The sequence below is a fragment of the Callorhinus ursinus genome, unplaced genomic scaffold (assembly GCF_003265705.2).
Source record: "Callorhinus ursinus isolate GAN/ISIS: 27379988/994484 unplaced genomic scaffold, GSC_fseal_2.0 scaffold19, whole genome shotgun sequence".
In the NCBI taxonomy this organism is placed as follows: domain Eukaryota; kingdom Metazoa; phylum Chordata; class Mammalia; order Carnivora; family Otariidae; genus Callorhinus; species Callorhinus ursinus.
Window position 1 is genome coordinate 26,504,573 of NW_027397081.1, and position 72,089 is coordinate 26,576,661.

The 72,089-nt window shown below is 38.1% G+C and overlaps 1 non-coding gene across 1 annotated transcript; it reads left to right on the forward strand.

Moving 5' to 3' along the window:
• The first annotated feature begins 31,108 nt into the window (after positions 1–31,108).
• On the forward strand, positions 31,109–31,215 carry LOC112840647 (U6 spliceosomal RNA). The gene has a single exon (XR_003212544.1). It is a non-coding gene; the product is annotated as a U6 spliceosomal RNA (small nuclear RNA).
• The last annotated feature ends 40,874 nt before the right edge of the window (positions 31,216–72,089 follow it).

A 72,089-nucleotide genomic window follows, 5' to 3' on the forward strand; every position in this document is an offset into this window, starting at 1 on the left:
TGTTTACACTTGGGGCTCCTTGGGAGGTGAAAGAGGATCCACAGAACTAAATTCTTTGTGAAGGAAAGGAGATTTTGATGACTGACAGGCAAGAGGCTATGGATATTGGCTTTGTTCTGGTCTGTAAACAGAGCAAATAGCTGTGGGAAATTTCCTTAAAAAGCAGTCTGGCCTTGTAAGAGGGGACCCTGGAGACCTAGGTTTGTCTTCTGGATTTCTCTGGGAAGCAGAAGAGATGACAAGGTCTCTGAGAGAAGGGAAAGGGCCTTGGGAGGACAGTTTCTGAGTGTCAGAGAAGGATCACCAAGTGTAGCTCTGGGGGGTTCCAGTCCATTCCTCCTCCTGTTCCACTGGTCCCACAGTACACTTTGCCTAACTAACTCTTTACTCTGATGTTCAAGGCCCTCTGTAACTTGTTCCAGTTGATCTTTCCACCTAACTATATTTCCTTATATTTTCCTGTGTGAATTCTATCCTGCAGAGACTTTCCTCCCCACTGTCTTCCTAACATGCGTGATGCTTCCCTTTCTGGCTCCTTTTGTCTCTGTTGGCCTTTAACCCTCCTCCCTAGTCCCCCTCTTTTTTCCTGTCATTTTGTCCAAAGGGAAATAAAGAACACAAGCATACTAGAAAAAGAAGTTTGGAAAACAGCTTTAAACACGTATGGGTACACTGATGCTGCAAGAGGAACTGGGAATTTATTGTCCTCTACCTTTAGGCAGAACCCCACTGAAATCATTGCCAGGAACACCAAATTCTCAAAAATGCTCTCTGGAAATTTCAATAACATGCAGTTTTAAGAGACAACACATAATGTTCTGGTTAAGAGCACAGGTTTTGGTAAGGTAACTAGATCTGATTTCATTGCCACAATTTGAAAACTCTCTGCCTTTGGCCAGGCCACCGAATCTCAGTTTTCTCATGTGAAGATAGTGCTAGCATTTACTGCCTATGATTGTAATAAGGGCTAAGCCATATATGTAAAATACTTCAGAATCTGGTACATAGCAAGTGCTATAGGATACATAAATGTTTGCTATTACTTTTAATGAGAAGCTAAAAATTTGTTTTTTTTTTCCCTAGACCACATTCTTTAGGCTCTTGTTAATCTTTCCATTTTCATATTCACCCTGGTTAGGGAGGTGTGTCGGGGAGGGGGGGCAAAGATGAAGTGAAAATCCTTCTAGACATCAAGTTTGGTGCTCAGCCCCAGGATAGACAGTGAACATAGGAGGCTTGTGCTGGCTATCAACAGGTTTCCCATGAGTCTCCTCTTCACATTACCATCCAGACAAAGCCATTTTCCTGCTGCAAGCTGCAGCTCAGGTTTGTCTTCTGTAGCTGTCTGCAGTAAGGACTTGTCAGGGATGAAATGAAAAATTTTATCATTATTTCTAATTTTTCTCCATGTCTCAGTCATTGAAGGTTTTACATTCAGGGCCATTTGGGTGTCATCAATGCATCAGGTTTAAAGAGGAAAGATGATGAATCGTGAATGTTTATGAGAAAACGGCAGCAATTACGATGATGGTAATGAAGAGGGAAGTGAAGAGATTGGCCCACTGGGATATTTCTCCTGAGCCTAGGACGATAAAGGAGAGTGTACCAGTGGACTCGGGCATTACCATCACACCACGATGGATGGAGCGTCTTATTCAACAGCCCTTCCAGATTCATTATTTTTTAGAAATATGCCTTGTGGAACCAGGTTTGCAAGTTTTACATAGAGTGAACAGCTATTTCTTATGTTAAGTTATTTCAGCTGTAGAATAGAGAATTGTTGAAATAAATGGCTGGTGAATTCAAATTGCATTCATTCTTGACATTGGAACTGACAAATAGCTTCATTCCCCCACTGAAATGGAAAGTTTATTACTCTGAGACACAAGAGGTTAGGAGAGAGGGGGTGCCTACATTTTATTTTACTGTATCTCTTCTAAGATGCTGTGATAGAGTAAAATAAAATGCTTTTCTGAAATCCTACTGGGACGCATCCCTTGCCCCATTCTCCACATTTGACTGGAAATAAACCCAGTTTAAACAGATTAATTTATAACCAGGATAAAACCCAATCTGACAGCTGGTTATTACTGCATGGGTATGGGGTTGTCAGGTGGAAGGAAGCTGGTAGGTGGTGGAAGTGGCATGAGACCTTAGCATCCTGATGGGTTGAACTGGAGCACCTGCCAGTGTTCAATGAAGCCATGAACACGGCAAGGCATATGGAAGCTGCCGGCTTGCTGGGGTGCTGGGTTAGACTCACCTGAGCACTCCTGTTGTGAGAATCAGCCTGATCCTTCTGATGGTGTCGTCAGAGGAAATGGGACAGAGCTGCTCATTCTCTTAATGCCATCCCTTCCTGTCTTAAAGTCCTTGATCACTGCATCTCCTTACTTTTTCTTCTTGAACTTATCAGAGGCCTGCACATCTAATAGACATCATGAATTATAACTTACCCAGTTCTACACTGGAGAACAGCCACTCGATTAAACCCTGTTGATATAATGCTGATCATCAATTTATAAAAGCCTGATGAAAGACCTCCTGAGCCCTGGCATTGTCCATACGGAAATCATAGATTTCTTCTTCATGTCTCCTCAGCATCATGTGCCCTTTATTTTCCCACTTCCCAGCCAGAATCCCCAGTGCAGAGAGTGGTAATCAGTGCAGCCATATGTGTGACTCTTGTAGATATTTCTGGCCACTTCAAAGTTTGAGCTATGATAGCAGGAGAGCAGGGCAAGACCCTGGGAACCAAGACTATGTTGGAGATGGAATTTGGCCCTGACCATTCAAGCACAACATAGCCCAGGACTTCTGGGGCCCCCTCTTCCACAAGGCTTGAGAGGAGTTTCCTGCAGTTGTAGGGCTCAAAAAAGCATATGAGCAGATGCTCATATACTTATGGGTGTGTCCAGTTTGCTTAAGAAAAGCTCTTTCTTAGAAGACCTCACCTTAGTCCCCCAGTAGAACTTGCACTGTTTCTTTTAATTTAAATTCAGTTGGCCAATATATAGTACATTAGTTTTTTTTAAAGATTTTATTTATTTATTTGACAGAGAGAGACAAAGCGAGAGAATGAACACAAGCAGGGGGAGTGGGAGAGGGAGGAGCAGGCTTCCCACTGAGCAGGGAGCCTGATGCGGGGCTCAATCCCAGGATCCTGGGATCATGACCTGAGCAGAAGGCAGACGCTTAACAACTGAGCCCCCCGCCCCAGTACATTGTTAGTTTTTGATGTAGTGTTCAGTGATTCATTAGTTGCATATAACACCCAGTGCTCATGACATCATGTGCCCTCTTTAATGCCCATCACCCTGTTACCCCATCCCCCTTCGCACTTCCCTTTCTGCAACCCTTAGTTTGTTTCCCAAAGTCAAGAGTCTCTCATGGTTTGTCTCCTTCCCTGATTTCTTCCCATTCAGTTTTCCCTCCCTTCCCCTCTGATCCCCTCTGCTATTTCTTATATTACACATATGAGTGAAACCATATGATAATTGTCTTTCTCTGCTTGACTTATTTCACTTAGCATAATACCCTCCAGCTCCACCCATGTCAATATAAATCATAGGTATTCATCCTCTCTGATGGCTGAGTAATATTCCGTTGTATATACGAACCACATCTTCTTTATCCATTCATCTATTGAAGGACATCTCGGCTCCTTCCACAGTTTGGCTATTGTGGACATTGCTGCTATGAACACCGGGGTGCAGGTGCCCCTTCTTTTTACTACATCTGTATCTTTGGGATAAATACCCAATAGCGCAATTGCTGGGTCATAGGGTAGCTCTATTTTTAACTTCTTGAGGAATCTCCATACTGTTTTCCAGAGTGGCTGGACCAGCTTGCATTCCCACCAACAGTGTAAGAGGATTCCCCTTTCTCCACATCCTTGCCAACATTTGTTGTTCCCTGTCTAGTTAATTTTAGCCATTCTAACTGGTGAAAGGGGGTAGCTCATTGTCAAATTGATTTCTTTTTTTTCCTTTTTTTATTATGTTATGTTAATCACCATACATTACATCATTAGTTTTGATGTAATGTTCCATGATTCATTGTTTGCGTATAACACCCAGGGCTCCATTCAGTATGTGCCCTCTTTAATACCCATCACCAGGCTAACCCTTCCCCCCATTCCCCTCCTGTCTAGAACCCTCAGTTTGTTTCTCAGAGTCCATAGTCTCTCATGGTTCGTCTCCCCCTCCGATTCCCCGCCCTTCATTTTTCCCTTCCTGCTATCTTCTTTTTTTTTTTTTTAACCTATAATGTATTATTTGTTTCAGAGGTACAGGCCTGTGATTCAACAGTCTTACACAATTCACAGTGCTCACCATAGCACATACCCTCCCCAATGTCTATCACCCAGCCGCCCCATCCCTCCCCACCCCTCACCACTCCAGCAACCCTCAGTTTGTTTCCTGAGATTAAGAATTCCTCATATCAGTGAGATCATGTGATATATGTCTTTCTCTGATTGACTTATTTTGCTCAGCATAACACCCTCCAGTTCCATCCATGTCGTTGCAAACGGCAAGATTTCATATTTTTGATGGCTGAGTAGTATTCCACTGCGTGTGTATACACACACCACATCTTCTTTATCCATTCATCTGTCGATGGACATCTTGGCTCTTTCCATAACTTGGCTATTGTGGACATTGCTGCTATAAACATCAGGGTGCACATACCCCATCGGATCCCTACATTTGTATTCTTTGGGTAAATACCCAGTAGTGCAATTGCTGGGTCGTACAGTAGCTCTATTTTCAACTCACTAAGGAACCTCCATACTGTTTTCCAGAGTGGCTGCACCAGCTTGCATTCCCACCAACAGTGTAGGAGGGTTCCCCTTTCTCCACATCCCCGCCAACATCTGTCGTTTCCTGACTTGTTAATTTTAGCCATTCTGACTGGTGTGAGGTGATATCTCATTGAGGTTTTGATTTGGATTTCCCTGATGCCAAGCGATGTTGAGCACTTTTTCATGTGTCTGTTGGCCATTTGGATGTCTTCTTTGGAAAAATGTCTGTTCTTGTCTTCTGCCCACTTCTTGATTGGATTATTTGTTCTTTGGGTGTTGAGTTTGATAAGTTCTTTATAGATTTTGGATACTAGCCCTTTATCTGATATGACATTTGCAAATATCTTCTTCCATTCTGTCAGTTGTCTTTTGGTTTTGTGGACTGTTTCTTTCGCTGTGCAAAAGCTTTTAATCTTGATGAAATACCAGTAGTTCATTTTCGCCCTTGCTTCCCTTGCTTTTGGCCATGTTTCTAGGAAGAAGTTGCTGTGGCTGAGGTCGAAGAGGTTGCTGCCTGTGTTCTCCTTTAGGATGTTGATGGACTCCTGTCTCACATTGAGGTCTTTCAACCATTTTTGTGTGTGGTGTAAGGAAATGGTCCAATTTCATTCTTCTGCATGTGGCTGTCCAATTTTCCCAACACCATTTTTTGAAGAGACTGTCTTTTTTCCATTGGACATTCTTTCCTGCTTTGTCGAAGATGAGTTGACCATAGAGTTGAAGGTCCATTTCTGGGTTCTCTATTCTGTTCCATTGATCTATGTGTCTGTTTTTGTGCCAGTATCATACTGTCTTGATGATGACAACTTTGTAATAGAGCTTGAAGTCCAGAATTGTGATGCCACTGGCTTTACTTTTCTTTTTCAATATTCCTCTGGCTATTCGGGATCTTTTCTGGTTCCATACAAATTTTAGGATTATTTGTTCCATTTCTTTGAAAAAAGCGGATGGTATTTTGATAGGGATTGCATTAAATGTGTAGATTGCTCTAGGTAGCATTGACATCTTCACAATATTTGTTCTTCCAATCCATGAGCATGGAACATTTTTCCATTTCTTTGTGTCTTCCTCAATTTCTTTCATGAGTATTTTATAGTTTTCTGAGTACAGATTCTTTGCCTCTTTGGTTAGATTTATTCCTAGGTATCTTATGGTTTTGGGTGCAATTGTAAATGGGATCGACTCCTTAATTTCTTTCTTCTGTCTTGTTGGTGGTGTATAGGAATGCCACTGATTTCTGTGCATTGGTTTTATAGCCTGCCACTTTATTGAATTCCTGTATGAGTTCTAGCAGTTTTGGGGTGGAGTCTTTTGGGTTTTCCACATAAAGTATCATATCATCTGCAAACAGTGAGAGTTTGACTTCTTCTTTGTCGATTTGGATGTCACACTGGTTTCTTATAGAAGCTCTAGATTCTTAATGGTAGTGTATAATGTCTTATAGTATTGTAGATAAAATTAAAGCAATAACCGTACCTGTATCCAAATTGAATCCTATCCTGTCATGCTCCTCCTGATCCTCCTCAGTGCAATTCCTTTATCTATATTTGCCTTCTTTGAGAGCGCATGCTTTTTTCATACTATCCTTTAGTAGAAGGGAATCAAGAACTGAGTCCTATGGTTAGAGAAAGAACATGTAGGAAAGACAGAACTCTCTAAGTTTGAGACCAAATAGATTTTTTGCAATCATTCATCTGTGCTAGGTAGTCCTGGGGTGTGAGACAGAGCACCAAGGCATAATTTTAGGGGGCTGCAGAAGCTGCTGTCATGAGTACCATCCTAAGTGTATACATCAGAACAGATCTCAAAGGCTAGGAATTGAGTGTACAAGGTAGAAGCAATTATATCTCTGCCCAAGAGTGGTCTGAATGTTTTTTTTAAAGATTTTATTTATTTATTCATGAGAGACAGAGAAAGAGAGAGAGAGAGAGAGAGAGGCAGAGGGAGAAGCAGGCTCCCAAGGAGCAGGGAGCCTGATGTGGGACTTGATCCCAGGACCCTGGGATCATGACCTGAGCCGAAGGCAGACACTTAACCACCTGAGCCACCCAGGCGCCCGAGTGGTCTGAATGTTATTTTTCCTTAAGAACTTCAGTGTTCTATAGGCTAAATGTTAAAATGTTGATAGTATGGTGATGATTTCATGAGTTGAATTTCATTATATAGCTACTGTTGCTAAGAGCAGTCATCAGTTTTGAGCTCTTATTATGTGCCTGCCATTATATCAAGCACTTTAATATTTCATTTTATACGATCTTTATTTGGTTTAAGTTTTCTATATCCTAATATTCAGTGAATGGACCAGAACAATCCTGCTCTTTTACAATTTTGGTTATATTTGCTCTAGACCCAGTGATGACATGATATCCAGGGCTGTTGGCTGTTATTTGCAAGCTAAACATTGATAAAGATTCAGAAGAAAGAAAAGAGATTTAAATCTACCAGTTTGTCAAGAATATGGGAGACACAGTCTAGCTTCTCTGCTAACACAGGAGAGAGCTGTGAGTTAGTATCCCTTCTCCGTTAGATCCTGTTGACCTAGACTTGCACAGCAGTCTTTATTGATTATTGGCATTCTTCCCATTACTAGTGAACTGTGACATGGTGGGGCAGCTTCCATGAGAAATTAGGTGTGCACATTCTAGGACATGGTGGAGGGGTTGGAGGGGATAAGATAAGATGAAGCATGGATTCTTCAGCCTGAACCACAAGGTCAAGTTTTACCCCAAGTGAGTGTGTCACATTAATTCACTGGTTCTGTTCTGTCTCTGGAACATGGCTTGTCTACTCTTGGCTTCTATGCTTTGTGCATTGTTCCCCTATCCCTGGATGGTCTTGGTTTCTCATATCTATTTTCTGATTTTTACTCCTAACCTTACAAATTCTTCCAAATCTCATGAAGCCTTTCACCCCGACTTGGACTTCCTCCCTTTCTTTCTCTTACATTCTTTTCTTTCTTCCTTCTCTCTCTTTGATTCTTGTCTATACCATTAAAACTTTGGTCATCACATTATTCAGTATAGAGGTTAAATGTGAAATAATGTGGGCTTTGTAGCAAGGTTGTTTGCTTTCAATCTCAGCTCTTCTGTTGTCCATCTACATGACCATGGGGGAAGCGCCTAAACTTCTCTGTGCCTCAATGTCCTCATCTATAAGTAGGATTGACATGAAAAGTACTTATCTAATGGGGTTAATGTTAACAGTGACTAAGTTACTGACTTCAGGTTACTGTAAGAAAAAGAGAATTAATTGTGTGGATACAAAGAGATTGGCAGTGGGAATGCATCAGGATAGGGAAGTGCTTTGGGGACTGGTTACTCTATCCATCTTGATCTCACAGACTCCATGGTGTCTTTGTCAAAGCATCTGCTTATTTCCTTGACTCACACTACTGATCAACTAAAGCTCTCCATACCCTCCAGTGCAAGCTTTAGAGAAAGATAGTCTGATCAGTTTTCCTAAATGCTATCACTATTTCTGAGTAGAGCTCTTCAATGCAGGCCACCTCAGAATCACCTGAGTTCAGATGACACATATTATAGAGACTCACACGTTTCAGAGACCTAAGGGAGAATGTGCAGCCTGTTGAATGGTTGTCATGAATGCATTCTGTCAAACCCTGAGGCACTAATTGAAGTAGGCTTCCACAGAAAATTCCATTAAAATGTTTCCAGTTTTCAGAGGTATGAAGTAGTTTCTATTTCCCATGTGGGAATTATCTCTCAACTTTCTCTGACTAAATGCAGTCATGTTCTTCAGTTATAACAATTTGTACCTTGGTGTTATATATACCTGGTAGCTTTGTTAAACCACAAAGCAAGCCAACAACCCATAGCAGAAGACTAATGGGACTTTGGAAAGAATATCTGCTTTTAAAACATCCTGGAGGGGAAACTTAAATCTACATACTTTTATTAATTAATTTATTTTTAAAAATTTATTTATTTGAGAGAGAGAGAGAAAGAGAGAAGGGGTAGGTAGTGGGAGAGGGACAGAATCTTAAGCAGACTCACCACTGAGCATGGAGTCTGACCTGGGGCTTGAACCCAGGACCCTGAGATCATAACCTGAGCTGAAATCAAGAGTCAGACACTTAACCGACTCAGCCACACAGACACCCCAAAATACTTTTAAAAATAAAGTGTATGTGCATTTTGTCTTTATCTGCAAAAGACCAAGATGTTAAATAAGTCAATTATGGCAACAAATTTCCAGTGGGTTCAAATTCAAAATTTGTCCTGGGCATAGAGACAGTCTCACTCAGATCTTTGTGTATTTGATAATAGTAATTATCCAAACTTGGCTCTAGGACTCTAAAAGGAAAATTCTATTCAATTTTCAACATCTATATTGTCAAGAAATTTTCTTGAATGCCATGATTCTAAGGTTAGACTCTTGGAACCAGAGTCCTTATGGTAGTAGAACAAGGAAAGGCTGCTTATTCCACAGTACTCAGAACACACAAGATGGGAAGAGCTCTTGGCTTCATGTTCTACTTAACTATTAACAGTGGGTTAATTTTGAGGTCTAATAAATAAAGGTTCTGAGGTTCTCTTACCTTCCTGAGGTTTATGTTAGTTTCATAATACATTCATGCTCAGCTTAAATCTGTTTTAAAAGTCGCAGAAATTTGAACTTATAACTAGAAAAGGTACATAACTTTTCAAAAGAAGCCAAAACATGTTGGTGGACTGAAGAGTGATCCACAGCTGGTGACTGGTCAAGCTGTTAGAAGTGTTAGGAGGGTGAAGAGAAGAAGAGAAGAGGAATTAAGAGAGGGTTGTGAGTCTGTGTTTTCTTGGGGAAGACAGAAACACCCAAGGAAAGCAGTGAAATCAAATTGCTGCAGGTGGTAGGATTAACTGAGAGAGCACTTTATATACTTTAGAACTTTTCATGGCATGGTAGATTTATATTAGATATTGAAGCCCATGGGATCTCTGGGTGAAAAAACTATGGAAAAGAATAAAAGATTGGGGCACGTGGGTGGCTCAGTCGTTAAGCGTCTGCCTTCGGCTCAGGTCATGATCCCAGGGTCCTGGGATTGAGCCCTACATTGGGCTCCCTGCTCCTCAGGAAGCCTGCTTCTCCTTCTCCCACTCCCCCAGCTTGTGTTCTTTCCCTCGCTGTGTCTCTCTCTGTCAAATAAATAAATGAAATCTTTAAAAAAAGAATAAAAGATTAACACAGATTTAAACAGAATTTTAGTGGACCCAAGATATTTTCTGTAATGAGTAGCACATTCAATTCTATAAAAGGTTAAGGTTCTTGTTGGTATGTGATTGATATTACTGATATCTGTATGTAATAAGAATTTTAAAATAAAAAGACTAATGGCAAACTTTAAGATTATATGAAAGATTTATAGCCCATGATTAAGAGTCTATATTTCCTTTCCTGCTTAGCTGGAACTGGAGAATTAGCAAATGGTTAACTAGAACAATGAATCCCTGTAATTTGCTTGCTACGTAAACTTTGGTGTTCTTGAAGCAAGGTGAGATTTCCCATGGAAGTGAATACATTTTTTTTTTATTCATTTTATTAGGATGTTGGGAGAAGAGAGAAGTGTTTGAAAACAATGCTCACTGTGGCCTCTCCTCTTGCTCTCTCCCTTTTACACCTAAAAGGCCAACCTCATTGTTTGTCAGGATTTCATCCCAGCCTTCCATAACCAAAGTCTCAGAGCACTTAGGCAAGGATCCTTAACAAAGCCTTTTAAAATTGTACACTCTTGTCAGGACAATCAAAGGTTCTGTAGAAGAAAGACGGCTGAGACAAAACTGATGAAAATGCTGAAGATGAAAACTTGTGCATCTCTCCACAGAGGGGCTTTCACAGAGGTATACAAATTTAGCTGAGCTGAACAAATTATTCAACTCAAATCCGCAGGGGTAGATTAAGCAATGATTGATAAATTAAGTGGGTAATTATTTCTATTTTTTAAAATTTTTTGCTTTAATTGCATTTCCCTTTAAATATGTATGATAGAAGTCTTAGGATATCCTGAGTTCAGACAAGTCATTTGATGTTTGGCAAACTAGTAAAGAATCTATCAGATGTAGCTTGAAATGAGAAACTCCAGGGATTGCCAGGAGGGTGCTCATCCTTAGGGAAAGGGAGTCTGGCCTATAAACTTGACCTATTGTAAAAGGTAGTCTCAGGGTATGAAAGGAGAATAATTCTGAGTACAAGGTAGTGACTGCCACTTGGATGTTTAGGAAGCACAAGGCACACTCTCTCTGCCCCCAATTCCTGCACTGGGTCCTTGGAAGAGAAGTGAGTGTGCAGAAGTAAAAACAGAAAGCTATTTCACTTAAAATTCTTTATGACTTGGAAGCACTAGTGGCATGGCTTTGGTATCACTATGACCAAATCTACTCTAAAATGGGAGTAGAGAGGCGCCTGGGTGGCTCAGTCAGTTAAGTGGCCGCCTTTGACTCAGGTCGATCCCAGGGTCCTGGAATGGAGTCCCACATGCTACTCCCTCTCCCTCTCCTCCCTCTGCCCCTCCCTTCCCCACCTCACATGTGCACATGCACTCTCTCTCTCTCAAATAAATAAAATCTTTAGATAATAGATAAATAAAATGGAGTAGAGGCTCTCTTGCCACGTAGCCTTGGACCATTTTGCAGTATTTTTTTAATGGTTTCATTAGGATGTAACTGACATATAATAAGCTGTACATTTCAATTTGAAAAAATTATATATATTATATATGATGTATATGTATGTGTGTATATACCCATTAAAGTATCACTACCATAAAGAAAATAAACATATCCATCACTCCAAGACTTACCTTATGCTCCATTTTAATCCCTCCCTCATAAATTTCCTAAACATCCTATCCTCAGGCAACCACTAATCTATTCCCTGTAATTATAGATGAGTTTGCATTTTCTAGAAATTTCTGGAAATAGAATAATAGAGTATTTATTCTTCTTTTCTGGACTTTGCATTCAGCATAAGTATTCTGAGTTCATCTACATTGTTGAATGTATTATGTATCTAAAGTACTTTTTTTTCTATTTCTGAATAATATTCTACTGTATGGATATACTATAATTTGTTTATCCATTCACTTGTTGATGGGTACATGGGTTGTTTGTTGATTTGGGTTATCACAAATGAAGCTGATACAAACATCTGCATATAAATCTTTGGATGAACACAAGCTTTTGTATCTTTTGGATATATAACTAGAAGTGGAATGTCGGTTATATGACGTTTTTAAGAAATTGCCAAATTGTTTTCTCAAATGGTTGTGCCTTTTTAATATTCTCATCAGCACTATATGAGTGTTCCGTTTTCTTTGTATCTTTATTAACTCTTGGTATGGTCAGCCATTTTAATTTTAGACATTCTAATATCTATGTGGTGCTATTTCATGGTTAAAATTTGCATTTCCCTAATCCTGTGAACATCCTTTCCTGTATTTATTTGCTATCCACTTATTATCTTTAGTGAAGTATTTTTAAATCTTTTGTTCATTTTTAATTGGGGTGTTTGTTTATTTTTACCTTATTTGTTGTTGAATTTTATGAATTTTTATGTACTTTGAACACACATTCTTTATCAGAAATGTGATTTGCAAATATTTTCTCCCAGTCTTTCATTCTCTTAAAAGAATCTTTTAGAGAGAGCAAAAGTTCTTAATTTTGATGAAGTGTCCAATTTATTTTTTGTTTTTGTTTTTGGTATAGTCTTTGGTGTTATATCTAAGAAATTTTGTCCAAACCAGGGTCACAAAGATTTTCTTCTAGAAGTTTTATAATTTTAGTTTTATATTTAGGTGCATAATCCATTGTTTTTTAATTTTTTATGTGGTATGGGATATGGATTAAAGTTTATATTAACCTCCCGCTCCCCATATGGCTATCCAATTGTTTCAGCAAATCTGTTGAAAAGACAATCGTTTTTCTACTAATTTGCCTTTCCACCTTTGTAGAGAATTGATTGGCAAGATATGTATGGATTGATTTCTGGACACTCAATTCTGTTCCATTGGTCTGTTTGTATTTCTTGATGCCAGCACTATACTCTCTTGCTTACTGTTCAGAGTTGTTTTTGCTATTCAAGGACCTTTGCCTTTTCATACGAATTTTAGAATCAGCCTGTCAATATCTTCAAACTAATGTGACTTTGACTGAGACTGCATTAAATATCGATTTGGAGAGAACTGACATCTTAACAACATTTAGTCTTCCAATTCATGATCGTAGCATATCTGTCCATTTGTTTAGGTTTTCTTTAATGTCTCCCAGCAATGTTTTGTAGTTTTCAGTGTTTGGGTCTTGCACATCTTCTGTCATATTTATCCATAAGTATTTCTTATTTTTAATGCTATTATAAATGGAATCTTTTATAATTTCAACTTCTGATTTCTTTTGCTAGCATATAGTATATATACAACTGATTTTTGTATATTAACCTTGCATCTCACCACATTGATAAATTCAATTTTTGCTTTTGCTAGTTCCAGTAGCTTTATCGTAGGTTCTATCTACATAGACAATAATATAAAGACATATAAAAAGACAATTTTACTTCTTCCATTTTGAACCTGGGTGATTTTTTTTCTTTCTCTTGCTTCATCGTATTTTCTGGAACTTCCAGTCAATGTTGAATATAAGTGGTAACAGTGAACATCCTTGTCTTGTTCCTGATCTTAGGGAAAAGAAAAACACAAAACCATTCAGTCTTTCACCATTAAACTTGATATTGGCTTTAGTTTCATGTGGATGCTCTTTATCAGGTTGAGGAAGTTCCTGACTATCCCTAGGATGTTGAAAGTTTTTACCTGAAATGAATGTTGTATTTAAGGTTTTTTTTTTTAATCTCTATTAGGATAACTTTTTTTAAGTCTAGTTAATATAATGAATTAAATTAATTGATATTCAAATGTTAAACCAACTTGCATTCTTTAGATAAACTTCACATGGGGTCATGATTTATTATTCTTTTTATAGAATATTGGATTCAATTGGCTGAAATATTAAAAGCCTATTAAAATTTTCTTAAGAATTCATGAGGGTGATGAGCCCTGGGTGTTGCATGGGAATCACGGTATTGCACACCTGAAACTAATGTTACAACCATATGTTAACTAACTGGAATTTGAATAAAAACTTGAAAATAAGAATTCATGAAGAACATTGATTGCTAGGTTTATTTTCTTCTAATGCCTTTGTTTAGTATCAGAACAATGTGACTCAGAATGAGGTAGGAAGTGTCCTTTCCTCTCCAATTTTCTGGAAGAGTTCATGTACGATTCATATTATTTCTTCCTTAAATGTTTGATAGAATTTTCCGGTAAAGTCACCTGGGCTTGCAGTGGGAAGGTTTGTGGGAAGGTTTACAACTATACATTGAATCCCTTAATAGATATAGGGCTATTCTGGTTATCTAATTTTTTCTTGAGCGAGCTTTGGTCATTTGTGTCTTAAAATGAATTTGTTTTGTCTAGGTTGTTGAATTTATTTACATAAAATCATTCATAATATTGCCTTATAATAATTTTAATAGACATGGAATCTGACTGATCTTTTCAATAAATAAGCTTTTGATTTCATTGATTTTCTCTACTACATTTTTGTATTCCACTTCACTGATTTTCATTCTAATCTTTATTGGGTATCTTTGCTCTTCTTTTTCTTAATGTGGAAGCTGAAGTCACTGACTTAGGAACTTTTTTCTGAGATGGATATTTAGTGCTACAGATTTCCCTTGTACTACTATATTAGCTGCATCTCACACATTTTGACTTATTGTAATATATGTATGTGTTATGATATAATACATTTTTAATACTTATTAGCTATATATCGTTTTTGTGTTATTTTATTTTCGTGGACCTTTAACTTGTCAAAGTCTACTTTCCAGGTATAACATATTGTTATATGCATAATATAAGAATCTTACAACACTATATTTCCATTTCTCTCCTCTTGACTATTTTTTACATACTTCTACTTACTTTTATATGTGTTATAAAACCCGCAATATATTATTTTTATTTTAAAAATAAACTATCTCTTAAAGATTTATTTATTTATTTATTTTTAAAGATTTTATTTATTTATTTGAGAAAGAGAGAGAAAGCAAGAGCAGGGGTGGGAGGGGCAGAAGGAGAGGGAGAAGCAGACTCCTTGATGTATAGGGAGCCAGAATTAGGGCTTGATCCCAGGACCCTGCGATCATGACCTGAACCAAAGGCAGCCTTTTAACTGACTGAGCCACCCAGTGCCCCTAAAGATATTAAAATAATGGAAAAATTATCTTAACATAAATTACAGAGTTTACATTTTTGATGTTTTTTGTATAGATTGAAATTATTATCTTGATTTTTTTTTTTTTTACTTTTTTGTTTGAAACAACTTCTTCAACTTTTCTTACAGAACAGGTCTTTTGGTAATTAATTCTTTCAGCTTTTTAAAATGTCTGAAATAGTTTTTATTTCACATTCCTCCCTAAAACATATTTCACTGGGTAAAAAAATGTAGTTTTTCTCTTTCAGTACTCTAAAGTACTTCTGGCTTCAGTTGTTTTTAATGAATAATCTGTTGCCATTCTTATCACGTATGTTCTTCTGTATATAAGATGTATTATTTCCATGACTACTAGATTCTCTATTTATCATTGGTTTTAAGAAATTTGGCATGGAGTAGTTTTTTTCTCACATTTCTTGTGCTTGGATTTGTTGAGATTCTTTTTTTTTGATCAATGGACACTGGACAGCTTCCATAATTTGGCTATTGTAAATAATGCTGCAATAAACATAAAGGTGCATTAATTCCTTTGAATGAATACTTTCATATTCTTTGGGTAAATACCCAGTAGTGCAATTGCTGGATCATAGGGTAGTTCTATTTTTATTCTTTTAAAGTTTTAATTTAAATTCCAGTTAGTTAACATACAGTGTAATATTAGTTTCAGGTGTACAATATAGTTATTCAGCACTTCCATATAACATCCAGTGCTCGTCACAAGGATACTCCTTAATCCCCATTACCTATGTAGCCCATTCCCCCACCCACTTCCACTCTGGTAACCATCAGTTTGTTCTTTACATTAAGAGCCAAAGAATACAAAAATACTAATTCAAAGGTTTATATGCACCCCGATGTTTACAGTAGCATTATCTACAATAGCCAAATTATGGAAAAGGCTCAAGTGTCCAACAACTGATGAATGGATAAAGAAGATCTGGTATATATATATATACAATGGAATATTATCCAGCCATAAAATCTTGCCTTTTGCAATGACATGTGTGATCCTGGAGTGTATTATGCTAAGTGAAATAAGTCAGTCAGAGAAAGACAAATACCATATGATTTCACTCATATGTGGAATTTAAGAAACAAAACAAATGAGTGAAGGTGGGGGGAAAGAGAGAGAGTGAGAGAGAGAGAGGCAGACCAAGAAATAGACTCTTAACTATGGAAGATTTGTTGAGATTCTTGGATCAGTGAGATTATAGTTTTCATAAAATTTGAAAAATTTTTAGTCACTATTTTTTTCAAAGTTTTTTCCTTTCCCTTCCATCTCTTATTACCTTGGTAACCCCACATTTACATAATGGACTACTTGAAAATTTCCCAAAGTCCAGTGACGTTCTTTTCCCCCAGCCTTTTCTTTCTCTGTTTTCATTTGGGATAGTTTTATTGCAGTATATTCAAGTTCATTAATACTTTATGCAATGTCTAATTTGCTATCTGTTCCATCTTGTGACTTTTCAATCTCAAACATTGTGTTTTTTATCTCTAAAAGTTCAATTTGCACCTTTTAAAAATATGTTTTATGTCTCTATATCACATGTTAATTTTTTAAATCTAGTTTCTCATATGGAACAGAGTTAAAACAATGGTTTTAATGTTCTTGACTACTAATCCAATTATCTTTTTTATTTCTGGGTCAGTTTTGATTTATTAATTTTCTCATTAGGATTGTATTTTTCTCCTTCTTTGCATGCCTAGTAATTTTTTACTAGATTCCAGATGTTGTGATTTTTACCTTGTTTCATGCTTTTGTTTTGTTCTGGGATATTTTTAAGATACTTGGAAGCAATTTGGCCTTCTCAGATCCTTTTAATCTCTGTTAAGCAGGACCAAAAACACAATCCAAGGCTGATTTCTTTTACTACCATTTAGGAAAAACCATTCTGACTACTCTACTCAATGCACTGTTAATTATGAAATTTGCCCTTATTGCTGGCAAGAACAAGCATTTTCCCCAGCTTAATGGGAGTATCATGTTCTGTTCTTTATAATCATTTTGGTTGCTTATTTTCTGATCTTACATAGCTTCCTCATATGTATGTAGTGACCATATTCAATTGAATAGAGAAATTATTTGCAGATCTTTGAGGTTCTCTTTCTGTGCAACTCTTTCCTTACTGGTACGCTGTCATGCTGAATTCTAAATGCCTTTACCTCTCTGGGCTCCCAGCTCTCCATCTCCTTAGTTCAAGGAGGGTGATAGGTTGTGCTGGGATTCCGCTCCTGAAACTCTCTTCAGGAAGTAGCCTGGGACAATAATAGGGCTAACTGTTGATTTCTCATTACTCAGCAATCATTGTCTCTTGATGCCTAATGTCTAGTATCTTCAGGACCATTACTATATATATTTGTCTTGACTTTTGTTGTTTTAGGTGGGAGGTATTTCTATTCCCTGTTACCTCTTCTTGGCCCAATGTCTGTGTTTTGAGTGCCCTGGGACATTGGTAGAAGTGCAGGGTAGGAGACAATTCTACCTGGAATGTGCCTTCAAGTCTCAGGATTACAGAGCATGATGTTTCCTCTATGGAGAACATTATTTCATATATTGTTCACCTAGTTAACTCCCATTAGTCCTCTAAGTATCAGTCTACACATGGCTTGTTCAAAAGCCTGTCCTATGAGCACTTTTTTAAACTTGTTTTTCTAAGTGATTCCATAGTACTTCATACTTCTCTGTTAGCCACACTCATTCACAATTATATTTCTTTTCCTTGTCTTTCTTCACTGCAAATTTATAAGCTCTATGAGGATAAAGACATACTGTCTTATTACCTGCCGGATCAAAGTAAGTGTTTAATAAATGTTTGTTTGACCATAAATAGGAGAAGATGAAAGCAGATGTGTGTGGCAGAGGCAATAGTACCTGGTGGGTGATAGGTTCTCTGAATAAACATTAACTGTGGCTGGTGTGAACCACATGGGTAACTGACTGAAATTACTGATTAGACTTATTTATAACCATATCTAAGATATGTCCTAAAAAATTCCAGAGTTACTTTGGGGTTGGGAACAGAAGATATGCTATAGAAGAATGTAGCCCTTCATGGCTAGATTGGTGGAGTGGGGGGGAGGGTCAGTAATATCTAGGTGATTATTATTGTGATTTAAACTGTCTTTATGAGTGGGTGTGCTTGGGGATATACTATATATATTATATCGTTATATCATAATACATATCATTATATCATAATATATCACTATATTTCATAATATAATGTGATATAGGATAAATATGTATTTGTATTTGTTGCTTGTTTTATAGTCCTTTCCCCCCCAGGATGTAAGCTCTATGAAGTCAAGTACTTGGTTTTTCATATTCTTTGCACCATTCCTGATTCTAGAGGGATATTTGTCATATAGTAGATACTCAATAAATATTGGTTAAACACATAAATAAGATGTCTTTATACTATATTTTAATTCTGGTTAAGTAGTATGCTAAACTACTCTTTTTTCTTTTTGTTTATTTTTTTAAACAAAATTAAGTGGAAATCAAACTACATTCTCTCTTCATTTTATCATGCCTATAGGGAGTCTAGCTACTGAGATTAAAATGGTTTAACTAAGGCTCCAATGTCCACCTGGTGGCAGTTTAGCTTAATCACACTCAGATTACCTCAGGAAATTAACAGCTTTCCAAGAGCTGAGCTTGACAACTCAAACATGTAGAAGCCCTAGGGTGCCTACGTGCCCACAATGTGCCTCACTCTGGAGACAAGAGCAGCACCATATTAAGCAGTGAGTAGACATCATTAAGGTTATGATTAAACTGCCTTGCAGGGCAAAAATTATCCTGCTGAGAGAAGGCCAAAGTCCTGCCAAAAACATCACTGCTTTGTTACTTATTACACATTTCTAGTGATTTTTCTTTTCAGATCAAAAATAGCAATAGGAAGTATTCTGCCTCAACATGAAGGTTGGCAGGATAAAGGCTAGAAAATGCAAAGTTGGGTGTTATAGAAGCAATGAATGAATGCTCAGGAAGTAGAGTTATGTGGGACAGTCAGGGTCAAGTACAGAGTAGGATGCTCAGCAGGAAGCATTGAGAGCTGACCCTGGGAGGATCAGGGATATGACCAAGAAATAAACCTGAAGATCAGTAGTTTGGGAAGTACTTTGGGAAAGCATGTGTAACACTGGTGATGATTGCAAAATGAATAGTTTCCAGGGTGATCTTAGAGCAAGAGGATGGCATCTTTCCCCAGAGCTGCTTTTTTTTTTAAATTTAATTTTATTATGTTATGTTAATCACCATACATTACATCATTAGTTTTTGATGTAGTGTTCCATGATTCATTGTTTGCGTATAACACCCAGGGCTCCATTCAGTACGTGCCCTCTTTAATACCCATCATCAAGCTAACCCATCCCCCCACCCCCTCCCCTCTAGAACCCTCCGTTTGTTTCTCAGAGTCCATAGTCTCTCATGGTTCCTCTCCCCCTGAGATTTCCCCCACTTCATTTTTCCCTTCCTACCTTCTTCTTCTTCTTTTTAACATATAATGTATTATTTGTTTCAGAGGTACAGGTCTGTGATTCAACAGTCTTACACAATTCACAGCACTCAGCACAGCACATACCCTCACCAGTGTCTATCACCCAGCCCCGCCCATCCCTCCCACCCCTGCTTTTAATGAAAAGCTAAGCACAAGCCAGCTCTTGCTGCCTGGGTGTGGGTAGCACCTGGCCCCTCACTCCATAGCTATCTTGGCTCATGGTAACAGAGTGAGTTCCAGATGGGAAAGGCTTGACTCTACCTAGATACGGGATTTGATGTGTCTATTAGGACAAAGCAAAAAAATCAAGTACCAGTGCCATTTTTAAATCCATTGTTGCTGTCAGAGTTCAATGCATAAAACAGAAACTGCTCTGGGTATCCTAAGCAGAAAGAGACTACTTAATATGGAAAATTGGGTGCTTCAAAATAATTGGAATTGCTGCAGCAATAGAGTCAAGGGTTGAAATCATTGAGCTCAAGGACACAATACTAGAGCTGCAATCCAGGGATCAGAAAGCTACTGCCTTTGTCACAAATACCTCTTGACACCCATGAATGCCACGTTTGGCTGCCATTACTGCATCTTGATTCTCATATGTTCAAGCCTTCAACTGTCAGCACGAACAGCAACAGAAAGATGACTTCTGCTCACTTCCATCTTCTAAGTATCATTCAAGTGATCCAGTTGGTAGAACCTAAATTGTATGTAGAATCTGAGAAAATGTGGAAGTTGGGATTTTGTTTTTGTTCATAGTATTCATGTTTCTCTAGCCAAGGTCAGGGCCAGGGTGAAGTAAGAAAGGCACCCACCTATGACACAAAATTTACAGAGGTACTCACTCTCAGGGTCAGGCAGGCACAGGTGTTCACCTCACAGGAATATTGTGATAATTAAATGAAATAAATTTTTATGTAACTTAGTGTAGTTTCTAATACATAGTGAGTGCTCACTAATTACTAGATCAATAATTATTAGCTGTAAGGAAAGAGGAAAAATGACATAAATTTCTCTACTTCTATGAATTCTCTTCGAAGAATCCCCTCCTTCAATGAATATCTAGCTTTATGCTCTATAGGCTTTTGAGGGAGATGGTCATAGGGCCAGTATGGCCACTTTTTAGCAAGTCCTACTGTTTGTGTATAACACCCCTCTAGAATGTGCGGGCCTCTATTACCTTTACCCTAAACTTTGAACCTTTATCAACAAGGAAAGGCCTTTCAACATCTTGTCACTCCTGCCTAATTCTTCCACATATAACAATGGCCTCTTAAAAGTCTACCTTAGAATATCACCAGTTTTTACTTAATGATTGTATGAAATATAGATATTTAATGGGAAAGATAACACTAAGCTGTGACCATTGATATCTTACAGAATATTTTTAAGTGGAGAAGTAGTAGAAAGAATATTAGGACACCAGCCCTTGAAGAAGACAAAAAAGAGAAAAGAGGAGGGAGAAGAGATTTAAAATTAGAAGCTGGGTCAATAGCTACCAGGGTCTAGTCATAGATATATGATTCTAGAAAAATCACTTCATCTTTTTGGATTTCATTTTTGCACCCATTAAATGATGATATATATTATAGCCACATGATTTTCAAACTCTTGTAAGAGTGGGAATATTTTTATTCCCTCCCCATGCCCCTCCCCCAAGAAAACACTAAAATGAAAGTCTATCTCACACCACATACAAAAATTGATTCTAGGTGAATTTTAGATATAAATGTAAAAGGTAATGTAATAGGCTTTGAGAGGATAACATAGAATTATCCTTATCCTTGGGATAGGCAAAATCTTTTTTAAAGGGCACAAAAACCATTTATTTTAGAGGAAATATTTGGTAAGTTGGACTACAGTAAAATTAGGGACTTCTGGCCATCAAAATACACCAACAAGAGAGTGAAAAGGTAAGCCATTGAGTAGAAGATATGTGAAATATACAGTAACCGACCAAGAACTCATATCTAGAATCTATATCTCTGTCTCTATAAAACACTTAGACATCAATAAGAAGGAGCCAGATGTCCAGTCGAAAAATGGGCAATGGTCTTCACCAGGTACTTAACAAGTGGTCACTAAAACATATGAAAAGAAGCTTCAACGCATTAGTTATCAGAGAAATGCAAATAAAAATCATAATGATGTGTGTATGATTTTATATGTATGTATATATATCATATTTTCTTTATCCATTCACCCATTAGTGGACACTTAGGCTGTTCTCATGTCATAGCTGTTGTGAATGTGATAAACACGGGGGTACAGATATCTGTTTGAGATAGTGATTTTATTTTCTTTAGATATATACACAGGGGGCACCTGGGTGGCTCAGTTGTTAAGCGTCTGCCTTTGGCTCCGGTCGTGATCCCAGGCTTCTGGAATCGAGTCCCGCATCGGGCTCCCTGCTCAGCGTGGAATCTGCTTCTCCCTCTCCCACTCCCCCTGCTTGTGTTCCCTCTCTCACTGTCTCTCTCACTCTGTCAAATAAATAAAAAATCTTTAAAAAGAAAAAGAACTAGATATATACACAGAAGAACTATTGCTGGATCATATGGTAACTCCTTTACTTTTCTGAGGAACTTGCGTGGTGTTTTCCATAGTGGCTGCACCAATTTACATTCCCACCAGCAATGCACAAGTGTTTCCTTTTCTCCACACCCTCAACAGCATGTATTATTTTGTTTTTGGATAATAGCCATTCTAATAGGTGAGGTGATATCTTACTGTGGTTTTGCATTTCCCTGATGATTAGTGATGTTGAGAATCTTTTCATGTATGTGTGGGCCATTTGTATGTCTTCTTTGGAAAAAAAAATTCTATTCAGGTCCTCTGCCCATTTTAAAACCAGATTTTTTTCTTTTTTTTGCTATCGAGTCTTATGAGTTTCTTACATATTTTGAATATTAACCCTGATCAGATATATAGTTTGCAAATATTTTTCTCCCATTCTGTAGGTTGCCTCTTTATTTTATTGATTGTTTCTTTTGTTGTGCAGAAGCTTTTTAGTTTGATGTTGTCCCACTTGTTTATTTTTGCTTTTGTTGCTTGCTTGTGCTTTTGGTATCATATCCAAAAACTTGTGAATTCCAATCCCAAGGAGATTTTTCCTGTTTTCTTCTAAGAGTTATATGGTTTCAGGCCTTATATTTAAGTCTTTAATCCATTTCAAGGTAATTTTTGTGAGTGGTGTAAAAGAGAGGTCCAATATCATTCTTTTGCATACGAATATCCAGTTTTCTCAGCACCATTTCTGAAAGAGACTATCCTTTCCCCATTGAGTATTCTTGGCTCTCTTGTCTAAGCTTAATTGATTGTATATGTGTGGATTTATTTCTGAGCTCTTGATTCTGTTCCATTGGTCTATGTGTATGTTTTTATGCCAGTACCACATTTTTATTATAGCTGTGTAATAAAGTTAGAAATTAGGAAGTGTGATGCCTCCAGCTTTGTTTTTTGTTTTCCTTAAGATTGTTTTGGCTATTAAGAGTCTTCTGTGGTTTCACATGAATTTTAGGATTTTTTTTTCTATTTCTGTGAAAAATGCCATTGCAATTTTGGTACAGATTACACTGAATCTATAGATGGCTTTGGGTAGCCTATACAAATACTTTGAAAAATTATTTGTCATTATCCACTCAAGTTAAATATATGTACATCTTATAACCACAAATTTCTTAGGTATTATGATACATCTAAAGAATGATCAAAATTGCCCTTATAAAAATAAAAAAATAGACAAAGCCAAAATGTCCATGAAGTGTGAAATAGATAAATTTGGTATATTCATGTACTAAAATTCTAAATATCTCTGAAAATGAATAAACTATTATTATAGATAACAAAACATAGAAATCTTATAAATACAATGTTAGCAAAAGAATTCAGTCTCAAAATGTTCCATTCTGTATTATTTCATTTATATAAAGTTTAAAAATAGGCACTATGAATTTATGGTGTTGGGTTAGAAGTCAGAAATAGTATTTATCTTTGGGGAGGAGAAAGGGACAAGTGATTAAGAATGGGATGAAGGGCTTCTGAAATGTTGCTAACGTTCTATTTTTGTTCTAAGGATGGTTACATGAATGTGTTCTTTTTATGACATTTTATCAAGCGTAAAATTATGATCTTCCCTGTATGATTGTTTCATTTCAGTAAAAATGTAAAACAATAACAAATAAAAGGTAAGAAAAGGACCCCAATGGAAAAGAAAAAAAACCAAAAGTTGTATTTTGTTATTATAAGTCATTTTCTATTTTAAAATTGAACAATACTTAACAAAATTCAATTAGCACAATAAGGGTATTTTAATTACTATACATCAGCATTTATGCATAGTATTTACGTTTTTGCCCCAGGAACCTATTCACTCTTCTATCAACAAATCCCTGAAACACAAAGATAGGTAGTTCAAATGATATACATACTTTTAAATAGTTCCCCTTGTAGTTTGAGATGGTGGGAACATTTTCCACTGAGGTCTGTACAAAACCCAACTAGTATCATTCTGCAAGTTAATGCATTTATTTGTCTCCTATGCATTAAAAACTGGCATAAAATATATTTGTATGTATATGGTCTTTTCTTTTTTTAATTTTTAATTTTTAATTATTATGTTCAGTTAGCCAATATATAGTACATCATTCGTTTCTGATGTAGTGTATCATTCGTTTCTGATGTAGTGTTCAATGATTCATTAGTTGCATATAACACCCAGTGCTCATCACAACACATGCCCTCCTTAATACCCATCACCCAGTTACCCCATCCCCCACCCCCTTCCCCTCTGTAACCCTCAGTTTGTTTCCTGGAGTCCAGAGCTCTCGTGGTTTGTCTCCCTCTCTGATTTCTTCCCATTCAGTTTTCCCTCCCTCCCCTGTGGTCCTCCAAGCTATTCCTTATGTTCTACATATGAGTGAGACTATATGATAATTGTCTTTCTCTGCTTGACTTATTTCACTCAGCCTAATCCCCTCCGGTTCTATCCATGTCAGTGCAAAAGGTAGGTATTCATTCTTTCTGATGGCTGAGTAATATCATGGTCTTTTCTTAAATATAGACAGATATCTATCTATATCTATCTATCATCTCTCTCTCTCTCTCTCTCTCTCTATCTATCCATCAATCCATCCATCCGTCCATCACCTGTCTATCTATAACTTAAATCAAAAATTGAATATGGAGAGTACCCTAAAAACCTGGCAGGACACAGCCCTGGATTGCTTTGTTTGTTCTGTCTGGTTCCCACATTCTGCCTGACCGACAGTAAGATGGTGGCTGGGGACATAACTCATTTCCTGGGAGGAGGCTGTTTCCCTGTTTCTGAGGGCTAGACTGCCAATAAGGCAATGAAACCTTTCCTGAGTTCTGCACAAAGTTTCCTACTTTCCTTTGTGAGTAGAAGGCCATGGAAGGTATTTGAATCTTTGTAGACTGCCTGGCGGTCCCTCCTGAAGTAGGGTGATAACTGAGGTGGCTATGGAATAAGTGAATTTATTTTGTGGTGGCAAGGTGGAAAGCATAAACTCTTGCTGTTTCATGTCCATATCTGTGCCAGCTAATAGTAACAAGAATGTCTCCACAGACTTCATGAGATCCAAAGGATTGAGTAAAACCATTGCTTTTTGTTTGCAAAGTCAGGCTTTTCATTTTTTGTCTTGCTTGAAAAAGATTTGACAAGAATTTGACACAAATATCCATGCCCTCCTTACTGAAACATTCTTGGGTCTATAATACTATACCTTCTCTGTGTTCCTTTTTACCCCGCTGGCTCTCAGTAGTCTTTGCTGATTCCTCTCCTTTCCCTAACCTTTAAATATTAGAATTCTTGTAAGCTCTAGCATAATCCTTATCTTGTCTCACTCTATAGACTTTCTCCCTAGGTGATCTCATCCATTTCCATGGTTTTACATATCATATATATGTCAACAATATCAAATTATATATCCAAGTCCACTATCTTGTTCTGAGCATCCAAAGAAGCTTACACTGTCAAAGGAATATGAGTTCACAAAAATAATCAAGCATCTGAGTTACATAAGGATTAAAAAAGGAAATGCACAATATGGTACCTATTCTAAGAGGAATAATTGGTGGAGTAGAACAAACAAGAATTTATGATAAGTATAAAAAGTATTTTCAAAGAAATAAAGATATTGGAAATATGAAACAGAAATAAACAGTTATTAAGAAAAGCCAGAGTGACATCAGTGATTGTTTCTCTGGCAGAGCTGAGGAGGAGGAGGAAGAATCTCCTCCAGGATGGAAGGGGCCTAGGTGAGGCCCCAGGAAAACAGTACAACCTCATACAATAAGATCACGTTGATAATAAAGGTAGTAGGAGAAGCAGACCAAGACTGGAGGAGTCCTGCCTACTGAGTGGACTGACAGTTACATAGTCAAAATCTCCTCTCTCTCCCCCTGCTGCTACCTCTTCTCCTGAGCAAGACAGATGAGAGTGAAGCACCCTAAGTTTGCCTACTGATGGGAAGGTGAGGACTGGAGAACCAACAGTAATGGGTAGGGAGGGAGAAAGAGAAAGAGAGAGAGAGAGAGAGGGAGGGAGAGAGAGAGGAGGAGAGAGAGGGAGGGAGGAAGGGAGAGACAGAAGGAGGAAAGGAGGGAGAGGGGGAGGGAGGGGGGAGGAGGGCAAGAGAGAGTGTCCTACCTCGAGACTGGAGAAAAACTCCATGGCAACTATAAAGATAATATTTGAATTTGACAGAATATTTTTCTGAATGAGACTGAGATTTTAGTAAATGAATGAGTATGGGATAATAGAAAATACATGTATTGATTCCTGTCCCCCATTCCTGGCACAAAGCTCCTGAAATCCTCATAATTTCTTTTTTTTTAAAGATTTTATTTATTTGAGAGAGAAAGAATGAGAGAGAGAGAAAGCACATGAGGTGGGGGAGGATCAGAAGGAGAAGCAGACCCCCCGCCGAGCAGGAAGCCCGATGCGGGACTCGACCCAGGGACTCCAGGATCATGACCTGAGCCGAAGGCAGTCGCCCAACCAACTGAGCCACCAATAATTTCTTAAGTGATAAGGATACTAGGAACATTGCTTGTTCCAAAATTTGTCTTTGACCCTATTCCTGACACAAGGCTCCTAAAAACCTTGTAAATTCCTGAGTGATAAGAGCACTAGGAGCATCTTGTGTTCTAATGAGGTGACTCTGAGTGGGTGCTGGATGTCACCTGGATGGGGGCTGGTCACCAGAAAGACCAAGCCATGATTAGAAGCTTGGAATTTTCAGCTCTGCCCCACTCCCACTCCAGAGAGGTAGAGAGACTAGAAATGGAGTTAATAATTGATCATGCCTGAGTGATGAAGCCTCTTTAGAATCTCAAAAGTATGGTGTTTGGAGAGCTTCCAGGTTGGTGATCATATCCATGCACTGGGAGGGCGACAGAACCCACCTCCACAGGGACAGAAGCTCCCCATACTTGGGACCCTCCTGGGTCTTTCATCTTTCTTTTCATCTCGCTGTTTATCTGTATCTTGGATTGTATCTTTTAAAGAACTGATAAAATGTAAGTAAGCATTTCCCTGAGTTCTGTGAGTCACTCTAGCAAATTAATCGAACTCAAGGAGGAGTGTTTGGATCCTCCAATCTATAGCCAGTTGGTCAGAAGTATGGTTGATAATCTGGATGTGTGGCTGACATCTGAAGTGTGTATGTGGGGGGTGGGGACAGTGTTGTGGGACTGAGCTCTTAACCTGTGGGATCTGATAGTGTTTCCAGGTAGCTAGTGTCAAAATTGACTTGAATTGCTGGTGTTGCAAAGAATTGCTAGTTGTGGGGGACAAACCTCCACATATTTGGTGACCAGAAGTGTCAGAAGTGAACTGTTGCATGTGAATAGGAAAGGAGACACAAAGGAGAGAAACACAATAGGGAAGAACTCTACCAGAGGGAAAAGACTGAGCTTTTCCATTTTAATGAGAATATAGAAGTCATTACACTGGACTAAAATTTAAACAGGAATAGAATGGAAAGAAAATGAGACATGTGCTCTAGGCAGATTGAGTGTTCAAGGCCAAGAAAAGTACAAGAAATTTTGAGAATAAAACATTTTGCATATTATACCTAACTTAATTGAGAACTCTGAATTCACCAAGCAATTATTTGTTGATCACTGGGTATACATAAGCAACTGTCCTGACATTAGAGATACAGCAGTATATAACTTTGATAAAAATATCTTCTTTCATGGAGCTTACTTTCTAGTGGAAATCAAATCAGTTATATATGTTACATACTGAGGGATGTCCCAGCCATACAGCTGTGTCTCCATACCTAAAGCAACACTGTTCAAGGGAACTTTCTGCAGTGATGAAATGGTTCTATATTTGTGCTGTCCAATAGCTATATATGGCTAGTATGACTGAGGAATTCAAATTTAAATTTAATTTTAACTCGTTTCAATTTAAATAACTGCCTCTGTCTGGTGGCTGCCATTTTGGATAGAGTAGCTATAGAAGTTTTAGTGAAACTGTACAGTTAATTTTTATTTAAAGCCCTCTTACAACCTAGGACTCAGAACCAATCTGTATGACTGTTCCATGGACACTTTAAAAATAAAGCATGTCTTTTCAGAATAAAAAGTTTAATAAATATCACCTAGAGATACCTTATTCTTTGTTATTTAGGATGTTGATATCGTTATTGATTATATTCAATCAGTTGATCTATCATGGACTGAGAGGAGTAAACTAAAACTTCCTTCACTTATGTGCTTCTGTTAAAATCTCAGCTTCCAGAATTCAGTAAGTTTGTTCTCAGCTGGACACTGTCTTCCCTGTAATTGCTGTTTATTTGAAAACAAGGATTTCAGAAAAATGTCTCAATCACTATTTTATACTTAACATGAAACATAATAAGGAAATAGATATTCTCCTTTGCCCCACTACAAACCACCACATGGTTTTGGATCTTCAAGGGCTTTCTGGCTTCACTGGGCCATGAGGTCCTGTAACCAGCAGTAGACCCTTGAACACCAAAACACAGGAGCTATCTAGACCTCACAAACATATTTGATTGTCTCATAAATAATTGGGGAAGGGTCATGTAGAATTGGAAATAAATATCTGAAAGAGTAGGTTTAGTAGCTTAATGGTGTCAGGACAGCTTCTCTGTGAACCTTTTGACCTTTGTTTCATGTTTATCATTTCATGGTTACCAGATGGCTGTTAGAGGTTTAGACCTTATGTCCACATTCAAGGAAGGAATGTATGGGAAAGGGAAAAGGCCTTATCAGGTACATACATCCTTTTTTCCCAGAAAGCATAATCTTTCCCAGGAATGTCTTGAATATGTGTCATTAACCATAAATACGCCTGCCAATGGACACTGTAAACTTTTAGGGAGAAAGCAGAAGCAAGAATTTAACCTGACAAAGTGACACCCAAAATAAAATCAAAGTTTAATCAGCAAAGAAGAGGGAAATAGATATTGAACAAGTGACTAACAGTAGGGATCTAACTTATTTTCTTTATATAGTGGACCAGTTTCTCAGAAGAGAAAAAGCAATTACTGATTTTACACAACAATCTTTAAATCACAAATCTCCCAGTTGGTAGGATTAGAATGAAACAAATGCTAGTAATAGACCCATGGCATTCTCAGAATCATTTTTGTATTTCAATGAACAGTGCTAATAGATTGAGCTCATCTCAGTAGCTGGATGATTCCTATCCTATTAGGAGTATCTTAAGAAACTCCTCAGCTCCACATACACTCCTGTCAAATCCTAACATCGGTTTGACATACATGCTTCAACATAGTTGAACCCCTTTGGAAATTATTCAGGTGGAATAGAGCAAATGGAATGGCTCTCTACAAATGTGGGAAAGAGCTGAAATAATAAAGAAATAAAGTCGGTATAAGCATAAGCCACTGAGGTATTGGCTGGAGAGATAGGAAGGGGCCATGCAGAGACTTGTAGGACAATGGTAAGGATCAAAGATTTTATTCTAAGTGCAGTAAGAAGCTGTTAAGGTATTTAGTGCTATGGTGAGAGCTGTGAATTGTGTAAGACTGATGAATCACAGACCTGTACCTCTGAAATAAATAATACATTATATGTTAAAGGCAAAAAAGATAGTAGGAAGGGAAAAATGAAGTGGGGGATGTCGGAGAGGGAGACAAAACATGAGAGACTATGGACTCTGAGAAACAAACTGAGGGTTTTAGAGGGGAGGGAGTGGGGGGATGGCTCAGCCTGGTGATGGGTATTAAAGAGGGCACGTACTGCATGGAGCGCTGGGTGTTATACACAAACAATGAATCATGGAACACTACATCAAAAACTAATGATGTAATGTATGGTGAATAACATAACATAATAAAATAAAATTAATAAAAAAAGAAGTTACAATAGTCACAACATGTAAATGCTTTACAATTTTAAGATATTTATGATATTGGTAAGACAGAGTTTATTATTCTACTTTCTTTACAGATGTGGAAACTGAGGCTCGCCCTCTCATAGTTCTGCCTTTGCCAATCTGGAGACTGGTCAAGAGACAAAAGATGTGATGTAACAAAGAGAGGATATAGCAAAGAGGGCCACTGAATCTTAAAGAAGATTAGAAAAGGTGAGAACACTTGTGTGGGCATGACAGAAGGGTGTGAGGGAAATATGGAGGCTGCGCAATGGACTTTGAGCAGGTTGGCTGTGGGTGATGAACTGGGTATCCTTTTGATATGCTTTAAAGGATGGAAGGAAAAGATTTCTTCAGGGGATGTGATTACCTTTGACTATTGGGGTATTCCTGTTTCTACGTGATTCTAAGCAGAAGATTGAGTTAAGATTCCAGCTTTAATGTTGCTCAGCTAATTTTGTCACTTTGAGTGTACACATGAAATGTAACAAAAAAGGTTGGTTTGGAAGGCAGAGCGTGATTTGGGGGCAGTGAGAAAATGGAGTTGGCCAGTTTTATGTTGAACTTTGTGAAAGGCAAGATTGGAGGGACCTACTGGATACAGGTTATGGAAGGCCTGGAAAAATTGTGAATTGAAATCATTACTAGCCAGATTTGTTGTACACTAATTCTCTCTCTGAAAGAAATTTTAGAAAATACAGAAAATTAAGATGATAGAAAGTATTCATAGTTCCATCATGCAAAAATAACTTAATATTTTAGGGTATTTATTCTAGCCTTCTCTATTGGTGCATGTATATATGTGTGTAAAAACTTCATAGTATGATTAATAATTGAAATTATGCTATACATAACATTTTATAACCTATTAAAAGTGTTCTGTGAACACTTTCCTGTTAAATAATCTTCTTAAAATGATTTTGGATGGCACACAGTAGTCCATCATATGGTTGTGCCATGAATTATTTAACTATTTCCTTTTAGACTTTATTTGAGCTATTTTCCCATTTCCATAATGGACCTTATTATTTGCTATTTCTTTTTTTTAATTCTATATCATTAACATTCATGTACTATATCTGTAACTGATAAATTTTCCAGAATTGGAATTACTGATCAAAAGTAATGAACACCCGTGTTCATTTTGGCAGCACATATACTAAAATTGGAACGATACAAAGGAGATCAGCATGGGCCCTGCACAAGGATGACACATAAATTTGTGAAGGATTCCATATTTTTGGATGTTAACTAGACTTCTTGTCATGATCATTTCATAATATATACAACTATCAAATCATTTTGCTGTATACCCGAAGCTAGCATGATGTTGTATGTTAATTATACCTCAATTAAAAAGTATAAAGGACAGTTTTAGAGCTCTGGGTAGATATGACAAATGGCCTTTCAGGTTTGAACCCCTTTGTATGCCTTGCAGTAAAGGATCGAATTTCCTATTTCAGTGCTTTCTCTCCACTACTGGGAAATAGCTTTTAAAACATGAAAAATAATATCTCATAATTTTAATTTGCATGTCATGGTTATTAGTGAATTTCAACATTTTTCATGTGTTTATTAGCTGTTTTTCTCTTAAAAATTAAATTCATGTGCTCAGTTTATCTTTCTGTTCTGTCTTCATCATTTACAACAGCTTGGATCCAACACAGAGGGATAACTAAATATTTTTACGATTAACTGAAAATCCATATGGACTTTCACCCAGGAACCCACAGTGCATATAGTTTGTCGCTCCTTTTTTATTAATCTTCTTAAATGTAATGATTTCTCCTATGAAATGTAGTATTTGGGGAAAATGTGATTCCCCCCTGCTCTCTATAGTCCTAAGAGATATTTTCTCAGTTGAAATTTCTCTCTTCACTTTCACTGTACTTCCCACATCATCAGCAGGAACTCTTAGGTTATGGGAGGGCAATGTATGGACTACATATTTATTGAACTCTAAGTGTATGACTAACTGAATGCACCAACCATGCAAATACAAATGTAAGTCTTAAAAATAATAATTTACATAATTAGCTGACAAGAAGGCCTGAGCTATTATTTAAGTTCATATATAACATTACATCGTCAAGTGTTAATTTATGCTCTGTTCTTTCCAGCATGATTGAGCTGTTTGGTAGTTTTATTTATGACTCATGCTTAGATTCATTTTGCAGGGCTGATAATGTTGAGATAATGGGAATTTATAGTTAGCTCTGAGAAGAGGCCATAAAACAAATGACTGGAGGTTTTCTCTATTGCCACAGGCTCGATTTATAACATAAAGTACTTAATAATTGTTATTAATGAACCTGCTGTGGTTGGTATATAGACACAGCTGGAAATCACATCTGTTATCAGACAGCCTGGGTTGAGTAAAATACCAACACTGCAGGGAACTAATAGCTACAAAAGGAAATGACATCACAGAGCCATAGGAAGTGCCCATAGATGTTAGCTACATGAGACAGAAGAGATTTAGGATAGATTTTAGGAGAAGTGACAGAGAATTTGGTGCTTTTTAAAATTTTTCTTCTATATGGATCCCAAATGTCTTCAACTGTGAGCTAGAGTTCCAGGATCAATCCATATATTAAATATTAGTAAAGTTTATATCTTACTTTGTAGATCAAAATAAATAAAAATAGTCCAAATTCAGGCTACCAACTTACCTTTCCAGGCTTCTCTTCTGCAACCCCTTTTGAAACACTCTGTTTTATTCAAATTGGGTTATTTGTCTTTGTTTTTATAGATTTATGCTTTCCTGCCTGTACGCTTTACCTTATGTTGCTACCTCCAGTTGAGGCCATTCCAAACTATTTCAAGACCGAAAGAACTACTTGTACTTATTTCCTATCTATCTATCTATCTATCTATCTATCTATCTATCTATCTATCTATATATCTATCATCTATCTATCTATCTATCTATCTATCTATCTATCTATCTATCATCTATCATCTATCTATCTCTATCATCTGTTCTCATATGTCCCCATTTTCAATTTTCATTCTCCCCATTCACTGTTGGCAAACATTGTAATACATGCTATATGCATTATTTGATTATATTTGAAGTATATTTGATTATTTGAGTATATGATTTTTTTGTGTGTGACTGTTTTTTAATTTGTGGAAGTCGCGGTAAATCACAGATCTCATTTTACTTCTTTTACTTAGCATTGAAGTGTCAGCGATGATACTCCATGAACATCTAGTCCATTCTTTGTAAATGTTTCATAAAACTCCATGTGTATCCACCAAAATTGACTGTCTACTCTCCTGTCAGTGATGGGCACTCAGATTGCTCTGAATCCCTATTGCAATAAACAAGATAGCGACGGGTATTTTTATGTATGTCACTTGTGGATCAATGGGAGAATTTCTTTCGGCTACATACCTAGGAGTGTATTTGCTGGGCCATACCTACCTACCTGGGTGTGTAGACTTGATTAGAATAAATGCTGACAGATAGCTCTTGAAAATGTTCCACCATTCTTCTCCCACCAGGATTGAGATTTCCTCAATATCCTCACATAACTAATAATTGGCATCACCTAGTTTTACGTTGTAAGCAAACTAACAGGGATAAGATAATATTTTATGATTGTTTTCATTTTCTTCTATGATTACTACTAAATTTGAATATCTTTTGATTTGCTTATTCTTTGGGGGTTTGTTCTATTTTAATTGCCTATTCACATGTGTGCCCATTTTTTTCTCTTGGGTTATCTATCTCTTACGGACTTAAATGAGTTCCTTGTATATTTTTGCATAGTCAGTTTTTATATTGCAATTTTTTTCTTATACTCTATCACTTCCCTATTAACTCTATCCATACTATTCTTCATTAAACAAAAATACTTAATTTTGATGTTAGTTTATTCAACACATTTTTGCCCAAGGATTTGTGCTTCTCAAGTATTTTTTCTTTTTTTCCTCAAGTATTTTATTTTATTATTTTTTTAAGATTTTATTTATTTATTTGACAGAGACAGAGTGAGCACAAGCTGGGGGAGTAGCAGGCAGAGGGAGAGGGAGAAGCAGGCTCCCCACTCAGTGGGGAGTCTGATGTGGGGCTCAAGCCTAGGACCCCAGGATCATGACCTGAGCCAAAGGCAGACGCTTAATGACTGAGCCACCCAGATGCCCCTTCCTCAAGTATTTTAAAGACAATTCTTCCCTACCTCTAAATCACAAATATATATTCTGCATTTTCTTTTATTGATTTTCCATTTTATCTTTCATTAATCTGTCTGGATTCTACTTTTTTACACGATGTATTTAGGGATTCAGTTTTCCTCCTTAATATTACATACAAAATAATCTATCCTTCCACTTTTGATTTGTTATGCTATATTTCCATATTTATCATATATTAAATTCTAACCTATCCAAGGTCTTTCTCTGAATTCACTGTTTTTCTTTCATTGATCTATTTGTCAATCTGTTTTTATATCAAAACCTACCTATTTTATTACTATGTGTTAGGACAGGCAGACTACCATGGACCCTGAGCATCCATGAACTTCCTGCCGAGTGGGCCGAACTGTAAGGCTTATTTGTCCCCTAAACCGAGCAGTTTCTGTGGCTTGTCACATAGGCCGACAAGTAGGCCAAGTGACCACAGCATGACTACTTGTCAGTCTCTGGTGGAGGTGAAGGGAAGAGAGAGGGAGATATTGTCATGTTTACTGCTTACTACAGAAGGTGCTGTGACCATCTGGTAGGGCTATTTGGGCCACTGTTGTGCACCACTTTTATTGCTCTCAGTGCTGAGTGTATAATTAGTGTTGATGGTTTATATGCTTATGCTGTGAACCCTCATAAAATTCAAGGGAGATTGTCCCAATTGGAAAGAGTCACTTTTAGAGAAATGATAGTGGGTACAACAGACCACCAATTAGGCTTTCGGCTTCCTCCCATGTTGTACAATGGAAACTATAAACTTCCGGAGAGAGGAAAGGAAATCACAGACTTGGCGTCTGTAAACTCCAAAGACCCTTTTGAGCTACAGATATCTGCTACTGATAACTATGCTGATTGGAACCAATACTGGTGAATGTTCTGCCAACACGTGAATGGGTATTCTGCTGTTTCGGGATAAAATATTCATTAATATCAATTATGTCAAGTTGGTTGATAGTGCTGTTCAAGTCTTTATATTTACTAAATTTCTGTCTATCTTGTTTATCAATTACTGATTAAGGAGTGTTATCTCCCATTATAATTGTAGATAATCCATTTCTCATTTCAGTTCTATTTGTTTTTTCTTCATATATTTTGAATCTGTTATTAGATGCATACAGATTTAAATATGTCATTTTTTTAACAAATTGATAACTTTATCCTTAGGAAATATTCTTTTTTATCTCTGGTGATAATACTTGTTATGAAGTCTGCCTTATCTGATATTATCTTAGCCATTCCAGCTTGCTTACAATTAATGTTTATTGGCATAACTGTTTCTGTCTTCCACTTCTAACATCAATGTTTTTATATTTAAGGTGGGTTTCTTGCAGATTACATTTAACTGCTTTTCTTAAGTCCAATTTGAGAATCTCTGGCTTTAAATTGGAGTATATAGACCAATGGTCAACAAAGTATTTTTGAAATGGCCAGATGGCAATATTTTAGGCTTTTGGATCATATAGTCTCTGTTGAAACTGCTAAACCCTGCTGTTATAGTATGAAAGCTGCATAAGCCACACATAAATGAATGGGCATGGCTGTGTTCCAATACAATTATTAACAAAAATCACAATGGGCTGTATTTGGCCCATGGGCCATAGTTTGCTGATCCATGGTTTATACCCTTTATGTTTAATGTAAATATTTAGAGGGTCAAGGTTAAATCATCCAACTTGTTTGTTTTCTATTTGTCTCATGTGTTATTCATTCATTTCCATTTGCTTTTCTTTTCTTTTCCCACCTCCTATTGGGCTGAGTGTTTTTAAAATTCCATTTTACCTCTTTTTTTTTTTTAACATATTAAGTGAAAAAAACTTCTTTGTGTTTTACATTTTAAGTGACTGTTGTATGGTTTATAATACACATCTTTACCTTTTCACAGTCTACTTTAAAATAATATTATAGCACTTTATAGATTAAGATTATTTTTTTAAAGATTTGTTTATTCACTTAGGAGAGGGAGACAAGCAGATTCCCTGCTGAGCAGGGAGCCTGATGTGGGGCTCTATCGCAGAACACCGAGACCATGACCTGAGCTGAAACCAAGAGTTGGATGCTCAACTGGTCGAGCCACCTAGGAACCCATATAGATTAAGATTCTTAAATACTCTCACTTTCCACCCTGTCATTTGTGCTATTTTTGTCATACATTTTACCTCTATGTGTGCTATGCTGTGTGCATTGCATACTTTTTTCCCAGTTTTTTTGATGTATAATTGACAAAAAGTTTTAATATATTTAAGGTGTACAGTGTGATGAATTGTTCTATACATATATTGTGAAAGGATTCCCATACCATCAAGTTAATTAACATCTCACATATTTACCATTTTCTTAGGGGGAGTGAGAATACTTTAGTTCTACTCTCTTAGCAAATTTCAGTTATACATATTATAACTATAGTAACCATGTTACTCATTAGATCCTCAGACCTTATTCACCTTATAACTGAAGGTTTATATCCTTTCACTAAACTTTCCCTATTTCCACCCCTCTCCCCAAGTCCCTGGCAACCACCATTCTACTCTCCATTTCTATTAGTTCAACATTTTTTTAAAAAAAAATTTATTGTTATGTAATCACCATACATTACACATTAGTTTTTGATGTAGTGTTCCATGATTCACCGCCTATGCACAACACCCAGACTCCATGCAGAACGTGCCCTCTTTAATACCCATCACCAGGCTGACCCATCCTCCACCCCCTCCCCTCTAGAACCCTCAGTTTGCTTCTCAGAATCCATTGTCTCTCATGGTTCGTCTCCCCCTTCGAGGTCCCCCCCTTCATGCCCACCCCGCTATCTTCTTCTTCTATTTTTTTTTCTTAACATATATTGCATTATTTCTTTCAGAGGTACATATCTGTGATTCAACAGTCTTGCACAATTCACAGCACTCACCATAGCACATACCCTCCCCAAGGTCTATCACCCAGCCACCCCATCCCTCCCACCCACCCCCACTCCAGCAACCCTCAGTTTGTTTCCTGAGATTAAGAATTCCTCACATCAGTGAGGTCATATGATACATGTCTTTCTCTGATTGACTTATTTCGCTCATCATAACATCATTCAGTTCCATCCATGTCATTGCAAATGCCAAGATCTCATTCCTTTTGATGGCTGCATAATATTCCATTGTATATATATATACCACTTTTTCTTTATCCATTCATCTGTCAATGGACATCTTGGCTCTTTGCACAGTTTGGCTATTGTGGACATTGCTGTTATAAACATCGGGATGCACGTACCCCTTCGGATCCCTACATTTCTATCTTTGGGATAAATGCCCAGTAGTGCAATTGCTGGATCATATGGTAACTCTCTTTTCAACTTTTTCAGGAACCTCCATACTGTTTTCCAGAGGGGATGCACCAGCTTGCATTCCCACCAACAGTGTAGGAGGGTTCCCCTTTCTCCACAACCCCACCAACATCTGTCATTTCCTGACTTGTTAATTTGAGCCATTCTGACTGGTGTGAGGTGATATCTCATTGAGGTTTTGATTTGGATTTCCCTGATGCCGAGCGATGTTGAGCACTTTTTCATGTGTCTGTTGGCCATTTGGATGTCTTCTTTGGAAAAATGTCTGTTCATGTCTTCTGCCCATTTCTTGATTGGATCATTTGTTCTTTGGGTGTTGAGTTTGATAAGTTCTTTATAGATTTTGGATACTAGCCCTTTATCTGATATGACATTTGCAAATATTTTCTCCCATTCTGTCAGTTGTCTTTTGGTTTTGTGGACTGTTTCTTTTGCTGTGCAAAAGCTTTTTATCTTGATGAAATCCCAATAGTTCATTTTCGCCCTTGCTTCCCTTGCCTTTGACGATGTTTCTAGGAAGAAGTTGCTGTGCCTGAGGTTGAAGAGGTTGCTGCCTATGTTCTCCTTTAGGATTTTGATGGACTTGTGCCTCACATTTAGGTCTTTCATCCATTTTCAGTCTATTTTTGTGTGTGGTGTAAGGAAATGGTCCAGTTTCATTCTTCTACATGTGGCTGTCCAATTTTCCCAACACCATTTGTTGAAGAGACTGTCTTTTTTCCATTGGACATTCTTTCCTGCTTTGTCAAAGATTAGTGGACCACAGAGTTGAGGGCCCATTTCTGGGCTCTCTATTCTATTCCATTGATCTATGTGTCTGTTTTTGTGCCAGTACCATACTGTCTTGATGATGACAGCTTTGTAATAGAGCTGGAAGTCCGGAATTGTGATGCCACCAGCTTTGCTTTTCTTTTTCAACATTCCTCTGGCTATTTGGGGTCTTTTCTGGTTCCATACAAATTTTAGGATTATTTGTTCCATTTCTTTGAAAAAAGTGGATGGTGTTTTGATGAGGATTTCATTGAATGTGTAGATTGCTCTAGGTAGCATTGACATCTTCACAATGTTTGTTCTTCCAATCCATGAGCATGGAACGATTTTCCATTTCTTTGTGTCTTCCTCAATTTCTTTCATGAGTATTTTATAGTTTTCTGAGTACAGATCCTTTGCCTCTTTGGTTAGATTTATTCCTAGGTATCTTATGGTTTTGGGTGCAATTGTAAATGGGATCGACTCCTTAATTTCTTTCTTCTGTCTTGTTGGTGGTGTATAGGAATGCCACTGATTTCTGTGCATTGGTTTTATATCCTGCCACTTTACTGAATTCCTGTATGAGTTCTAGCAGTTTTGGGGTGGAGTCTTTTGGGTTTTCCACATAAAGTATCATATCATCTACAAACAGTGAGAGTTTGACTTATCTTTGCTGATTTGGATGCCTTTTTTTTCTTTTTGTTTTCTGATTGCTGTGGCTAGAACACCTAATACTATGTTGAATAGCAGTGGTGATAGTGGACATACCTGCTGCGTTCCTGACCTTAGGGGGAAAGCTCTCAGTTTTCCCCATTGAGAATGATATTTGCTGTAATATGTTGTACTTTGTCAAATGCTTTTTCTGCATCTATTGAGAGGATCATATGATTCTTGTTCTTTCTCTTGTTAATGTATTGTGTCACATTGATTGATTTGCGGATGTTGAACCAGCTTGCAGCCCAGGGATAAATCCCACTTGGTCATGGTGAATAATCATTTTACTGTACTGTTGGATCCTATTGGCTAATATTTTGGTGAGAATTTTTGCATCCATTTTCATCAAGGATATTGGTCTGTAATTCTCCTTTTTGATGGGATCTTTGTCTGGTTTGGGGGTCAAGGTAATGGTGACGTCATAAACGAGTTTGGAAGCTTTCCTTACATTTCTATTTTTTTGGAACAGTTTCAGAAGAATAGGTATTAATTCTTCTTGAAATGTTTGGTAGAATTCCCCTGGGAAGCCATTGGGTCCTGGGCTTTTGTTGGTTGGGAGATTTTTGATGACTGCTTCAATTTCCTTAGTGGTTATAGGTCTGTTCAGGTTCTCTGTTTCTTCCTGGTTCAGTTTGGTAGTTGATACATCTCTAGGAATGCATCCGTTTCTTCCAGTTATCTAATTTGCTGGCATAGAGTGGCTCATAATATGTTCTTATAATTGTTTGTATTTCTTTGGTGTTGGTTGTGATGTCTCCTCTTTCATTCATGATTTTGTTGATTTGGGTCCTTTCTCTTTTCTTTTGGGTAAGTCTGGCCAGGGGTTTATTAATCTTGCTAATTCTTTCAAAGAACCAGCTCCTAGTTTCGTGGATCTGTTCTACTGTTCTTTTGGTTTCTATTTCATTGATTTCTGCTCTGATCTTTATTATTTATCTTCTCCTGCTGCGTTTAGGCTTTATTTGCTGTTCTTTCTCCAGCTCCTTTAGGTGTAGGGTTAGGTTGTGTATTTGAGACCTTTCCTGTTTCTTGAGAAAGGCTTGTATTGCTATATACTTTCCTCTTAGGACTGCCTTTGCTGCATCCCAAAGATTTTGAACAGTTGTGTTTTCATTTTCATTGGTTTCCATGAATTTTTTAAATTCTTCTTTAATTTCCTGGTTGACCCATTCATTTTTCAGTAGGATGCTCTTGAGCCTCCATGTATTTGAGTTCTTTCTGACTTTCCTCTTGTGATTGGGTTGTAGTTTCAAAGCATTGTGGTCTGAAAATATGCAGGGAATAATCCCAATCTTTTGGTAGCAGTTGAGACCTGATTTGTGAGCTAGGATGTGATCTATTCTGGAGAATGTTCCATGGGAACTAGAGAAGAATGTGTATTCCGTTGCATTGGGATGGAATGTTCTGAATATGTCTGTGAAGTCCATTTGGTCCAGTGTGTCATTTAAAGTCTTTATTTCCTTGTTGATCTTTTGCGTAGATGATCTGTTCATTTCAGTGAGTGGGGGTGTTATAGTCCCCCACTATTATTGTATTGTTGTGAATGTGTTTCTTTGCTTTTGTTATTAATTGCCTTATATAATTGGTTGCTCCCATGTTAGGGGCATAGATATTTACAATTGTTAGATCTTCTTGTTGGATAGACCCTTTAAGTAGGATATAGTGTCCTTCCTCATTTCTTATTACAATCTTTGGTTTAAAATCTAACTTGTCTGATATAAGGATTGCCATCCCAGCTTTCTTTTGGTGTCCATTAGCATGGTAAATGTTTTCCACCCCCTCACTTTCAGTCTGGGGCTGTCTTTGCATCTAAAATGAATCTCTTGCAGGCAGCATATGGATGGGTCTTGTTTTTTCATCCAATCTGATAGCCTGTGTCTTTTGATTGGGGCATTGATCCCATTTACATTCAGGGTAATTATTGAAAGATATGAATTTAGTGCCATTGTATTGCCTGTAAGGTGACTGTTACTGTATATTGTCTGTGATCCTTTCTGGTCTATGCTGCTTTTAGGCTCTCTCTTTGCTTAGAGCACCCCTTTCAATATTTCTTGGAGGCTGGTTTTGTGTTTGCAAATTCCTTTAGTTTTTGTTTGTCCTGGAAGCTTTTTATCTCTCCTTCTATTTTCAATGACAGCCTAGCTGGATATAGTATTCTTTGCTGCATATTTTTCTCGTTTAGTGTTCTGAAGATATCATGCCTGTCCTTTCTGGCCTGCCAGGTGTTTGTGGATAGGTCTTTTGCCAATCTAATGTTTCTACCTTTATAGGTTACATATCTCTTCTCCCGAGCTGCTTTCAGGATTTTCTCTTTGTCTCTGAGAATCGTAAGTTTTACTATTACATGTCAGGGTGTTGACCTATTTTGATTGATTTTGAAAGGGGTTCTCTGTGCCTCCTGGATTTTGATGCCTGTTTCCTTCCCCACATTAGGGAAGTTCTCTATTATAATTTGTTCCAATATACCTTCTGCCCCTCTCTCTCTTTCTTCTTCTACTGGGATCCCAATTATTCTAATGTTGTTTCATCTTATGGTATTGCTTATCTCTCGAATTCTGCCCTCGTGATCCAGTAGTTGTTTCTCTATCTTTTTGTCAGCTTCTTGATTTTCCATCATTTTGTCTTCTATATCACTAATTCTCTCTTCTGCCTCATTTATCCTAGCAGTTAGTGCCCGCATTTTTTATTGCACCTCATTAATAGCCTTTTTGATTTCGATTTGGTTAGATTTTAGTTCTTTTATTTCTCCAAGAAGGGTGTCTCTAATAACTTCCGTGCTTTTTTCAAGCCCAGCTAGTATCTTTAAAATCATGATTCTGAACTCTAGGTCCGACATCGTACTAATGTCAGTAGTGAGTAGGTCCCTGGCTGATGGTACTACCTCTTGTTCTTTTTGCTGAGGTGATTTTTTTCGTCTTGTCATTTTGTCCAGAGGAGAATAGATGAATGAGAGAACAAAATGCTAACAGGGTAGCAACGTCCCCAGAAAATATACTCTAAACAAATCAGAAAAGACCTGAAACCAGGGGAAAAGAAAGGGAAAAAAAGAAAAAAGAAAAAGAAAAAGATAAAAACAAACAAAAACAGAACAAAAAAACCCCAGAATATGATCAAATATGATCAGGCTGGTGCATAGATCAGTGCCACACACTAGATTTTGGGTGTATTTTGGTCTGTTAGAAGAAAGTGCCTCTCAAAATTTTAAGGAAAGAAAAACATATATGTATAAAAATAAGGATTTATATGATGAAGGGATGGAATATGACTGTGAAGATGAAAATTATAAAAAATTTTATAAAAGGAATTGACAAGATAAGTTGTTTGAAAAACGAAAGAAGATTTAAAAAAAAGCAAAAGAAAAAAAGGGGGGGTAGAGAATGTGATCAGCCAGGAGACTAGAAGAAAGCCATACACTAGAGATTTAGGATAATTTTGATCTGTTAGAAGAAAGTGTATCTCAAAATTTTAAAGAGAGAACAACTTATATATATATATATGCCAAAAATAAGGGTAACTTCTATGAAGGGATAGAATATGACTCTAAAAATGAAAAATAAAAATGTTTTTTAAAAAAGGGATTGATAAGATGTTGGTTGAAAATGGAAAAAGAAAAATTCAGAAAAGAAAAAAAAGACAGTTAAAAAATTCACTTTGAAAGACTAAAGAATCATCGTAAAAAAAGCCATGGATTCTATGTGCAGTATTCCCCTAGCTCTGGAGTTTTGCCGTTCTCATTGATCGGTAAATTTGGTCTTGGCTGGCTGTTTGTGCTGATCTTCTGGGGGAGGGGCCTGTTGCCGTGGTTCTAAATATCTTTGCCGGAGGTGGAATTTTCCCGCCCTTGCCCATCCGGGCTAAGTCATCTGCTCGGGTTTGCTCTCAGGAGCTTTTGTTCCCTGCAAGCTTTCCCTACAGCTTTGGAGGAGGAGAGTGAAAATGGTGGGCTCCCAGTCTCCGCCTCAGAGGAGCTGAGAACTCAGGGCCCCGCTCCTCAGTGCGCCCCCAGAGAAAAGCAGTCAATCACTCCCGTCTCCCCGGTCTCCGGCTGCACTCCGTGCTCACCCAGCCTGTGACCGAGCATTTCTATCTCTGGCACACGACCCTGTGTGGAGTCTCCAAACCCAGCAGATCCCTGTGGTGCGCTCCCGCGTCGCTCCTCCCGTGGGAGGAAGGGGAGTCTCTCCGGATCTGCTGCTTGTTGGGTCCCTGCTGGAGGAGTAGTGGCCCAACTGTGCCGCAGATCACGGTTTATAGCAACCCTGAGCTGAGAGCCCGCACCTCGGCTCTGTCTCTGCAGCCGGCTTCCCCGCTCCAATACCCAGGAGCTCTGCCACACTCAGGCACCCCCGGTCTTTCTGTGACCCCGAGGGTCCTGAGACCACACTGTCCTGCGAGGGTTCCACCCCCAGCTTAGCCACTGGAGCGACGTCCCTCAGCGAAGCCGACTTCTAAAAGTTCCGATTTTGTGCTCCGCGGCTCTATCACTTCACCGAAGCGGCCGGCGGAGGCCCCCACCCCCGCCGTCTATCCTCCTGAATATCTCCTCGGATTCACTTCTCCGCCCGTCCTACCTTCCAGAAAGTGGTCACTTTTCTGTTCAGAGAGTTGTTGCTATTCTTTTCTTCAATCTCCTGTTGAGTTCGTAGGTGTTCAGAATGGTTTGATCCCTATCCAGCTGAATTCCTGAGACCAGATGAAATCCAGGTCTCCTACTCCTCCGCCATCTTGCTCCGCCTCTAGTTCAACATTTTTTAAGGTTTCACATGTATCTGATATTATGCAGTACTTTTCTTTCTCTGTCTGCCTTATTTCATTTAGCATAATGCCCTCCAAGTTAATCCATGTTGTCACAAATGGCAGTATTCTGCACCCCCCTGCCTTTTTGTTATTACAGCTGAAGATATTCCATTGTGTGTGTGTGTTTGTGTCTCTTTGTGTGTGGTATTTTTTCTTATCCAACTGCTAATAGACACTCAGGTTGTTTCCATATCTTGGCTATTGTAAATAATGCTGCAACAAACATGAGAGTACAAATATGTCTTCAAGATAAGGATTTTGTTTCCTTTGGATATCCAGAAGTGGAGTTGCTGGATCATGTGGTAGTTCTTTTAATTTCTTGAGGAACCTCCATACTGTTTTCTATAGCGACTGCACAATTTACATTCCTACCAACAGAGTATAAGGGCTCACTTTTCTGCATATGTTTGTTAGCATTTGTCTTTTGTCTTTTTGATAATAGACATCCTAACATGTATGAGGTGGTATCTCACTGTGGTTTTGATTTACATTTTCTTGATGATTAGTGATATTGAGCACCTTTCCTGTATTTGTTGGTCATTTGAATGTATTCTTCAAAAATACAAAAATACAAAAATACATGGTGGTTTGTCCATCTTTTGAGTTTTTTAATTGAGTTATATGAGTTCCTTGTATATTTTGAAGATTAACCCCTTATTAGATATGTGGCTTGCAAATATTTTCTCTAATTCTATAATTTGGCTTTTTATTTTGTTGATGGTTTCCTTTGCTGTGGATAATCTTTTTAGTTTGATATACTTCCACTTATTTATTTTTGCTTTGGTTTCTTTGCTTTTGTGTAAAATCAAGAAAAAAATCATTGCTGAGATCAATATCAAGAAAATTTCCCCCTATGTTTCTTCTAGGAGTTTTATAGTTTCAGATCTTAAGTTCAAGTCAATCTATTTTGAGTGATTTTTGTTAGTGGTATAAGATAGGGGTCCAGTTTCATTCTTCCACATGTGGATATTCAGATTTCAGATTTGCCAGGCTCCACAATAGTGTGAGCCAATGGAAACAACATCTGTCTCTGTCTCTACACACACACACACACACACACACACACACATTTATATTTATATATTTATGCAAGGATTTATTTTATACAATACACACACACACACACACACACACATATATATATATCTCCTATGAGTTCTATTTCTTTTTTGCAGGGTTTCTATTTCTTTGGAAGATCCTGAGTGACATATCATACAAACTTGAATCTCCCCCAGTGCACTTCCCTTCTTTTAAAAATGTAATCCTCTAAATTTCTTCCTGGTTTTTCCACTCACTTTCTATGACCTTAAATAGTTTTTATACATTTTTTCCAGAGCTTATAATTGTTAGCTATATGATGGTTAATCTGATACAAGGTACCCTCCCATTTCAAATCTAATTTTTTCCTATAACATTGGGCATTTCTGAGATGAATCGAATCTGGCCATTACTATATTATTATTAGAAATTGCTTGATTTGGTTTGCTAATATTTGTTTTAGGATTTTAAATCATGATTCATTATTAAAATTTGCCTGTAATTTGTCTTTCTTGTACCAACCCTGTCAGGTTTTAGAAAAAAAGGAAATGTCAGTTGCACAAAAGAAGAAGTGTATTTTTCCTCTTTTAAAATAATTTGGAAACATTTATCTACAATTAATTTGTTTTTCTTTTTCTTTTTTTTTGTATTTTAGGTAGAAGTTGCCTGTTTGGACCTGGCACTTTCCTTATAGAAAGTTTAACCACTGATTCAAATTTTTTAAAAAAATTATTATAAGGTTATAGGATTTTGATGTTTCCTATTTCTTTTTCAATAAGTGTTAGTAACCTATATTGTTCTCAGAAATTATCTTTTCTTTATGCCTTAAAATTTTGTGGCATAAAGTTTTTCATAATGCTCACTTATAATCATTTTAATATTTGCTATATCTCTAGTTATACTTAGCTAAAGATCCTTAATATTTCATTTTATTTTTTGTTGGTAGTTGTTGTGATGTTCTGTTTCTCTCTTATCAACTCATTATAAATGTGGGAATTTTACTGGTCTTTTCCTAGGTGTCTTTTGGCTTTGCTGATCTTCATTGTCTTATTTTTTAAAAAAATGGAGATGTAATTGACATATAGCATTGTGTAAGTTTAAGGTGTACAACATGTTGGTTTAACACATTTATATATTATAATATGATTACAGTAATGTTAGCTAACACCTTTATTATGTCACATATTTATCATTTATTTTTTGTGTTGTGAACGGTTAGAATCTAGTCTCTTAGTAACTGAAGTTTATAATGTGGTGTTGCTGAGTATAATCACTATGTTGTTTATTAGATTTCCAGAATTTATTTATCTACTAGTTGTAAGTTTGTACCCTTAAACAACATCTCCCAATTCCCCCACCCTCTAGTGTCTCCTACCATTCTATTGCTTTTACAAGTTCAGTTTTTTTTAGATTCAACATATAAGTGAAATCGTACAATATTTGTCATTCTCTGACTTATTTCACTTAGCATAATGCCATCAAGTTTTATTCATGTTGCCACACATGGCAGGATTTCTTTCTTATTGCTGAATAATATTCTATTATATATCCATTCATCCACTGACAGACACTTAAGTGGTTTCCATATCTTGGCTATTGTGAATAATGCTGTAATGAGCATGGGTGTGTGGATATTCCTTCAAGAAACTAACTTCAATTCTTTTATTTTTTTATTTTTATTTATTTATTTTAAAGATTTTACTTTATTTCTTTTAATTTAAATTCAATTAGCCAACATATAGTATATCATTAGTTTTTGGTGTAGTGTTCAATGATTCATTAGTTGCATATAACACCCAGTGCCCGAGAGTGGGATTGCTGGTAGTTCAATTTTTAAGTTTTTGAGGAAAAGCCACTGTTTTTTATAATGGTTTAACCAATTCTTCATTATCTTTTGTTTTATATTTCATTAATGGTTGCTTTTAAGTTATTATGCCCTCACTTCATCTTGCTTCATATTTATTCTGATGTTCTTTTTAAAACTTCTTAGTAATTATTTTATCTTTTTATTATTTATTCTTTTATTTTATAAAGCTTTAAGGTCAGAAACTTATTCTAAGTACCACTTTAACCCTATCCCATAACATTTGATATACAGTATTCTTGCTCTCCATTAGTCTTAAATATTTTCAAATTTCCATTATAATTTCCTCTGATTGTTCAGTTATTTAGAAATGTTTTATTTAAAAAAAAGAAATGTTTTGTTTTATAATTTTGAAAATTAGTTTTAAAAAAATTATTTCCCTTCACTTAAAGATTTCTGTTAAGTGACTTTTTAGTCAAACAAAAACGTATTGTGTATGTTACCAATTCCTTGAATTTTTTGAGACTTGCTTTAATGCCTAGTATGTTGTAAATTTTCATAAGTGCCCCTTGTGAATTTAAATAAAGTGTGCCTCTTCAAGTCGTTGTTGGACTTTAGAGGGCAACCAACAATAATACACCTGTCTTCTCTATAAGAGTTCTGGTAGCAATCAAAAAATAAACCAAAAATTTGACAGATGGAATCCCAACTATCACTTCTATAGTGATCCAGCTAACGTTAGAGAATATGGCTGATATTCACAGGAAAGTAAGTGTTTTAACACTAAACCTCAGATTTAGGCAGAATTACCCATCTGGTCACAGGGAATGGTGGTCACATACACCTCTCTGATAATGGTGGCGGCTGTAATGATCAAATTATGGCATAGAGTAGCAAAGCAGACCACGTGGTCCCTGTTGGAAGCTTCGTTCTAAGAGAATTGAAGAAGGGTCTAGCATCTATATGTCACATTTTTTCCTTCTACACTGAACAGTCAGATTAATCCTTAGGGAAGAGTGTGTTGAATTAGAATTAGAGAGAGGTCAAAAGTGTTACTCCAGTGGAATTCCCACCACATGAAATGACATGTCAGGAGAGTTCCCCTCCTAACATTATTCTTTATATGTTTATCATATCAAGCTTGTTCATTGCTTTGTTCATCTTTCAAATCTTTATTTCATGCCAACTCAGCCAAACAGGTGAAGTATTTATATATATTACCTAGTATTTTCAAGTTTGTTCATGTGTAGTATAAATGTTTACTTTTCATCTTATAGATTTCTACCCTTCTCTTCTAAAATAGTTTTTGTTGTATTTTCCTAATTTAAAAGGGTTATTAACTTCCTTTCATTTTTACTTTTCTTGAATAATAAAAGTATTTAATGTTATATGTTTTTTTTTCTGAGTATGGTTTTTACGTTGCCTCTTGTTTTGATATTTTTTGTTCTACTTTTCTTTGATCTTAAGCACTTTTTAAAGGGAGAATAAGGTTATGATGGACACTAAAGGTGGTCTCTAAAGAAAGAAAAGCTTTTGAAATCACAATAATTAGTTAGAAGGTATGACCCCTGAGTAAGTGGGTAACTGCAATTTCATTGAGTCACGCTGAAATGATGACCTTTTTATCCTCTTGGTCTCTCAGATTAAGCCATACATCCTTAACAGGAAAACAAAACATTGCCTATTATTTAATGTAAATCTTAAGAGCACAGAAAACTGACATTTCAGAAACACCCAACAAATACCGAGTAATTGATTTTATTGCCTGACCTGAGATTCCTGCAACTTTATATAATCCCATTCTTGTTATACTAAGTTTTAAACTTATTTTAAAATAGCTTAGTACTTTTTCTGATTGCTTCCATTAAACAGAACTAAAACACCAAAATACCATACATAAAACAAACATAAGACTCTGAAAGGGAGAGAGAAAAATGCTGACTTGCTAAGGTCTTGGGGCCTGAGAAATGGCATTCTGGTGAATTCCCCAGATTTCCTTTTTTGCCTCATATGTCCCAGACTTGTTGCTGAAGAAACCAGGAATGCAGAAATGTCAACAGGCACAGGATAAATAAAAACCCCAACAAAACCCTGCTCTCTCTAGCTAAAAAATATCAGGACAGAAGAGCCTAGCAAGACCTAAAACTTTTAGATCATAACTCTTTTACTGCAGCCAAACACCACAGAAGCAGCTGTGGCCAAGTGAGGAGCATAAGCTCCCACCCTTGTTCTAATGAGACACTTTAATACCCCCACTTGGATGATGTCAGAAAAGACCAAGTAGAGTGATGAGACTTTCATCCTCATTGGCTGGTAATAAGGCATCCTTACCATGATGTCAATGAAGATCTTGTGAGAAGCCTGGATTTCCAACCCCATCTAGCAGTAATGTGGCACCCCTCCCCCTCGTGGTGGGTGGCATCATGGAAGCCCAGTAGAGAGTCAAGACTTTTATCATCACTCACTGGCAATGAGGCTACTACCATTATAATATCAATGGATACCACATAAGGAGTGCAAACTACCACCCCTGCCCATCACTAATGGGAAGTCTCATTGATACCTAAGGCATAGGTATCAATGAAGGCCAACTGGGGAACCTGGATGTCTACCTCTAATTGGCAGTAGCAAGGTGGCATATATCCTTCCTCTTACTGGAGCAGTATCAGAGAAAACCAGATAAAATGGAAAGTTTAGCTAAGATCTTGCTGTGATGAGCATTGAGTAATGTATTGAATTGTTGAATCACTATATTGTATACCTGAAACTAATGAAACACTGCATTGTTAACTACACTGGAATTAAAATAAAAAACTTACTAAAAGTTTGCCAAACCCCTAGCAAAAAAGAGGGCATAAAAGAGCAATATCAGGAATGAAACATGGATATCATTATAGACTCTGCTGATATCAAAAGAGAAATAAGGGAGTGGCACAAAAAACTCTACATGTACAAATGTGATTTTATTGAAGTTAACCGTTTCTTAGAAAACCACAAACTACCACAACTCACCCAATAGGAAATAAATTATATGAGTAGCCTCATAACTGTTAGGTAAATTTAGTTCATAATTTAAAAATTCCCCTAAAAAGAAATCTCCAGGTTCAGAATGTCTCACTGGAGAATTTTATCAAACATTTAAAGAAAAATTTAATATCAAATCTATGTAATCTCATTTAGAAAATAAAAGGGGAGAAAAATAACAATTTATGTTATGAATCTAGCATTACTCTGATACAAAACCAGAAAATACAGTTAAAAGAAAACCATGAGAGGCTATGGACTCTGAGAAACAAACTGAGGGTTCTAGAGGGGATGGGGTGGGGGGGTGGGTTAGCCTGGTGATGGGTATTAAAGAAGGCATGTACAGAATGGAGCCCTAGGTGTTATACGCAAACAATGAATCATGGAACACTACATCAAAACTAATGATGTAATGTATGGTGATTAATATAACATAATAAAAAAAGAAAAAAAAAACCCTGCAGACCAATATCTGTCATAAACATAGATAAAAAGTCCTTTGTAAATATTCATGAATAGAATTTAGAAATATATTTAAAAAATTATACACCACGACCCAGTTGGATTTGTTCTGGAAATGCAAGCTGGTTCAATTTTGAAATCAATCCGGGTAATGCAACATATTAGCAAGTTTAAAAAAACTCACATAATAATAGTAACTGATACAGAAAAAAATCATTTGAAATACTTCAATACACATTCATGATTGAAATTCTCAAAAAAATAGGAATAGAGGGAAATTTCTTTAACTTGATAAAAAATATCTACAAAAAAAAAAGCCTTACAGCTTATACATAATAGTGAAAGACTAAATGCTTTCTCCCTAAGATCAAGAACAAGCGAAAGATGTCTGCCCTCACTACTCTTATTCAACATAGTGCTGGGCATTCTAGCCACGTAAATAAAACAAGAAAGGGAAATAAAGGGCATACAGTTCATAAAGGAAGAAATAAAATGGTTTCTCTTTACAGATGATAATTTTTTCTATAGAAAGCAAGTATCAAGGAATATTTTAAAAGGGAACTTCCAGAAGGACAAAATCAATTATAATTTTGATATACTAACAATGAACACTGGAATTAATAATGCAGTACTATTTATAATTGCTCAAAAAATGAAATGCTTATGTGTAAATATAACAAAACATGTGCAGGATTGTATATGAGAACTACACAACACTGAAAAAAAATCAAAGAAGATCTAGACATATGGAGAGAAATGCCATGTTCGTAAATTGGAAGACAACATAGTAAAGATGTTAATTCTCCTCAAGTTGATATACAGGTTTAATGCAATTCCTATAAAAACTTCAGCAAGAATTTCTGTAGATATAGACATTAGTAATCTAGAATTGGTATGGAAAAACAAAGGAATTAGAATAGCTAAAATGATTCTGAGAAAGAAGAAAAAAATGCATAAAAGTAAAATAGATGGGCACATATAAAAGCCAGTATTATTATAATATTAGTTTATAACTCTGCATTTTATCTTCTACAGGATTTAGAAAATAAGTGCATAAAAATATTTTGTATGCAATGTGTAAAGATGTAATTTGTGACATTAATAATATAAAAGGGGGAACAGAACTTTATAGTAGAGTTTTCAAATGTGATTGAAGATGATATCAATTCAAAATAGATAGTTACATGTAAACCCCATGGTAACTACAAAAACAAAACAAAACTCTAGAATATACACAAAATATTCACCATATACAAAAAAATAGCTAACAATGGACCAAAGATCTAAACATAAGAGTTAAACTATAAAACTCTTAAAGGAAAAAACACAGGAAAAAACCTGATGACATTCAGATGTAGTAAAGATCTCTTAGATGTGATACCAAAGGCATGGGCAACAAAAGAGAAAAATAAATGACTTTGTCTTAATCAAAATTTAAAACTGCGTGCATCAAAGAGTTTGAAAAGGCAATCCAGAGAATGGGAGAAAATATTTGAATTTTATTCATTTGATAAGGGATTAATATCCAGCATATATAAAGAACTCCTACAACCCAACAACAACAACAACAGCATAACAGAATCAAACAACCCAATTAAAAAATGGGCCAGTCTAGAATAGCCATTTCTCTGAAGAAGATATACAAATTCCCAATAAGCACATGAAAAGATGTTCAACATCACTAGCCATTAGGAAAAGGAAAATCAAAACCACAATGAAATACCCCTTTATACCTATTAGGATTGCTATTATCAAAACAACAAAAACAAACCACAAATAAAAAAAAACAAACAAAGGAAAATAATAAGTGTTAGTAAGGATGTAGAGAAATTAGAACGCTTATGCATTATTGGTGAGAATTTGAAGTGGTGCAGCCACTGTGGGAAACAGTATGGTGATTCCTTTAAAAAAATTAAACAGAATTACCATATGATCCAGCAAATCCATTTCTATATATATACCCAAAAGAACTGAAAGCAAGTGCTCAAAGAGATAACTCTGTGCACCAGTGTTCATTGCATTACTCACAATAGCCAAAAGGTAGAAACAATCCAAATGTCCATTAATATATGAATGGATAAACAAAATGTGATATATTTACACCATGAATATATATATATATATATATATATATATATATATTCATGTAATGGAATAACCTTAAAAAGAAATGACTTTGACAGATGCTACAACAAGGAAGAACCCTGAAAACATTAAGCTCAGTGAAACAAGCCAGACACAAGAAGACAAATATTGTATGATTCCACTTATATCGAGGTATCTAGAGTAGTCAAACTTATACAGAGAGAAATTAGAACAGTGGTTACCAGAGGTCGGGGAGAGAGAGGAATGGAAGTTATTTTTTAATGGGTACAAAGTTTCTGTTTGAGATGACGAAAAAGAAATGGATAGTGATAATGGTTTCACAATATTGTGAATGTACTTGATACCACTGAATTATAAACTTTAAGATGTTTAAATGGTAAATTTTATGTTACGTATATTTTTCCCCAATAGGAAAAGCAAAAAATTGGGGGAAAAATCAACTCACTCATACAGTTCTTTAAATGCTTTCACATCCATTTTCTTGATTCTCTGGGTTATAATTCTTTGCCATGCTGTTTGAGATCACCCTGTACTTACCCTCTCATACTACTGATCCCAGGGAGCTATAGTGTTTGATTAAATTGCTGCCCTTAGTAGACTGCAAATTTTGAGAGGGCAGATTGTCTTCTCCACCATTGTGTCCTAGGATCTATTATGTGTTTGGCAAACAATAGGTGTTCAAATATTTATTGAATACAACAACAAGTCTCAAAGATGTGTAAAATAATAGCTAGAAATCTCAAGTCTTTTGACTCTAAATCTGTTCTTTTACTGGGACAACAATATTTTCTAATGATCGCTCTACTTCTAGTACTTCTAGCATTTAAGCTGTATCTGTCTAGAGGTATGGATGGTAGTTTTGTCTTTCCTTGAAATAGCTTTTGCAATGGGCACACTGCTTTAAGTTTTAATCATGAGTCCACCACAACCTTTGAAGGTGTCTTCCTGTATACCTGACATCACTTTCCCTCATCACTTATAAGATTACTTGTAAAAATACTAAGGTGGAGTATCCCAGGCAAAAATGGATCTGTAGCAATACTCCTGAATAAACCAGAGATTTAATCACCCATTATCATATTTTTCTGGAAAGTTCCCTTTTACCCCTTACATCTTCTGGCAATCCAAAGAATTTCCAAGGTACAATGTACTCAAAACCTGGGTCAGCTCAACACAAACGTGAATGTTTTCAAATAACAGTTTACAAATGCATTATTTGTAAACATTTGGCTATTTTGGTATTTGAGGGGGATAGAAGGAAGATAGCTGAAAAGCACCAGAATTTTGCCTGGGTCCCAGGAAGGGTGGGGAAGAAGCCTTGAGAGGCGGAGGTATTAGTTACATGAACACAATGCAGTGGGCAAATACATTGGAATTGCGGCACAACGACCTCAGGTGCAATGGCAGGCTTGTTGCCAGCAGAGGGCGCTGTGGGTCTGCGTGAAGCCTCCTGGATACCCGCAGCATCCTTTGATCGTTGCAGTGTTGTATTCTTGCCATTACTTTTAAGACCTAGCTTTGGTGACTATAACCTTAGGAAAGCCTTGAGATCTGAGGTTTGGGCAACGGTTCAAGGTTTTTTTGGGAAATACTGTATTCACTCTCTCAGGATGGAAAGAGCTCTCTCCTGTTGGCACCAAAGACCTGGGGACAGGGACTGAAACTAAAATTAACAAGAAAGCTTTCAAGGCAATCGGCTCCATCTATTTTCCCAGACCCAGCTTTCTCTTCTCTTTGAACACCTGGCTTTGAAATCGGACCTAATTTCTGCAGGTGGCAGAGAAATGTGGGAGCATGCAAGCCCTGTTTAAGTATGGCTTTTCTTGGAGAAGTGTGCTTCCCAGACTAAATTAGCTGAGCATGTGAAGAGATGACAGCAGAGAAAGACAGGGGAATGATATATTTTTCATTTGACAGCAAGCTAAGGGACATCTTTGTAGCTCACGCAAGAACCCTGGGAAATGCTGGGCAGTCATGAATGCTAAAGCCTTTGGGATTCCTGCCATGGGGACTCGGCTTACATGCTCTAGGCCATAATGACTTTATAGGCAACACGGAGAGTGACAGGCTGGCTTATACTGGAGGTTTTACACTTTGTATGCTTGAAGGCACTACTTAGCCACCACTCTACACTTTTTCAGCCATCTCCACCTCCCGAGAGGTTGGAAGACGCCTTTTACACCTTCCGTGCCAGAATTCAGTTATCCATGTGAATGCAAAAGGGGAAGTTATGGAAAAAATGTCTGTGGTATCCTATCATAGACAGTTGCTGGGGGTATTAAATCATGGATTTCTTGCTTTAAAAGGTCAAGTCTCTTATTACCTGGTGAATGGAAATCAGGCCTTATGGCTAAAAGCTGGGAGTAAGAGGAGAAAATTAACATTTAATGACCACCTGCAAAGTGCCAGGAGATTTTCCTCCTTTATCAACCTTGCTGCCTTCTTGTATTAGGATTATTTTTTCCCTTTTAACATTTGGTAAACTTAAGAAAGTTTAAGGAACCTATCTGAGGCCACGGTGTTAGAATCAGGATTGGACACAGATTCGTCTGCCTACAAAGTCCTGGTTCTTTCCATCCATCACCACTGAACTTCTCTGGGCTTACGAAGGTCAAATCTTCCCTTATGTGTAGTTCAGCTGCCTTCCCGGGGAAGGTGCAGATTGTCTGTGGGAAACTGAGAGGAAGCTGTTATAGGGGAAAGTGGCCTATAAGAACTGCATGCATTCACATCTTGGCTTCTTTTCACGTAACAAAGATGCAGCCTGGACCAGTCCCCCAAACTCCCTCCTTTGTGGGAAGGCACAGGCCAGGTAAATATGGTCTGAGAGCCATATAACCAGATCTCAGGCTGTCAGGCCCAGGGTCCAATCTATAAAATCTCCGTTCCCCATATGGAGGCATTTGATGCTTCTGGGAAGAAGACATTCCCCTGAGGAGGCAGTTTGTGGCTTTATGAAAACCTCTAAGAAGGAGTGCATATTGGGGAAAATAAGGAATCATTGGTTACGGACAGCTAAAAGTGTGGTACTCAAATGCATTCTACTGACTGCCTTTCCTAGTCTAGGTTCTGAAGACTAGGTGATGATGATGCTGGTGATGATGATGATGATGGTGGTGGTGCTGCTGCTGCTGATGGTGATGATGACGGTGATGGTGATGATGATGATGGTGGTGGTGATGATGATGATGGTCATGAAGACAGAAAACCTTGTTCAATGGTGTGTATGTGCAGTAGATTTGGATTTGGTTCACGTGAAACTGGGATGACTTACTGGAAAGTGGTGAAGTGGAAACTAAAGAAAGGTGGACAGTTACTATGGTGGAGACAGTGTAGGAGGTGAGGGAGCTATAGTTTGGAGGTGAGGCAGTTCACTTCTGGGTGTTTGGGAGCTGCTTTTTATTCCTAAAGGCCCTGATGTGATATCCCTGCAGGCTAGAACTCCTCAGTCATGGGAGGGAGGAGCTTCTAAGATTCTGTCCTTCTGTACTGGGAGAAGGTTAATGGGTTCCCTTGGACACTGTGCAGTTTAAGCCCCAGAATGACCTGGGACTGGTACCCTTGTAAGCCTTCCTGTCTTTGCTTGGCTGTTCTCCCCACCTGGAATGTTCTTCTCTGTCTTTTATAGCTGGTTGAGTCCCAATCATTTTCAACACCTAGTTGTCACCTCTCTTTTTGTTCTTCCTCTTTATTGTCAAACACCAACACAAAGCAACCTGTTGATAAGCCAGAGCTGAGTTTGTTGCTTCCTGTGGTAAGAAAGGACACTATGTTGGCAGAGTTCTCATAGAGTCTCAGGGTTTAGGGCAAAGCCAGAATACTTAAGAGGTTTTAAAGTCTCATTTAAGGTGGACTTTAAATGCAGAAGATTGATTAGGATTGGATGAACATCATGATGTAAGAGTTTATGATTAGTGGACCCAGGAAAGTGAGGGTTTTGAGAATAGGATGGGAAGTGATGTGGATCATAAACAATTGGTTTGATGTTACCTACTGAAAAGCTGTCAATTTAAAGTTATTTGCAAGTTTATTTTTCTGGGTGAGGGTTTCCTGGAACAGTGAAGGCAGCAGAGTAGTCAAGTCGTATGAGTGTGAGCTGTGTGGGGGTAGGTGGTTTGGATTCTCGCTATCTCAGTGTAGAAAAATGACTTCTTAGGGTGTCTAGATGGCTCAGTTGGTTGGTTAAGCATCTCACTTTTAATTATGGCCCAGGTCATGATCTCAGGGTCATGAGATTGAGCCCTGCGTTGGGCTCTGCACTCAGCATGGAGTCTGCTGGAGATTCTCTCTCCCACTCCCACTCCCCCTCCCCCCACTAGCATGCACTCTCTCTCTCTCTCTCTCTCTCTCTAAAATAAATAAATAAATCTTTTTTAAAAAAGAAAAATTACGGCCCAGGAGCAAGATGGCAGAGGAGTAGGAGACCTGGATTTCATCTGGTCTCAGGAATTCAGCTGAATAGGGATCAAACCATACTGAACACCTATGAACTCAACAGGAGATCGAAGAAGAGAGTAGCAACAACTCTGAACAGAGAAGCGACCACTTTCTGGAAGGTAGGACGTGCGGAGAAGTGAATCCGAGGCGATATTCGGGAGGATAGACAGCGGGGGAGGGGGCCTCCGTTGGCCGCTTCTGGGAAGTGATAGAGCCGCGGAGCACAAAATCGGAACTTTTAGAAGTCGGCTCCGCTGAGGGACATCGCTCCAGTGGCTAAGCGGGGGGTGGAACCCTCGCGGGACAGTGTGGTCTCAGGACCCTCGGGGTCACAGAAAAACCGGGGGTGCCTGAGTGCAGCAGAGATCACAGGTATTGGAGCGGGGAAGCCGGCTGCAGAGACGGAGCCGAGGCGCGGGCTCTCACCTCAGGGTGGCCATAAACTGTGACCGGTGACAGTCGGGCCACTGCTCCTCCAGCAGGGACCCAACAAGTGGCAGATCCGGGGAGAATCCCCTTCCTCCCCTGGGAGGAGTGGTGTGGGAGCGCACCGCAGGGATCTGCTGGGTTTGGAGACTCCACACGGGGTCAGGTGCCAGAGATAGAAATGCTCAGGTCACAGGCCGGGTGAGCACGGGGTGCGGCCAGAGACCGGGGACACAGGACTGACTGCTTTTCTCTGGGGGCGCACTGAGGAGCAGGGACCCGAGTTCTCACCTCCTCCGGGTGGAGATTGGGAGGCCACCATTTTCACCCTGGTCCTCCAAAGCTGTACCGAGAGCTTGCAGGGAACAAAAGCTCCTGAGAGCAAACCCAAGCAGCTTGCTTAGCCCGGACCGACAAGGGCGGGGCAATTCCGCCTCTGGCAAAGACATTTGGGAACCAGGGCAACAGGCCCCTCCCCCAGAAGATCAGCACGAACAGCCAGCAGGCCAAGACCAAGTTTACGCATCAAGGAGAACGGGAGAACTCCAGCGCTAGGGGAATACTGCACATAGAATTCATGGCTTTTTTTTACCATGATTCATTAGTTTTTCAAAGTTAATTTTTTAACTGTTTTTTTTTTAATTTTTCTTTTTCCCTTTCTCAACCAACATCTTATCAATCCCTTTTTAAAAAAAAACATTTTTTATTTTTCATTTTTAGAGTCATATTTTATCCCTTCATAGTAGTTACCCTTATTTTTGGCATATATATATAAGTTATTCTCTCTTTAAAATTTTGAGATACGGTTTCTTCTAACAGATCAAAATATACCCTAAATCTCTAGTGTATGGCTTTGTTCTAGTCTCCTGCCTGATCACATTCTCTCCCTTTTTTTCTCTCTCTTTTTTTTAAATCTTCTTCTTTCTTTTTTCAAACAACTTCTAATCTTATCAAGTCCTTTTATAAAATCTTTTATAATTTTCATCTTTACAGTCATCTTCCATCCCTTCATTGTATTAACCCTTATTTTGTACATATATAAGTCTTTCTTCCTTTAAAATTTTAGGAGGCACTTTTTTCTAACAGACCAAAATAAGCCCAGAATCTAGTGTGTGGCTCTGATCTATGCACTAGCACGATCATATTTGATCATATTCTGTTTTTTTTGTATTGTTCTGTTTTTGTTTTTATCTTTTTCTTTTTGTTTTTTTTCTCTTTCTTTTTTCTTTCTTTCCCTTTCTTTTCCCCAGGTTTCAGGTCTTTTCTGATTTGTTTAGAGTATATTTCCTGGGGACATTGTTTACCTGTTAGCATTTTGTTCTCTCATTCATCTATTCTCCTCTGGACAAAATGACAAGACGAAAAAAATCACCTCAGCAAAAAAAACAAGAGGTAGTACCATCAGCCAGGGACCTACTCAATATGGACATTAGTTCGATGTTGGACCTAGAGTTCAGAATCATGACTTTAAAGATACTAGCTGGGCTTGAGAAAAGCGTGGAAGTTATTAGAGAAACCCTTTCTGGAGAAATAAAAGAACTAAAATCTAACCGGGTTGAAATCAAAAAGGCTATTAATGAGGTGCAATCAAAAATAGGGGCACTAACTGCTAGGATAAATGAGGCAGAGAGAGAATCAGCGATATAGAAGACTGAATGATGGAAAGTAGAGGCGGAGAAAAAGAGAGAGAAACAACTACAGGATCACGAGGGCAGAATTCGAGAGATAAGCGATATGATAAGACAAAACAACATTAAAATAATTGTGATCCCAGAAGAAGAAGAAAGAGAGGGGCAGAAGGTATATTGGAGCAAATAATAGCAGAGAACTTCCCTAATGTGAGGAAGGAAACAGGCATCAAAATCCAGGAGGCACAGAGAACCCCTCTCAAAATCAATAATAATAGGTCAACACCCCGACATCTAATAGTAAAATTTACGAGTCTCAGAGACAAAGAGAAAATCCTGAAAGCAGCTTGGGAGAAGAGATATGTAAACTACAATGGTAGAAATATTAGATTGGCAACAGACCTATCCACAGAGACTTGGCAGGCCAGAAAGGACTGGCATGAGATCTTCAGAGCCCTAAATGAGAAAAATATGCAGCCAAGAGTACTATATCCAGCTAGGCTGTCATTGAAAATAGAAGGAGAGATAAAAAGCTTCCAGGACAAACAAAAACTAAAGGAATTTGCAAACACGAAACCAGCCCTCCAAGAAATATTGAAAGGGGTCCTCTAAGCAAAGAGAGAGCCTAAAAGCAGCATAGACCAGAAAGGATCACAGACAATATACAGTTAACAGTCACCTTACAGGCAATACAATGGCACTAAATTCATACCTTTCAATAGTTACCCTGAATGTAAATGGGCTCAATGCCCCAATCAAAAAGCACAAGCTATCAAATTGGATTAAAAAACAAGGCCCATCAATATGCTGTCTGCAAGAGACTCATTTTAGACCCAAAGACACCCCCAGATTGAAAGTGAGGGGGTGGAAAACCATTTACCATGCTAATGGACACCAAAGGAAACCTGGGGTGACAATCCTTATATCAGACAAATTAGATTTTAAAACAAAGACTGTAATAAAAGATGAAGAAGGACACTATATCCTGCTTAAAGGGTCTATCCAACAAGAAGATCTAACAATTGTAAATATCTATGCCTCTAACATGGGAGCAGCCAGTTATATAAGGCAATTAATAACAAAAGCAAAGAAACACATCGACAACAATACAGTAATAGTGGGGGACTTTAAGACCCCCCTGACTGAAATGGAGAGATAATCTAAGCAAAAAATCAACAAGGAAATAAAGACTTGAATGACACAGTAGACCAAATGGACTTCACAGACATATTCAGAACATTCCATCCCAAAGCAACGGAATACACATTCTTCTCTAGTGCCCATGGAACATTCTCCAGAATAGATCACATCCTAGCTCACAAATCAGGTCTCAACCAGTACCAAAAGATTGAGATTATTCCCTGCATATTTTCAGACCACAGTGCTTTGAAACTAGAACTCAATCACAAGAGGAAAGTCAGAAAGAACTCAAATACATGGAGGCTAAAGAGCATCCTACTAAAGAATGAATGGGTCAACCAGGAAATTAAAGAAGAATTTAAAAATTCATGGAAACCAATGAAAATGAAAACACAACTGTTCAAAATCTTTGGGATACAGCAAAGGCAGGCCTGAGAGGAAAGTATATAACAATACAAGCCTTTCTCAAGAAACAAGAAAGGTCTCAAATACACAACCTAACCCTACACCTAAAGGAGCTGGAGATAGAACAGCAAATAAATCCTAAGCCAGCAGGAGAAGAGAAATAATAAAGATCAGAGCAGAAATCAATGGAATAGAAACCAAAAGAACAGTAGAACAGATCCACGAAACTAGGAGCTGGTTCTTTGAAAGAATTAACAAGATTGATAAACCCCTGGCCAGACTGATCCAAAAGAAAAGAGAAAGGACCCAAATCAACAAAATCATGAATGAAAGAGGAGAGATCACAACCAACACCAAAGAAATACAAACACATATAAGAACATATTATGAGCAACTCTATGCCAGCAAATTAGATAACCCGGAAGAAATGGGTGCATTCCTAGAGATGTATCAACTACCAAAGTTGAACCAGGGAGAAATAGAAAACCTGAACAGACCTATAACCACTAAGGAAATTGAAGCAGTCATTAAAAATCTCCCAACAAACAAAAGCCCAAAACCAGATGGCTTCCCAGGGGAATTCTATCAGACATTTAAAGAAGAATTAATACCTATTCTCCTGAAACTGTTCCAAAAAATAGAAATGGAAGGAAAACTTCCAAACTCATTTTATGAGGCCACCATTACCTTGATCCCAAAACCAGACAAAGACCCCATCAAAAAGGAGAATTACAGATCAATATCTCTGATGAACATGGATGCAAAAATTCTCACCAAAATACTAGCCAATAGGATCCAACAGTCCATTAAAAGGATTATTCACCATGACCAAGTGGGATTTATCCCTGGGCTGCAAGGTTGGTTCAACATCTGCAAATCAATCAACGTGATAGAATACATTAACAAAAGAAAGAACAAGAATCATATGATCCTCTCAATAGATGCAGAAAAAGCATTTGACAAAGTACAGTATCCTTTCTTGATGAAAATTCTTCAGAGTATAGGGATAGAGGGTACATACCTCAATATCATAAAAGCCATCTATGAAAAACCTACAGCAAATATCATTATCAATGGGGAAAAGCTGAGAGCTTTTCCTCTAAGGTCAAGAACACAGCAGGAATGTCCACTATCACCACTGCTATTCAACATAGTATTAGAAGTCCTAGCCACAGCAATCAGACAACAAAAAGAAATCAAAGGCATCCAAATCGGCAAAGAGGAAGTCAAACTCTCACTCTTTGCAGATGATATGATACTGTATGTGGAAAACCCAAAAGACTCCACCCCAAAACTGCTAGAGCTCATACAGGAATTCAGTAAATTGGCAGGATATAAAATCAATGCACAGAAATCAGTGGCATTCCTATACACCAACAACAAGACAGAAGAGAGACAAATCAAGGAGTCGATCCCATTTACAATTGCACCCAAAACCATAAGATACCTAGGAATAAATTTAACCAAAGAGGCAAAGGATCTGTACTCAGAAAACTATAAAATACTCATGAAAGAAATTGCAGAAGACACAAAGAAATGGAAAAACGTTCCACGCTCATGGATTGGAAGAACAAACATTGTGAAGATGTCAATGCGACCAAAGCAATCTACACATTCAATGCAATCCCCATCAAAATACCATCCACCTTTTTCAAAGAAATGGAACAAAGAATCCTAAAATTTGTATGGAGCCAGAAAAGACCCCAAGTAGCCAGAGGAATCTTGAAAAAGAAAAGCAAAGCTGGCGGCATCAGAATTCCGGACTTCCAGCTCTATTACAAAGCTGTCATCATCAAGACAGTATGGTACTGGCACAAAAACAGACACATAGATCAATGGAACAGAATCGAGAGCCCAGAAATGGACCCTCAACTCTATGGTCCACTAATCTTCGACAAAGCAGGAAAGAATGTCCAATGGAAAAAAGACAGTCTCTTCAACAAATGGTGTTGGGAGAATTGGACAGCCACATGCAGAAGAATGAAACTGGACCATTTCCTTACACCACACACAAAAATAGACTCCAAATGGTTGAAAGACCTAAATGTGAGACAGGAGTCCATCAACATCCTAAAGGAGAACATAGGAAGCAACCTCTTCGACCTCATCCACACCAACTTCTTCCTAGAAACATTGCCAAAGGCAAGGGAAGCAAGGGCGAAAATGAACTATTGGGATTTCATCAAGATAAAAAGCTTTTGCACAGCAAAAGAAACAGTCCACAAAACCAAAAGACAACTGACAGAATGGGAGAAGATATTTGCAAATGACGTATCAGATAAAGGGCTAGTATCCAAAATCTATAAAGAACTTATCAAACTCAACACCCAAAGAACAAATAATCCAATCAAGAAATGGGCAGAAGACATGAACAGACATTTTTCCAAAGAAGACATCCAAATGGCCAACAGACACATGAAAAAGTGTTCAACATCGCTCGGCATCAGGGAATTCCAAATCAAAACCTCAAGGAGATACCACCTCACACCAGTCAGAATGGCTAAAATTAACAAGTCAGGAAACGACAGATGTTGGCGGGGATGGGGAGAAAGGGGAACCCTCCTACACTGTTGGTGGGAATGCAAGCTGGTGCAACCACTCTGGAAAACAGTATGGAGTTTCCTCAAACTGTTGAAAATAGAGCTACCATACGATCCAGCAATTGCACTACTGGGTATTTACCCCAAAGATACAAATGTAGGGATCCGAAGGGGTACGTGCACCCCAATGTTTATAGCAGCAATGTCCACAATAGCCAAACTGTGGAAAGAGCCAAGATGTCCATCGACAGATGAATGGATAAAGAAGAGGTGGTATATATATACACGATGGAATATTATGCAGCCATCAAAAGGAATGAGATCTTGCCATTTGCAACGACGTGGATGGAACTGGAGGGTGTTATGCTGAGTGAAATAAGTCAATCAGAGAAAGACATGTATCATGTGAGCTCACTGATATGAGGAATTCTTAATCTCAGGAAACAAACTGAGGGTTGCTGGAGTGGTCGGGGGTGGGAGGGATTCGGTGGCTGGGTGATAGACATTGGGGAGGATAACTGCTATGGTGAACACTGTGAATTGTGCAAGACTGTTGAATCACAGATCTGTACCTCTGAAACAGATAATGCAACATATGTTAAGAAAAAAAAGAAGAAGAAGATAGCAGGAGGGGAAGAATGAAGGGGAGTAAGTCAGAGGGGGAGACGAACCATGAGAGACGATGGTCTCTAAGAAACAAACTGAGGGTTCTAGAGGGGAGGGGTGGGGGGATTGGTTAGCCTGGTGATAGGTATTAAAGAGGGCACGTTCTTCATGGAGCACTGGGTGTTATGCACAAACAATGAATCATGGAACACTACATCAAAAACTAATGATGTAATGTATGGTGATTAACATAACAATTAAAAAATTAAAAAAAAAGAAAAATTACTTCTCCCACCATGATAAACATTGCCGTTCATTCAGATTCCAGCTCAGCACTCATCATAGGGGGATGCCAATTTTGAGTTTCTTTGCTAGTGTTTACAGAAAATCAAACATATAAACATTGAAACCATTAGTGGAATTAGGGAACGAAACTTCCAAATGTGGCCCCTACACCAGTAACAAGCTATGTTACAGTTTACAGAGAAATTCTTTTCTTTTTTTTAAAGATTTTATTTATTTATTTGACAGAGAGAGACGCAGCGAGAGAGGGAACACAAGCAGGGGGTGTGGGAGAGGGAGAAGCAGGCTTCCTGCTGAGCAGGGAGCCCAACGTGGGGCTCAATCCCAGGACCCTGGGATCATGACCTGAGCCGAAGGCAGAAGCTTAATGACTGAGCCACCCAGGCTCCCCCAGAGAAATTCTTCAATACATGTTCAATTATACTATTCCCCTGTCTTCCCTCCTTCTGCCCTACCTCTTGTACTCAAAGAACAGGGGAGAAAAATGTGATCAATTTGGTGGGAGGAAGAAATGTGGAACTAAACCACCTGCATCTAGTCTTTAATCAGAAGCGTGGATATATATTTGGTGGAGGGGAGGTCAAAATCAGCATTAAGAAATGTGATGTAACTTAGAAAACCTGGCATGAAATGTTGGCAGCCTGCCTCTTTCTTCTGAATCAGTGCATGAGTTTAAAGCCAGGTTACCTTTCTGCCTACAATATTATGGTGCCTTTGTTTTCTTGCTTAATCTTCCAGAATCAATCAGAATTCAGTGTCTGAGCTTTGCTACAGTAATTGCCTGGGAGGGAGCTTGGCCAAACTAATAAGGGTCACTTCATGAGTTTTCTACTGGGCCCACAGCAGTCACTAGAAAGAAAATGCAGCTGGGACCCAGAGCTCTTGCTTTATTTGCCATTTCTGTATTCAGAGAACACATGGGAAGCATCTTCCAACTGTTTCCTACCTACCTATAGCTCCATGCAGTATTGTAGTCTGCAGTTTTTCTACTAGAACCATGAGTGAAAGGATAAAGGAAGGTGGCAGGGGAGGGATCTGAAACAGGGCAGGATTGCAGAAATGCCAGATAATAAGAATGCCAATAATGCACTGTGATAGATTCACATTTGCATAACAGCCTTGTCAATAAAAGCTCTTCCTGTTCTCAGTGAAAAAATTAAAAGGCAACAATCAATTCACTGATCCTACCAGTTACTTATCTAGCCCTCTTCTCTCCATAGAGGATAGAATGGACTAAACAGCAGGAGTATGTTTTAGGGGTGCAGAGTCCTGAGAAAGGGAGGAAGGAAATAGGTGGGCGCCCTCGACCTTGGTCTACTGCTGGTCAGAAGTGCAGTTCTAGACCGAACATTGACAGTGTCCAAGGTTGAAATTAGGAGTTAGCAGAGGATGCTCAGTAACTGGGAAAAGGGCAAGGAAAGATGGCTAGCATTGAGTAACAGGTGGAAATAATAGCTAATATTTACTGAGCCTTTAAATAATTTGTCTCAGAACAGGATATTACACAGAAGTGAAAATGAAGAAATAAGAACTACATGACAACACAAACCTGTCTATCTAACACAATTTTAAGGGACAAAAAGTAAGTCCCATATATGTCATATGATACCCTTTTTTATAGAGTTTAAAAAAAATTAAAACTATGTTGTTAAGCATATGCATTTTTATAAGAATAATACAAAGAATGCTGAGCAATGATTTACACATCATTAGGATGGTGGTTATCTCTTTGTGAGAGAGAAGGAGCCGAGTTGGGAGAAGTTTACAGGTTGATGGGTTATTGGATGTTGATTATATTATAAATGAGTGCATAAAATAAAAGACAGCACTGCAGAGCCAAATGAGGGAAGTGTGTCATGGACCAAGGATTATCATTAATTCCAATTCTGTGTACCTGAGATAAACACAGACACATACCCCTAGACAAACATCAAATAAATAGCTGAACACAACAAGAGACTAAGCACTTAGCATGGGCAGACGCTGGGCTCAGCATTTCGTACATGTCTCCTCATTTAATCCTTATGACTACTTTACGAGGTAGGTAACGTTAGAAATCCCATTATACATACGAGGGTATTAGGCACAGAGAGGTTAAATCACTTGCCCAAGGTCATATGGAGATTGATGGTAGAGCCAGGATTTGAACTAAGTCCAGCAGCCATGTTCTATTGTTCACAATTCCCAGCTCAATTTCTTTTTTTTCTTTAAATTTTTTATTGTTATGTTAATCACCATACATTACATCATTAGTTTTTGATGTAGTGTTCCATGATTCATTGTTTGTGCATAACACCCAGTGCTCCACGCAGAATATGCCCTCTTTAATACCCATCACCAGGCTAACCAATCCCCCCACCGCCTCCCCTCTAGAACCCTCAGTTTGTTTTCAGAGTCTATCATCTCTCATGGCTTGTCTCCTCCTCCGATTTACTCTCCTTAATTCTTCTCCTCCTGCTATCTTCTTCTTCTTTTTTTTTTCTTAACATATGTTGCATTATTTGTTTCAGAGGTACAGATCTGTGATTCAACAGTCTTGCATAATTCACAGCGCTCACCATAGCACATACCCTCCCCAATGTCTATCACCCAGCCACCCCATCCCTCCCACCCCATCCCCACTCCAGCAACCCTCAGTTTGTTTCCTGAGATTAAGAATTCCTCATATCAGTGAGCTCACATGATACATGTCTTTCTCTGATTGACTTATTTCACTCAGCATAACACCCTCCAGTTCCATCCACGTTGTTGCAAATGGCAAGATCTCATTCCTTTTGATGGCTGCATAATATTCCATTGTGTATATATACCACATCTTCTTTATCCATTCATCTGTTGATGGACATCTTGGCTCTTTCCACAGCCCAGCTCAATTTCTTTTTGAACTTGATACTTCCCAGGACTCCTCACTGTGGTTAGCACTTGCTGCCTTAAAACCTAGCCTGTCATATACAGCACTGGTCAGTTGGTGTGTATGAAACACCTGGCATCTCCTTTGGGGTGATGCAGCCAACCTGTGGCCATTGCCAGAGGCAGTTTTGATGAGTATTTTTTGCACAGAAGTGACAATTGACTGACTAGACGTGAGCACCCACCCTCGAGTGGTTAGTTTGGTTGTTGTTCTATGAAATGCTCTGGGGTAAAGAACTTGGTCTAGGAGTGGAGAGTGCTAAGCTAATCAGACTTGAGCTTCCAGAATTGGGACTGTGGAATATGGAGCACGTGGGCCAGCTGATAGAGAACGGAGAAAACATGCAGAGAACAGAGATGTTACGAGAAACCAGACAGGCCCTGAAAGGAAAGGGAAGCCATTTGCACAGGGACCCAGAACATAGTTATAACCTGTGATTCTCTAGATATGTGTATATACCATACTTGCTTACTATAGCATTCGTTCTCGTGAACACAGCAGAAAGACCAGGCAGGAGTAATTATGGATGAGGTATGGTAAATTCCTTTTTCTTCACAATGTGTGCAGAAGACAGTTGTAAATGCACCTGCTTTTCTCAAATGAGAGATTTCCTTTTAGCAACCCTTCCTTGGAGCTGACTTAGAGGCCACAGACAAGCAGAGCCTCTGGAGAGCCCAAGGAAGAAACTAGCATGAGGAATAAAATTAAGTTGAAAATCTCCTTTGACATTTACGAAAAGTCAACAGCCATCTAAGTGATGAGAGAGACCAGAAATATAACTGGCTGAATGTCAATTTTAAAACTAGAAAGATAGCTGCTACTTTATCTCATGGAGCAGGTGTTTCTGAGCAGTAAATAACTCACGGATGGTCTATTAAATTTTAATGCTTGTGATAACAGCAAAGAGCATGTTGCCACCCTCCTAAATACATATATATAAAAACAAACAGCAATTTTCAACATTTATGCTTTGCACCATTTTCTTTTCACAGTTGTTTTACTGCATTATCTTTTGCTATTATCTTGACCACAAATCCCTGCTGCATGAAGTTGATTTACAATCGTGGGCAGAACAACCTAATGTAATTAACTATCTGGCAAGTGTACAATGATCATTTCCACATAAAAAAGTTTCTCTCCTTGAATGAACACCTTCCAAATAAGGCACTGATTTCACTGCTTGTAAAGGGATGAGGTTTTAATTTTTTTTTTTTTTTGGAGGTGGGGAGAGCATGGTTTCTCCTGCTTTCTTCATCTAGTTTAAACTCAATCATCTTATGTGAGGTTTTATTCAAATAGGAATTATGACACTTCAAAGTGACTTTAAAAAAATATCCAGGAAAAAAATGAAGCAAGGTAACTGGAAGAAGTTTAGATACAAAGAGATATGCAATTTGAATCAGCCAGATGAGAATTATTACCTAATAATGAGACTTTGCACTTCTATTACACTGGCTTTTGTGCCTGAGCCTTTAAAAGCCACAAGCTAATGAAGCTCCTGCCTTCCCATGACTGAGGTCACTGTTGTCATTGTCTGATGAATGGAGAAAATAAGCCACCAAGACCAGGTGGACTTGGCTTTTCCTCAGTTCAAACTGTTTATGGTGGTTTGGAATAAAACTTAGAAACCTCAGCTCCCAGGTTCTCTTTCTTGTTTCCTTTTGCCCTGATTTCTTACTCCTTGCCCCTACATGACAAGGTCCCAAGGTACAGAGATCATGGGACATAGTGGTGGTAGAGTTTGGGGAGCTGAATTTAAGAATCCATACCCAATGTGGCTTAATGGACTTAGCAGTGATTCTAAATCCTCTTAGGGAAACGAGAAGGATGGAATTGGGGAGCGGGCACAGCTATGTGTAAGCGCCGATTGTGAAATATTCAGAAATTTGCCAGCTGGTTGTTAAATCTGAGGTAGCTTGAAATCAGTCATAGTGGGGGTAGTTATGGCACAGATATCGGCAAACGCCATAATCAAAGGGGTCCCACCCCCTGCCAAGCTGGTGCACGAGCACACCAGTGAGAGCTAGTCAAGTGAATGTCAGACGAGGTAAGACTGTTTCATCTCCTGCATGAAAGGTAATGCTTTATGGTCATGAAGCAGGAAGTGACACCGAAATGGAGAGAAAAAGAAACTCCTTGGTAGTTTAGTGAACTTAGGTTCCGACTATATTAGCCACCCCAAGGTTGGGGACATCCATCAGGAGACTGTGGGAAAACCAGTCACTTTCCCTTCCCCGGCCGTTTTGCGTTTCTTTCTGTGTTCTCTGCTACCTCCATTCATTCCTCCTCCTTTCATTCAGCAAGTTAGTGTTGATTCCTCCCTGAAGAAGCATTTTATTTGAAATGGGAAGGCAAAAAGATGAGGCCAAAACCATCAGCTAACACTTAATTTAACATTTTGCTCAGTCACTTTCTAACGCACTTTATAATTACTCACTGATTCAATCCTCAAACAAAGCAATTAGGTGAGTGTTATTATTATCCCTATTCTACAGATAGGAAAACAGTTTCAGAGAGTATAATGTAACGTATCTCTATTTTAGCAGTGCCTGGACAGAACTTGCTCCATTAAAGCTTAGCCAGTAACCTCTACATAGAAGTCAGCGTGCTGAAGTAGGCTGTTTTGGGGTCCCCTTTCCCATTCTGGAGAAGAAAGAACACTGAATTAGATGTTAAAGATCTGCATTCTAGAATTCTCCTCTGCTACTTATTTCATGTCCTGGAGACTCATTTTCTTATATAAAGGCAGATAATATTTTCTTTGTTTTGGTGAGGACTGCAGAGAATACATGGAAAAGCATTTTGGTTAATGGTGAGCTGTTTGCAAATGTAAAACCAATTCTAGTTCTTTCTCTCTTGAGTCATGCCTGTATCCCTTTTTCCCAGGGTTCCTATCAATCCAAGAGATTAATTTCTACTTCAAGGAAAGGTGATCATTTAAGTCATTTCCTTAAAACTTGCTAAGATCCTTGCACTGACAAATGGTATTTTGTAAAAATGTTGAGTCATCACGCTGAGGTTCAAATTTATGCCTAATTCCTGGGAGAGGGGTCTCGCTCCTCAGAGCAAGCATTGACCCACTACACTTGAAGCTGTCCGGGCACATTCGTATACACAGCTATATGTGCAGTAGTTTCATTTAAACTGATGTGGGAAATACAGAGAGAGACGAGGCCAGCCATATGGCGAGTGACTCATGCAGCACCAATAGTAGAACTGCAAGTCATCACCTCCTCTGCTGTTCTGAGCTTGCTGCAGAGACAAGGTCACTTCAGCACACCCATATCTTCTGCTGCTCTTGTCTCCCTCATCTCCTTCTTGCTCCACCCACACACCCGCAACTCTCTTGCAGAGCCTCATGACCCTGAACCTCCTTTCTCAAATTAGCCTCCAAGTCTAACCATCTACTCATCCCAGGAGGAAAGCCAGCTTTCCTGTGTTGTGCTGCTCATTCTGCTGCATTGACCATCACTAGCCCCCTCTAAGGGAAATGCGCCCCTCCGTCCCCACCCACAGGGCAGGCTGATTCAGCAGGGGAAGGGACAGCTTGGAGAGGCAGAATCAGGTTCAGCAGGCACAACAGGCTTACCCTGATGATAGCTTAAACTCTGACCTTGGGGTTTAGCCATGGCTCTGCCTCTAATTTGCCAAGCGATGTCGGTTTAAAGAACTCGGACTAGACTAGACTCTGCTCTAGGTCGGCTGCAAGGAGGAGCATGTTTATTAAGTTAACATGTGTTGAGCATTCATTAAGTGTCAGGCACTATCTTAAATAATTTACAAGCGTTATCTCATTTAATCCTCCCATTAACCCATGAGGTAATTTCCATTATGATTCCCATTTTGTAGGAGAAGAAAGTGAAATATAGCGGGGATAAGAACCTTGCCCAAGGCTCATGCCCTCAGTGAAACTGAAGAGCCAGGATTTGAACTCTGGATCTCTAACTTAAGAGTCTACATTCTTAAACACTCTTTCACTCTACCTCTTTCAAAGGGGATTTTATACATTATTTTCTGTCCAAATTGTAATTAAAAGGTAGTCTGTGGGAGGCAAAATTCTAAAAAGACCCTGTGATGTAATGTTCATCCCCTGATGTTAATCTTTCCCCACTTAAGTGTGGGTGGGACCTAGGACTTGCTTGTAGCTCACAGGATATGGCAGAGGTGATGGGATGTCACTGCTATGTTGTTGATACATTATATACAACTTGCCTTAGCATACTGGAAAGACAGAGAGCCTGCTGCTGGTCTTGAAGAAGCAAACAGTCATGACCCTCCTATGGGAGATGGCCACATGGAGTGAGCTGCTCGTGACCCCTTGGACCTAAAGGTGACTAGTTGCTAGCAACAGCCAGTGAGAGGTGGAGGCCCTCGGTCATATGTCTGCAGGGAAATGGAACCTGCCAACAAGCTGAATGAGCTTGGAATTGGACTTTCCCTAGGTAAGTTTTCAGATAAGAATGCAGGGTGGCTGACACCTTGATTGCAGCCTTGTGAGATGCTGAGCAGAGGACCTTGTTGAGCCATGAGGGGACTTCTAACACACAGGGATTGTAAGATAATAAAGATGTGTTGTTTTAAGTTGCTAGCTTTGTAGTAATTTATTACCCTGCAATAGAAGACTAACGCAGGTTAAGAAATTTGCCCAAGGTCACATCCTTAGTAAAATTACAGAGCTGGTATTTGAACCCAGTTGTCTGACACAAAAGTCACATTCTTAGCCACTTTTCTCTTCTACCTCTTTCAAGAATGTTTTTTATAGATGATTTTTCTGTTCAATATTGTAATTATTCAATTTTCTGCTTTAACAACTCATATCCCATAATGTCCTTGACAGAAGAAATCTTTCAGGCACATTTTGATATATTTTTTTTTAAAGAACTCATCTCCTCTTTGACTTTCTTTTTGTTGCTGGTGGCAACACTACCAATTGCATATGTCACAGTCCCTGCCCGTTTTAGACCCATAAGTGTACTCAGTATTTTCAGACTTTTTGTGGGTCTACACAATGTTGAGCATTTATACCTCAAAAACTCTAAATTATATAATATCATTTAATAGGTAGGAAAATTAGATTTCTATAAAGAAGGCCATAAAGATTTTAAAGGTGAGGAAAGGTAGACCATAAGAAGGATGATTAAAACACTTAGCTGGAAAAGTAAAATAAACAAAGAGCCCAAACATTTAAGGAAACTGAACAAGGATAAAGGGCTATTTCAGCCTTGGGTTAGGATGTCAGATGCCTTGTTCAGACTGATTTTTATAATCCTTGCCCTTGAGTCCAGTCAGAAGTGGCAACACAATTTGCAGGACCTAATGCCAAATGGAAACGCAGGGCCCCCTGTTCAAAAGTGAAGGATTTCAAAGACAGTGACAAGGAAGCTTTAAACCATGCACAGGGTCCCTCTGAGCATGAGGCTGTGTGTGAGTGCACAGGCTGCACGCATGAAGCCAGCCCTGAGTGCAATTCACACTAATTCTGAGACATACTGGACCTTGTGGTTAT